The sequence below is a fragment of the Quercus robur genome, chromosome 5 (assembly GCF_932294415.1).
Source record: "Quercus robur chromosome 5, dhQueRobu3.1, whole genome shotgun sequence".
NCBI classification, from domain to species: Eukaryota; Viridiplantae; Streptophyta; class Magnoliopsida; order Fagales; family Fagaceae; genus Quercus; species Quercus robur.
The window spans coordinates 15,909,596-15,981,684 of NC_065538.1; the positions used below are offsets into that span (position 1 = coordinate 15,909,596).

The 72,089-nt window shown below is 37.5% G+C and overlaps 2 protein-coding genes, 1 long non-coding RNA gene and 1 pseudogene across 3 annotated transcripts; 1 reads left to right on the forward strand and 3 right to left on the reverse strand.

Moving 5' to 3' along the window:
• Window positions 1-17,780: 17,780 nt before the first annotated feature.
• On the reverse strand, window positions 17,781-19,222 carry LOC126725262 (probable LRR receptor-like serine/threonine-protein kinase At1g05700). The gene is made up of 5 exons (XM_050429830.1): window positions 18,776-19,222; window positions 18,388-18,682; window positions 18,213-18,284; window positions 18,050-18,130; window positions 17,781-17,954 (listed from the first exon to the last, which is right to left on the reverse strand). The coding sequence occupies exons 2-5, from the start codon at window positions 18,399-18,401 to the stop codon at window positions 17,789-17,791; spliced, it is 333 nt and encodes a 110-aa protein (XP_050285787.1). The 5' UTR covers window positions 18,402-18,682; window positions 18,776-19,222; the 3' UTR covers window positions 17,781-17,788.
• Window positions 19,223-28,612: 9,390 nt separating this feature from the next.
• Window positions 28,613-29,613, reverse strand: LOC126725261 (probable LRR receptor-like protein kinase At1g51890). The gene is made up of 2 exons (XM_050429829.1): window positions 29,225-29,613; window positions 28,613-29,147 (listed from the first exon to the last, which is right to left on the reverse strand). Exons 1-2 carry the CDS (start codon window positions 29,313-29,315, stop codon window positions 28,837-28,839), a joined length of 402 nt encoding a protein of 133 aa, XP_050285786.1. The 5' UTR covers window positions 29,316-29,613; the 3' UTR covers window positions 28,613-28,836.
• Window positions 29,614-31,644: 2,031 nt separating this feature from the next.
• Window positions 31,645-52,455, forward strand: LOC126725263 (uncharacterized). The gene is made up of 5 exons (XR_007655384.1): window positions 31,645-31,922; window positions 42,771-42,894; window positions 43,499-43,557; window positions 50,321-50,375; window positions 52,201-52,455. It is a non-coding gene; the product is annotated as an uncharacterized LOC126725263 (long non-coding RNA).
• Window positions 52,456-70,744: 18,289 nt separating this feature from the next.
• Window positions 70,745-72,089, reverse strand: part of LOC126725264 (LRR receptor-like serine/threonine-protein kinase IOS1) — a 4,838-nt pseudogene continuing 3,493 nt past the window's right edge.

Genomic DNA, 72,089 nt, shown 5'->3' on the forward strand with positions numbered 1-72,089 from the left:
TACATAAAATCCTAAGACTTTAGAACCTAACAAATTCAATTATTTTTTTGCCATAATACCCAATGTCTGGCACAAAAACACAGTATACTACGATTGGAGAAAAAGAATGGAAATAAGGAATTAATTAGGAAGATGGAATCTTAACAACAGTGAATAGTATAGAAGGAATAAGGCATAAACAATGTAAAAATGGAACCTTTGTTGCTACAGGAAAGGAACAGCGCAAATGTAGGAGAAAAAACTATACAGCATGAAGGAAAACAAGAAAGAAACTATACAACAGGAAAAACTAATCTGAACCACAAATTTAAAACGATCTTAACATTAAGACAAAGTTTTGATTGAAATTAACAGAACACACTACAGGCTCCAAACCCATTAATCTAAAAGATAAAACACTCCCAAACAAAACCCTAAATCATATTTAACAGGAAAACTTATAAATTTGTCCTGCCAAAACTAAATGGAATATGAATAGTGTCAGTGTAAATTTACACGATTACTATATAGCAAACCTATAAATTTACATGGTTATATATGAATTAATGTGGGTCATTTTTGTGCAAAATTGTGTAAATTTTACACATTTTTCTATTATACACTCATTGATGTGAGTGCTCTAACAATGGAAAAAAGAAATACTCTTTCTTTATTTCATATATAGGCTTCTTATTACCTTCCTTTTCCTCTATCTATAACAACAACAACACCACCTTTGCAAATAATTGGATGTCTTGGTTATTGGCTTCTTAGCTTTAGGAGCATATAATTATAGAATGATTTCTATCCCAACATAGCTAGCTCCTAGCATTCCATCCAAACCTTTCATATCAACTTGGAATGAAGGGCTTTTGTTATTAAGTTTTGCATAAGAAGATGAACAAAACTTTAATATTGAAAAGCACAAATTGAATGAAATTATAGAGAGATATTTGAGAGAGAGAGAGAGAGAGAGAGAGATATTTGAGAGAGAGAGAGAGAGAGAGAGAGAGATATGGAGGTTAAGAATAGTACCATGTAACTATATCCTTTTGGTTCTTTGATTAGGCAGGACCAAACTCCCAACTCTTTAAAATCACCATTTCTCATCAACAATAATTTTTTCAAAGAAAAAATGTAGTCATATTTGCAATTGACATATGCATTCAGTATTACATAAATAAATCCACACTCATACTCAAATTAAAAACCAACCCCCGTTCTCCTCCAAACAAATCACAAACAAATAGTGCTTCAAAGGAAATTAATTACCAAAGCCTTAATTATATTCTTCATCCAATTCAAAACCAAAGCCTTAATCATATGTTTGCAGCAAATTTGGAAATAAAATTTAAAACTTTAACAATAATATTTTGAAAGTTAAGATGGTGGCTTGAAGTTGTAAAACAGGGTGACACTGGTTTAACAGTGGTAAATTTCCTTAGATCTCTCTCTCTCTCTCTCTCTCTCTCTCTCAGGAGGAAGGAATTAAACATTTTAAAAAAAACCACAAAATAAATTAGAAAACAAATAGAAAGCCAAATGTTATATATGCCAAAGGAAAGCATCCAAAGGAGGAGCATAACCCCATCAATTAACTATGCATTCAAAGTAACAGTATTTGAATAGGAAAAACAATCATGAGAAAACAATTAACTAGGAATTGCATAAACTAATGGCAGAAACAATATTTGAAGAAGGGAAAAAATTACGTTATGCTAACCTTGGGTATATATTGTTGAAGAAAATTCAAATAAGATATATGTAAAGAAACATCTAGAAGAAGTCCTATAAATGAATAGAAAAAAGAACAGAATAACTCATATAAGAAATGCAAAAAAGAATAAGTACCTGTTTAGTGACAGATTGTTGTACAGAGAGAAGCAACATCCAATAATGTAGATATGGTTGGTAGCATAGTATGCAGATTGTGAAATTAATCACATAATAGCCCTGAACCATTTCAATCCTAAAATCAAAAAAAAAAAAAATAAAATAAAATTCTAACCCAAATATCTAAATCAATCAATCCAACCAAATATCCAAACATAAAGCATATTTAACACTCAATTAAAAAGAAAATTACCAATGATGGTTCAAATAAAGTGGAAACTATACCTAGTATTGTTTCTACTTAGACTAGGATTGCTTCCAAGGATTTGCCTTTTCACCTACAAACCTAGAAAAGAAAAGCTAAAGAAAAACCTTTTAATTTTTTATTAGACAGATTTGGAATTGAAATCAATCAATGACAAATGAAATTTACAATTGAATCCAAGAGAGAGTTGAATAAATAAACACTGAGTGGAATGATTGGAAACTCTTCGCTAGGAATACTCATTCAAGAAGCATAAAAGAAATTGAAGATGTCAAAAATGCTTTGCTCTCTATGTGATTCAAAAATTACCCAAAACAATTTTAATGTGAAAATCCAAAACCAAACCAAAGCAACACAAGTACCATAACCATAAACCAAATCAAATCTAATAAACTTAATCAAAATCAAATCTAACCCAAATGCCTAATCGAACCTATAGTACAAAACACTCAAACATAAATCATAGTTACCGCATAATTTTAAAAAAGAATAAAGAAAACCTTTACCGATAACGGTTCTAGCTTCGTGATGATGGTGGCTGCCCTGAGATTTATCTCTCTTTCAATCTTTGTTTTTCTTCTATTTTTAAATAGTGTAACATTCTTAATAGGTTCATTATCTCAACTGAAGGCTCTTTTCTTCCTTTTCTTCTTTAAAAAAATGGTAGCCTGACAGCGGTGAGAAAGACACAAAGACCTAAACTGAAACCAATCCAAACAAATATAAAAGACTTGATCATATTTAATGCACAAACTGAAAAGACCTAAATTGAAACCACTCTAAACAAAATATCAAATTATGATCATATTTAATGAAAAAACTGAAAAATGAGGAGAAAAACTTACAAGTAGCATTTCCGGCATGATGATGGTAGGAGGATTGTTGTTAGTGGTAAGTCTACCTAATACTGACTTTGCTCTTTGATTTTTTTTTTTTTTTTTTTTTTTTAGTAATCATTAATCAGGCAATAACAAATGAAAAGGAAATTCATTTTAAAATAAATGCAATAGAAGATGGTTAATTGACAATCGCAACTCTTTATCGATCCAACATGAGATCAAAACATGCATAAAAGGAAATAACAATAATACACGAAGAAACAATAATTATAGTAGTAATTACATGAAAAATTGACAATCAAAATCAATTCAATTAACTACCCAAACCTAAGCCTAAATCAACTCAAACATTTAAAGCAATATTAAAAGAAAAAATACCTATAACAATTTCAGGTGGTCTAACCGGAAGATATCAGTTTTCTCTCTCTTGTTTCTCTCTCTCTCTGCCCTCTCTAGACCTAAATTATATTTGACGCCAAATTTAAATCAACAAAAAATAGAGACTATACATGTTGACGCAGACACTGGATTGACACAGTTGGATGACAGATTTCTCAAAAAACAAATCGCCCCCCTATGCCTTTCTCTTTAACAGACTGTCTTAGTTTGGGTTTTCAAATTGTTTTTTATTTTTATTTTATTTTTTAAATCCCTTATAACTGTGAAACTGTGTTAAGTAAATGGTTAATACCAAACCGGTGTAATGTTTGGGTTTGAGTTTTTAGACGAGCAAAAAACTATTACTTTTCTGAGTTTTCTCTTTACCTTCACTACTTCTTCTATAAGTGGGTTTGTAGATCTCTTTGATTGAGCCATTATTTTCGTTTTTCATCATCATCCAACCTTAACCAAAACCAATAATCCAAATATCTAAATTAAAGACAATCAACCGAATAGCCCAAATATCTAAATGAACGACAAAATGCTATACTCACACACACATATATCATACCAAGACCTCAAAATGGTTTATATATAGAGATATAGCATATTATGAATATATCATATGATAAATTTTGTGCAATTATAATTTGTCATAATCAATCGTGAATTTGAACTATTACAAGGATAAAGCGGAATCAAATCGTAACTTATGCATGTTAGTTGAAAAGCAAAAAGAATTACTTGAACATGATGAATCATATGACAAACTTTGTTGGTAGCAGAAGAAAACGGCTAATATGCATTTTCTAGTTTAAGTTTTAGACTAGTTCAATACTTCAATTCTGTGTAAATATTTTAGTTTTAATCTAGTCTTAGGCTACCAATTTTGAAGCTAATTATCAACAAAGCCCCTAATTTTATCTTTGTTTTTAACCCCAGATTCCTCTATGAGTTGGACCAACACCTTGACCAAATTTTAAAGACTGCATCTTTGACTAAAATTAAGCTCCCATTTGATTGGGGGAGCATAAGAAAATACTAATACAAACTTTGAGTGCCTCCAAGTGTAGAAAAGGATCACTAAGATACTGGCTCTCAGACATGGTGATTTCTAGCTCTCCCCATCTGGCTGCCATTGGCCAACTCTTTACACTATTGTCATCCAAAATGAATCTTCATTTACTTCAATGGGCATTAAAGTAATAACTTCATTAGTCCCAATAAAACCTCATCAATTTACTACCATGAAAAGTGTGAATTACCTTCTAAATGTGCTTTCAAACTTAAATCCCATTTACACCAATTTTTTCTGTTTAAAATACTTGCGATGCTTGGGTTTAAGTAACACCCGCCATTCTTTTTTCAATTGTCAATAGCATATTTTGGTTTGTCACATGGGTGGTGTTTCAATGTGTTAGTGATTCCTTTGACAAATAAAACCAAGAGACACAAACCCTAAAGTTGACTTAAACTAATGTAAGAGTACAACTATCGAATTATCAAAAAAGAAAAACGCAAAAGTGAGTAAGACATTTTGTCAAACACATGGTGTGCGTGTTCTAAATGAGAATGAAAGGACAATCTAACAACATGAATCCACCCAAAAATTTTAGCTCCCATTTGATCCGGGGAGCATAAGAAAATACTAATACAAACTTTGAGTGCCTCCAAGTGTAGAAAAGGATCACTAAGATACTGGCTCTCAGTAAGACATGGTGATTTCTAGCTCTCCCCATCTGGCTGCCATTAGCCAACTCTTTTACGCTATTGTCATCCAAAATGAATCTTCATTTACTTCAATGGGCATTAAAGTAATAACTTCATTAGTCCCAATAAAACCTCATCAATTTACTACCATGAAAAGTGTGAATTACCTTCTAAATGTGCTTTCAAACTTAAATCCCATTTACACCAATTTTTTCTGTTTAAAATACTTGCCATGCTTGGGTTTAAGTAACACCCGCCATGCTTTTTTCAATTGTCAATAGTATATTTTGGTTTGTCACATGGGTGGTGTTTCAATGTGTTAGTGATTCCTTTGATAAATAAAACCAAGAGACACAAACCCTGAAGTTGGCTTAAACTAATGTAAGAGTATAACTATCGAATTATCAAAAAAGAAAAACGCAAAAGTGAGTAAGGCATTTTGTCAAACACATGATGTGCGTGTTCTAAATGAGAATGAAAGGACAATCTAACAACATGAATCCACCCAAAAAAATACAGAAAAATGTGAAAGTGAGTGAGTCAAACTCATGGTGTATATGTTCTAGATGGGACTGAAAGGATAGTTTAATAACATGAATCCACCCAAAAAAATAAAAAATAAAAAAATAAAAAAACAAACACACACACACAGAACTATCAAAGGAAGTTTAGACTTTCAATTCTATGCAAATATTCTCATGAGAATAATCTAATCTCAGATCAATGTTATAAAAATTCAAGCCACATGCACGTTGTTCTAATCATGTAGAAATTGATGGTCTCCTCCATGTGCTTGATCAAACAAAAGTATTTGAATGATGATGAAATTGAAGGAAACCGCAGGTGGGCTTGGGTTGTTGCAATAACTTCTACTATTCTTTCAATCACTCAGCCAACTCGGTTATGAATATGTCGTCTTTTTCTTTTCTTTTTTTCTTTTTTTAAATTGGGAAAACTGAAAAGGTTCGAGCATCAATTCACACCAACGTAGCAAAAATAACATAACATTGTGTCTCAAATATATTACAGGCAACTGAACACCAATCGATTAGGGGGGAAAATCCTAAAAATAAAATAAAAACATCACTAACCATTCCTCAAAATGCCAAGAGACAAAGCCTAGGTAGAATTTGATCTTCTATGGTGTTTCCTTGAAAAAAAAAATAGAAGAAGAAAGAGGAAAACATGGTAGGAATTGAAATCTATAATTGCAATTAACCCTAATTACAAACCCTCGAATCCCAAAATTAATAATAACCCCAAATCGAAAATTTAGTAGTTTACCTAGTGTCCTTGTTTGTTTTCTCAATTTCCTACAAACATTTGAGCCTCAAAGTTATTTTTGGAAACAAAAACCACAAATTATTCATATGCAAGTAGATTAGGACAACAAAAATAACAACAAAATAGGAAGAAAGTAGTGAAGATTGAGAATTCAAGGTGATCTTACCAAGGCTCTGATACGTAATAAGAGAAACGAATTAGTGAGAGGCCAAAGGAGAAGGTCTGTGTTTAGATGAGAACGAAGAGAGGGAGGAGGAATTGTCAAATGGTTAGGAAGGAAGTGAAGTGATGAGAAGAGAGATTTAATTTTTTTTTTATCAAATTTTAGTTATAGAGGAAGTATCTATCGGGTTTTGTTTTCGGTGGTAGGGAAACTGATGGTGATGGCTAGCCTTAGATATTTCTCTCTTCTTTGGTAAGAAGTTCTTGAAAAATTCTTTTTTAATGCATAGGTTCCGAATATGGAGTGAAGGGGATTGTTTTTACTATTCAGTGTTTGGTTCCAACGAACTTTGTTCCCTTTCCCTTTTGATTGCAATTTACTGATTTAAGCGGTTTGTTTTCTTTTACACTGAAAGGCTATCAAAAGGTGTTTTAATGTTGTGAAAAAGATCAAAAGGTGTTTTAATGCTGTGAAAAAGATCAAAAGGTGTTTTAATGCTGTGAAACAATACAATTTATCACTTTTTGTTTGTTCATTTAGACCCCTTAAACTAGATTGTTTAACCTATTATATTAACCAAGTGATTACTTAGATTAATTATTCAAATATAGGTTAAACACAAATAAATCATATCATGCAAAGTAGCGGAAAATAAATAACATCACGATATGATGACCCAGGAAAACTAATGAAACAAACCGTTTCAAGGTAAAAACTTGGAGAGGATTTGACCTAACTATCCTCAAGGTAAAGCAGATCCACTATAAGAGAATTGAAGTTTTTACAATCAGATTTAAACCTAAATCTATTGCTACCTCTAGTAGTAACTTACTGACATGACCATGTGCAAGTTTCAAATTCACGGATTCCTTCTCTTCTTGGATTTATTGCAACGCACACTTTGAGATCCCACTCAAAGGTTTCAATTCACCTTCACTTGTTGATCTTTGTAGCAACAACTTCTACAACACTGAGTTTTGAGTTTCTTTAAAGAATATTGTTGGTAGAAGACTTGAGAGAGCTTTGGGTACAAAACCCTAGATCTAAAATTAGAGGCACAAGATGCACTCTTCTCTCTCTAAATAACTCTAAAAACCCCCTCTAGGGTTAGCTTATAATGTCCTTTAAATAGTGGAAAAAATGGATTGCCATTTGGGCTTCAAACGAACAAGTTATGGGCTTTTTACAATTGCTGATCTACGACATCCAATCAATCAAAAAATTCTCCTGATCGATCAAACCAGTCTAATTTTGACTTTCTGAACTTGTAGCTTGTATGTTCTTTGAATTTTGACTTGAAGCACTTTGAGAATTGTCTAAGATGACTTCATAGACTCTAAGATCTATATTTAGACAAGTTTATGTTCACAGTTTGCCAATTGTTCTAAACTTTTAGAACCTAACGCTTTTTAATAGTAAACGTGATAGAAAATTAGATAGAATTTTTCCTATATGGCAGCACCTCCTTAATTGCAGGAAAATACTTTTTTTTCCTGCAATTAAGGCCGTGCTGTCATGTAGGAAAAAAGCCTATCCAAAATTCTGCCATGTTTAAGTAAAAAAGCGATAAATTATACTATTTCACAACTTTAAAAAACTGTTTAGTGGTTTTTCAATATAAGAAAAAAGAAAAAAGAAAAAAGAAAAAAAAAACCAACCAACCCTTGAAATTCAGAGTTAGAAAGGGAGAGAGACAGAGTTCGTAAGAGGGAGAACCGTTTTGGTACAACCAAAAAAAAAAAAAAAGTTAGGATAGAGAGAGAGGGAGTTTACTAGGCCATATGCCTGCCAAAGTCCGATCTCCCACCACCATCAGACTCCTGTGAACCCCACGGTAATTTTTTATTTATTTTCATTGTTAAAATTTATGGATTTGGTTATATACTTATCTTTGGTTGGATTGATATCGATTTAGGTGTTTGGGTTAAAGTTGATTTTGATTAACAAATCTGGGTAAGAATGCTTTAAGTTTGGGGTGTTTGAGTTAAAGTTTGGGGGGTTACCAGGTCGGCTCTGATACCATATGTAACGACCCAAGAAAAAGCGCTAGCCACATCTGCGCTGCACCTCAAAAGGACTAGTCAAAATTGAGACTCCTTGCAGTTGTTAATAAAGCTTAGTTCAATCTAGTAAATACCCGATGTGGGACTCATCACACACCCATACACATCACACAATCAATCATATTGGGGCATCACAATCTTCCCCACTTAAATCCCTAACGTCCTCATTAGGATCCAATTTGTGAGGTAGTGTCTTTGAGCCCACACGGGGTTACCGAGCCGGCTCTGATACCATAAGTAACGACCCAAGGAAAAGTGCTAGCCATATCTGTGCTACACCTCAAAAGAACTAGTCACAATTGAGGCTCTTTGCAATTGTTAATAAAGCTCAGTTCAACCCAGTAAATACCCGATGTGGGACTCATCACACACCCACACACATCACACAATCAATCAAATTGGGACATCACAATACCCGACAAGGGTAGTCAGGTTTCTATGATGAACTCTCATAAGAAGTTTCACCTGTAATTCAAGAAGTATCATTTTCATTAATATGATATATAAATCTGTGTATGTATCTATGTGAAAGCTCAAGAATCCAAGTCATTGTCGCTTGCCTCTGCTTGAAATTGTTGATACCGTTTATCTGATGCCACAGAGCACTTTCACTGCAAATTGAGTGTCATCAATATAGCCATGGTAAACTTGTCCGAATCCGCCCTTACCAAGAATCCTCTCAAAATTGTTGGTAATTCTTATAAGATCAGCATATGTAAATTGGTCTTGTATTGACTCTATTGACTGAAACGACGTGGTCTGGATGTTGGATTCTGTTCCCGCTATGGCCACTGCGATCATCATTGTAAGGTTGAATTTATTCAACCATCTAATTGGCTTTATTCCGTGCCAAATTTGCTTGTAATTCAGCATTTAGTAACCCTGTATTTAGGTGGGATTGTTGTAAGGGTAGTGAGTGAGATAGAGTGAAGTTTGCTCAAGAGTGTGCAAGAAAACAGAGTGTCGCAGCTGGGACTCGCGGGTGGACTCGCGGCTTCAACCCGCCAGAAGATGCACACGTGCCAAGCATGCTGGAAGATGAACAGTCATGCTAGCTGGAGCACTACAGGACAAAACAGGACAACTGGCCATACGGTTAACTCGCGACTGGATCTCGCTACTTGGTCAAGCCGCGAGGTCAAGCCGCGAGCCACCCCTGTTTTGGAAAAACCTGACGTTTCGCATTCCTCTTCACTCCAGTATAAATACCCTTTTAACCCACGATTGAAAGAGAGCTTCCAGAGAGAATTTTGAGAGAGAAACCCTAAAGAAAAACCAGATTGTTTCACCCACAATCTCTACCTTAGAGTCTCATCAAAATCCCTCACTCTCTTCCTCTCCATTGTCAAATCCTTGAGAGGCTTTATACCAAACCTGGTTCTCACCATTATCATCTCTGTGAGACAGTCGTTTGGAGTTCTGGGAAGCAGTTAGGAAGGAGCCAATATTCATTGGTTGATGCTACGGTGTAGTAGCGAAATCCGGAAAGCTAGAAAAGAAAAAGGTTCGGCGCAACCTCGTTGGAGCAAGAAGCTTGGAGGGCTTAGGTGCATTGGGTAGATTAGGCTTGGAGGGTCTATTGCTGTCCTTGTATCCCAACTGTATTTTCTAGTGGATTGATTACCGCTTGGAGGGCGGCGGAGAGGTTTTTCGCCGAGGTCTTCGGTTTCCTCTTCGATAACATATCTGGTGTTATCTCTGTGTTTGCATCTTCCTTCCTCTCTATCTCTTCCTTTACATTATCTGCTGTGGTTTATTTTGTTGTGGCTTAGATAGTTGTTTAATCAATTCCATATTACAGCATATGTTAAGTTTCCGCACACTAGTTGTTTAACATATTGCTTGTGTTGGTTAAGTTGGTTTTTGGGGGTCTAAACGTTCAAAAGTGTTTTTGTACACGTTTTTGAACTTTCAATTGGTATCAGAGCGGGTACACAGCTGTTTGGTTTCATTACCATTGTGTGATCCTTGACTCCCTTTTTGAGATGGATAGGTCTCAATCCCTTAATGCACCTCCATATTTTGATGGAAGTAATTATGCATTTTGGAAGGTTCGTATGAGAGCTTTTTTATGCTCTATTGATGAATCCGTGTGGGATGCTGTTGAGATTGGTTGGACCAAACCTGAGGCAGCCAAATCCACATGGGATAAGGCAGCACTTGCTGCATCTAATGCTAACAGTAAAGCACTAAATGCTATTTTCTGTGGTGTGTCTCCAGATGAATTTCACAGGATTTCTCACATTACCATTGCCAAAGATGCATGGGAGATTCTGGAAACAACTTATGAAGGCACGAAGAAAGTAAAGATACCAAGTTACAAATGCTGACCACTCGGTTTGAGGAGCTCAAGATGAGTGAGGATGAGTCTTTCGACTATTTCTATGGGAAGTTAAATGAAGTGGTTGACAGTAAGTTTAACTTGGGGGAGAAGAGGGAGGACTCAAAGATTGTAAGGAAGATCCTTCGATCATTGCCGGAAAGCTTCCGTGCTAAAGTGACAGCCATTGAAGAGAGCAAGGATCTTGACGACATCAGAGTACAGGAGCTGTTCGGTTCTCTGCAGACCTATGAGATGTCGCTGCCAAATCAACGGAAGAGCAAATCCCTTGCTCTAAAGACCACTAATGAGAAGGTGGAAGATCAAGGCTCATCGGGAGAAGATATGGTGGACAAGGATGTAGCCTATCTTGTTAAAAATTTCAAGAAGTTTTTGAAATTCAAAAACAATGGAAAATTTGATGATAAGAGAAAATTCCAAAATTCTGGAAGGGAGAAGAGGGATTTCAAAAGGAAAGATGGAAAAGAATCCCAATCCACACAAGGTGTCACTTGTTTTGAATGCAACGGGCATGGACACTTCAAGAAGGAATGTCCTAATTATTTGAAATCGAAAGGCAAGGTGTATGCCACAACCTTGAGTGATTCAGACTCGTCCGACTCAGAATCTGAAGAGAGCTGTGATGGAGAAGGGAACTATTCAGCTTTCATGACTATTGCTCATGTCGAGTCTTCAGATGAGTTGAGTTTGCTTGTTCAAGACCATGGAGAACATAGTAATGATGAATCACTAGGAATTGTTGAAGAATCGGAAGCTGAAGAAGAAGAAAGCACAGCAACTCTTCAAGAAAATTACAACTCACTCTTGGAGAAGTCGGGTGAATACACAAGGGTAGCCAAGGCTGCTGTGAGAAAGATGAAGAAGGCTGAGGAGGACTACAAAAGTCTCCTAATCCGGTATAGGGAGGCCAAATGCGAGATTGAAACTTTGAATGGTGAGCTGTCCGAAGCTTACACTAAAGTAAGATTTCTTGAGAATGAGGTGATGCAAGCAAATGCTAAAATAGAGAGGGTCACCACCAAGAAGCTAGATGATGTTATATCATCCAAAAGAACTTCTCAGACAAATCCGGACTGGGATATACCGGAGGAGGTAGTTCAACTGGAAATATCACCAAAGAAGTGAAGTTTGTCAAAGTCAAAGATCCAGTTGTAGCTGACCCTACTGATGTGAAGCTCGAGGTGGAGGAGAAGAAGAATGTGGTGGACCAACGGATGCTGAATCATCGTAATCAGTATGTGGGCAGGTCTGAGTCTCGTGCCAAGTCACGTCCTCGACCACAAAGAGGTCCTAGAGGAATGTATGTGTGCCATTATTGCGGACTTCAAGGGCACACTCGACCAAATTGCCAAAAGCTGAGAGCAAAGAACAGTGCAACTCCTCAAAGGTCAGGAGGACCAAGAATTGATAGGAAAACTTGGGCAGGTGATCAACCTAGAGAGCAAAATGGAGATCCCGGAATGATGAACGTGATGAAGATGATTGGTGCATTCACCAACTGTTTGGAAAGCTTCTCACGAAGGTTTGAAAGCCCTAACTCCCGTACCCAATCCTTTAAGGAAATCACCCCAAACGCAAGTGACGTGTGGGTGAAAAGGGGTACTCATGCATAAGCATTACAACATGTCCATGCATTAATACTTCCTATGCTTTGTGACTATGTTTGTTTGGTATGCTTGTTGTGTTTGTTCTTGGTTGCTTGGTTATTCTTCTTGTGAATATTTCTTAATTGTGTTTTATCAATCTTTTTGTTTCTTGAGTCAAAAATCCAAAAATTACATAAAGAATTTGAAAATCAAAAGGCTTGATTTACTTTGTTGAGTTTTATCTTAAAACTCGTTTTGGCTTGTACATTTGTGCTAATGGCTTTGTGCATTTTCGAGCATTGCTTGTTTTCATGCACTCATATCACTATGGGAAAAATCTTGAAATCTATGTGATTGTTGTAAATAGATCTTCAAACGTGTCATGAATGATTAGTGAATGGTTATGTTGATCTTGAAACATGCATAGACTTGTGTCTATATCTCTTCCCACTTTTTATTTTTTTTGCTAAAAAGAGCTCACCAAATGTAAATCTCCAAATGAAAAGAGATATTGAGCTGCAAAAGCCTGTCGCACATTCTAGTATTTGACTAGGAAAAAGGGTAAGCGACCTTATTTTAAAAGTGAAATTTCATTCAAAAAGGCCAAAGGCCTGTTCTTCAAAGAGAAATGTTACATATCCCTCTCACAATGAGAGATGATTGTCTCAAAAAGATCAAAAAGATCAAATGTTATGATTGAAAGTGGAGTCAAATGAAAAGCTCCAAGTTATGTTATCAAGTTGTGTGGGAGGTCATATATTCATATTTCTATAATTGAGATTGGTCACATGATCTAGTGCTAATTGTGTATGCCTTGGTTGAATTGATCATTGAAGCTTCACATTAGACAAAGGACTATCTCATTGTTGATATCCACACACAACACACAAGTTTATGTTCAATAAATGCCTTATTCATTTGTGTGATTGTACTTGATAAAATGTGTTTTCACATGCTCAATCTTTGTTAATTCAAGCACAAAAAGATTTTTGAGTGTTTTAAGTGTTTTTGGAAAGTGTTTTGTTGGAAAAATCTGAAAATTTCAAAAATACAGTTTTGCCCTGTTGTGGCGGCTCAGTCGCGGGTATATCAAGTCGCGAGCCTCAGTCGCATCTTCGCTGGTCATGTTTGGCGACTTGTTCGCGAGTGGAAGGTCCAGTCGCGAGGATCACTCTGAGATTTTCGCGGCTCAGCTCGCGACTCACTCGCGGGTAGACCTTCCAGTCGCGAAAAACACTTAGAAAAATTTTTCAAAATTTTGTTCTTGAGTGCTTTGGCGACTTGAGCTGGCGACTGTGTGGCGACTTAATCCAGTCGCGAAAATCGCGTGTTTTGCAGAAACAGGAGCAGTTTTTAAACCTCTTTCCGTTTTCCCTCGAACTTTTGTAACTGTTCATCTTCCCTTAAAACTGTTGTTTCCTCCCAAAACTCTTCGTGAATCCATTTTTCAAACCCCTTTGGTGCTTCGTTTCTTCTCCAAATCATCAAGATAAGGTATGGGTTTTGTCTTCTCAATCTCATTTTCTTTTTCCTGCATACTTCTGTTGCTGTTTGGACTGGTATTGTATTCGTTATACTTATCTCTATGTGTAATGGGTATGGAATGTCTTGTTTGATATTGTTCTCACCTGTTTTCATGCTGAGCAGTCACAATGTGTTTTTCATTGTTCTGATTTTTGCTTATTATTGAATCTGAGAATCTCTTCTGAAATGGGTTTGATGTCTATGTGACTTACTCATTACACTTGCCTGAATATTGATGTTGGTGTTTGGTTTTGGTTACTGAGTTGATATGATAACATAATGTGTGTTTCTCAACCATGTGCTCCAGTGTGGATGTTTGGTTTCTTCATGATTGAAATATTTTCCCCATGATTCATGTCTCTGCTGGAGTGATTTATGTTATCTGCTCAAAATGTTCAAATGCTGATTCTTATTGCATATCATGGTCATGTTAACCTGTCTCAATGACAGTTGTGATGTCTTTCTTTGTCTTGGTGCACTTTTACCAAGTTTGTTGCACGTATTAGTTTGTGCTTCTGTGTATTGTTGGAAGTTTTGGTTGGGTCTACACTATATTCAGTCGGGGTTTTTATATTGAAATATTGTTTACCCTGAATCTTGTTGACAATCTTTTGTGGGGTATTGTTGCTTGGTTCTTTTCTGTTGGCCTGTTCTCTTGCAGATGTCTCGTAGATCTTCCAGGGGTAAAGACATTGTTGCTGACGAACCAGCAACACCAGTTGCTAAAAGGACTCGTCTATCATCTCAAGCATCTCAAGATCCCAATGAGGAGAGATTCAGAGTTCCCCTTAACTCACACGCCTACTCAAATGTGTTTGACAAGTCAACAACTATAGTGGAGCGGATAGTAGAGTTCAACACCTTGGGGACTACTTTCATCCCTCGAATCTTTGAGAAACGAGACTGGGCAAACTTGTTCGGAAACTTTGATGATCCAATGGATGAGCTGGTCAAAGAATGCTTCTCCAATGCATCTGATCTTGGACCTGTCCTCGTTTTCTGGGTCAGAGGAACAGAGTTTAGTGTTACCCCAGACTTCATCGCAAATCTTCTCGGCATCACCAGACCTCAGAATGTGAATTTAACTCCCTATGATGAACGAAATCCCGAGGTTGGAGAAATTCTACAAATCCTAGGACACGATCATGAGGTATCCAGTGCAGGAACTTCCATCAGCACCGCAAAGTTTGCACCTGAACTGACCACACTGAAGTTGATCATGTTCACCAATCTCTACCCACTGTCCAACACTACATTCATCAATCTTGGGAGAGCTATATTTCTGTGTGATCTCATTACCGGAGCCCCCATTGATATATGTGCTCACATCTACTACAACTTGAGGAAGACCGCATGTCGATCTACAGCTCGAGGAATCATCCCATTTTGCAGTCTCGTCATGAAGCTTATTCTTAGTGCAGGCATTACTCCTCCTGCAGATGGTAAAATGTTGACTCGTCAACGTCCCATTTCTTTGTTCACTCTTCAAGCGAGCAGAAGTCACTCCTCCAAATCACCAAGAAGTGCTCACATCTCTCCGGTTCCTTCTTTTGCCCCTGACTCAGAGACACCTGCACATACCACATCTGCATCTCGTGATGTTCCTGACGCTTCACCGACTGGTATTCCGCAAGCACAAACTGCTTCTCATACTGACAGAGTTGGCAGTGTTCTTGAGCATATTCAGAAACGCGTTGATGAGCTTGTGGCACTTCTCTACTCCACAAACAACCATGTCCAAATGCGCCTCGAGACTATGGAGAATCAGCTAGATGAGATTCAACGAAAGTTGGACGAGAGTCTTTAGCTATTCGTGACAAAAAGGGGGAGAGCATTCAGTAAGGGGGAGAAAAGTTCAAAGGGAAGTGTGCATAGTGATAGGGGGAGTACACACATACTTTTGTCATTCTTTCGCTTTTTGTCTTATCTTCTAAACTTATGGTTCTTATGGTTTTGATACACTGTGTTTTGGTGTATAACTGTTTCTAACTCTTTTCATATACTCTTGGTTTAAACTTTAATATATGTTTGATGATGTTATTCAGGTATTTGTTGGTCTGTACCCATATGCTTTTGTAAGCTTTTAGGGTTTAAGTTTTATGCATAGTTTGTAGGCTTTATGGTATGTACCATGCTTAAGTGCAGCCTTTATGCTATGTTGAAATCAGTGCTTAATCTAAATGTTCTGCATTTTGGTCTATGTACTGTCACTCTTGTGCCCTTGTAGGATTGTTCCTAGATGCATATGTCTTGTGTGCTATGCATTGGTTGAGTGTTGAGCATACAAGTGTCTTGCCTTGTGCTTGTTAACTTGTATGTCCTTGTGTTCATTCCAAGTGTGAATGAGCACTGTGATCACTACCTTGTGGTGTTCACTTGATTGATCAAGCCATGGTTTGTTTATTAACTCCATTTTTGCTTGATCTCATATTGCCTGTTTCATATGCATTTATAATTTTCTGCTTACAATGATCATGGTGTATTGTTGTGTTTCAGGAGTTTGTGTTCATATGATTCAAGTGCTTCACAGCTTCTAGAGTTAGGTGTGAGTGAGTTTTGATCAACTGTTCCCAACTCACATGTTAAGTCTAGAGTCTGTTTTAGGGTTTTGTCACGGAATAGCCAAAGGGGGAGATTGTAAGGTTGAATTTATTCAACCATCTAATTGGCTTTATTCCGTGCCAAATTTGCTTGTAATTCAGCATTTAGTAACCCTGTATTTAGGTGGGATTGTTGTAAGGGTAGTGAGTGAGATAGAGTGAAGTTTGTTCAAGAGTGTGCAAGAAAACAGAGTGTCGCGGCTGGGACTCGCGGGTGGACTCGCGGCTTCAACCCGCCAGAAGATGCACACGTGCCAAGCATGCTGGAAGATGAACAGTCATGCTAGCTGGAGCACTACAGGACAAAACAGGACAACTGGCCATACGGTTAACTCGCGACTGGATCTCGCGACTTGGTCAAGCCGCGAGGTCAAGCCGCGAGCCACCCCTGTTTTGGAAAAACCTGACGTTTCGCATTCCTCTTCACTCCAGTATAAATACCCTTTTAACCCACGATTGAAAGAGAGCTTCCAGAGAGAATTTTGAGAGAGAAACCCTAAAGAAAAACCAGATTGTTTCACCCACAATCTCTACCTTAGAGTCTCATCAAAATCCCTCACTCTCTTCCTCTCCATTGTCAAATCCTTGAGAGGCTTTATACCAAACCTGGTTCTCAACATTATCATCTCTGTGAGATAGTCGTTTGGAGTTCTGGGAAGCAGTTAGGAAGGAGCCAATATTCATTGGTTGATGCTACGGTGTAGTAGCGGAATCCGGAAAGCTAGAAAAGAAAAAGGTTCGGCGCAACCTCGTTGGAGCAAGAAGCTTGGAGGGCTTAGGTGCATTGGGTAGATTAGGCTTGGAGGGTCTATTGCTGTCCTTGTATCCCAACTGTATTTTCTAGTGGATTGATTACCGCTTGGAGGGCGGCGGAGAGGTTTTTCGCCGAGGTCTTCGGTTTCCTCTTCGATAACATATCTGGTGTTATCTCTGTGTTTGCATCTTCCTTCCTCTCTATCTCTGCCTTTACATTATCTGCTGTGGTTTATTTTGTTGTGGCTTAGATAGTTGTTTAATCAATTCCATATTACAGCATATGTTAAGTTTCCGCACACTAGTTGTTTAACATATTGCTTGTGTTGGTTAAGTTGGTTTTTGGGGGTCTAAACGTTCAAAAGTGTTTTTGTACACGTTTTTGAACTTTCAATCATTATTATAAGAAACATAAGTGAGGAGAATGTATTCTTTGTTTACTTGAATATAGGTCTTGTATTTCAATTCTAACTATTATTCTTGTCTTTCTTTCTTCTCTTAAGTCCCCACAAGACAGCCACAACAATCAATGAGAGGATGAGCAATACACCAACCGATGCCCCTATCGGAACAGCAATATTGTTCTTCTTTTTGCATGATCCAAGTCCACAAACATTTAAATTTTCATCCACACTAGAGCAAATAAAGGATGGTGGTGAGATCATGTATTATGAAAGGAAAATAATTGTTATAATGAAGGGTTACATTATCTTCGAAAAAAATCGTACCTTAGTAATAGCGAACCATTCTTCGATCTTTCAATGAGGTCAGCTGGAATAGTACCAGTGAGTTGATTTTTTTCTAAGTTTCTGCAAAGGTAGGGAGAATATGATTTTTGTCATTTCTAACAAATTAAGAAATTTTTAGCAACAATCTTAAAATTCAACTTACAGGACCCTCAAGTATTGCAATTGCGAAAGGAAATCAGGTACTGATCCAGTAAGATTATTGTTTGATATATCCCTGAGATGACAAAATCACTTACCTCGTCATAAAAATTGTAAGCAAATTTGGTAATCATTATCATGTTTTTACATTTTTTATTAAGGAAATTGCAAATACTTACAAATATTGTAACATTATGAGATTTGATATATAAACAGATACCACTCCAGTCAATCCACTAGAGGACAAGTTCTTGGTTCAATTTACATTTCGAAGTAAGAGATACTTCAAAAATAAGTTTCCAAGTCATAAGGCTTATATGAATGAATAAACTTACAAGGATGTTATTCTAGGTGGGTTAATAATATCGTAGCTGCAATTTAAACCTGCCCATGAGTATGCTTGTGGGAGACACGGATCTCCTTCCCAATTTCTTTGTATTCCGTATGCTAACTTGATTTTTGTGATGGCATCAACTATAACATTTTCATATGCATCCAAATAAGTTTAAAAAAAGTACAAAATAGAATAAGGCACTAGATGACATGCATGTGTGGAAGAAAACATACCATCTTGTTGGTTTGTTCCTGGTTTTGAGAGATCTCTAATTGAATATATCTCGAGTGCATTGAGGATAGGTGGCAGTGTTGAACTTTTTGTTTTGGAGATTAAAAGATCATAATTTTGGGCAATCGCCAAGATGGATGTGCTGTACACTGTGGATGTGTACAAGTATTGAGGAACAATAGGTCCCTAAAAGAACTTCCCATTTGCTGTAACGTTGAATGATCTGGACTGATTAGCTTTGAGGTTTACAACTTCAGCAAAGTGCATGTAGACATAGTATTGTGAGGAAGTAGCATTCTGCGAATTCCAATTCAACTCCAGAGCACTAACATTAATTGGAGTGGAAGCAGTACTCATAACAATAGAGGGTGGTTGGTAATAATTGTTACTTTGGGAGTCAATAAGAAGTGAGGTACTTAAAGTTGTAGACGAATTATAGTTGAAGGGAGTCCAAATGTCTAAGGTTGAATTTATTCAACCATCTAATTGGCTTTATTCCGTGCCAAATTTGCTTGTAAATCAGCATTTAGTAACCCTGTATTTAGGTGGGATTGTTGTAAGGGTAGTGAGTGAGATAGTGTGAAGATTGCTCAAGAGTGTGCAAGAAAACAGAGTGTCGCGGCTGGGACTCGCGGGTGGACTCGCGGCTTCAACCCGCCAGAAGATGCACACGTGCCAAGCATGCTGGAAGATGAACAGTCATGCTAGCTGGAGCACTACAAGACAAAACAGGACAACTGGCCATACGGTTAACTCGCGACTGGAACTCGCGACTTAGTCAAGCCGCGAGGTCAAGCCGCGAGCCACCCCTGTTTTGGAAAAACCTGACGTTTCGCATTCCTCTTCACTCCAGTATAAATACCCTTTTAACCCACGATTGAAAGAGAGCTTCCAGAGAGAATTTTGAGAGAGAAACCCTAAAGAAAAACCAGATTGTTTCACCCACAATCTCTACCTTAGAGTCTCATCAAAATCCCTCACTCTCTTCCTCTCCATTGTCAAATCCTTGAGAGGCTTTATACCAAACCTGGTTCTCACCATTATCATCTCTGTGAGACAGTCGTTTGGAGTTCTAGGAAGCAGTTAGGAAGGAGCCAATATTCATTGGTTGATGCTACGGTGTAGTAGCGGAATCCGGAAAGCTAGAAAAGAAAAAGGTTCGGCGCAACCTCGTTGGAGCAAGAAGCTTGGAGGGCTTAGGTGCATTGGGTAGATTAGGCTTGGAGGGTCTATTGCTGTCCTTGTATCCCAACTGTATTTTCTAGTGGATTGATTACCGCTTGGAGGGCGGCGGAGAGGTTTTTCGCCGAGGTCTTCGGTTTCCTCTTCGATAACATATCTGGTGTTATCTCTGTGTTTGCATCTTCCTTCCTCTCTATCTCTGCCTTTACATTATCTGCTGTGGTTTATTTTGTTGTGGCTTAGATAGTTGTTTAATCAATTCCATATTACAGCATATGTTAAGTTTCCGCACACTAGTTGTTTGACATATTGCTTGGGTTGGTTAAGTTGGTTTTTGGGGGTCTAAACGTTCAAAAGTGTTCTTGTACACGTTTTTGAACTTTCAATTGGTATCAGAGCGGGTACACAGCTGTTTGGTTTCATTACCAATGTGTGATCCTTGACTCCCTTTTTGAGATGGATAGGTCTCAATCCCTTAATGCACCTCCATATTTTGATGGAAGTAATTATACGTTTTGGAAGGTTCGTATGAGAGCTTTTTTATGCTCTATTGATGAATCCGTGTGGGATGCTGTTGAGATTGGTTGGACCAAACCTGAGGCAGCGAAATCCACATGGGATAAGGCAGCACTTGCTGCATCTAATGCTAACAGTAAAGCACTAAATGCTATTTTCTGTGGTGTGTCTCCAGATGAATTTCACAGGATTTCTCACATTACCATTGCCAAAGATGCATGGGAGATTCTGGAAACAACTTATGAAGGCACGAAGAAAGTGAAAGATACCAAGTTACAAATGCTGACCACTCGGTTTGAGGAGCTCAAGATGAGTGAGGATGAGTCTTTCGACTCTTTCTATGGGAAGTTAAATGAAGTGGTTGTCAGTAAGTTTAACTTGGGGGAGAAGATGGAGGACTCAAAGATTGTAAGGAAGATCCTTCGATCATTGCCGGAAAGCTTCCGTGCTAAGGTGACAGCCATTGAAGAGAGCAAGGATCTTGACGACATCAGAGTACAGGAGCTGGTTGGTTCTCTGCAGACCTATGAGATGTCGCTGCCAAATCAACGGAATAGCAAATCCCTTGCTCTAAAGACCACTAATGAGAAGGTGGAAGATCAAGGCTCATCGGGAGAAGACATGGTGGACAAAGATGTAGCCTATCTTGTTAAAAATTTCAGAAAGTTTTTGAAATTCAAAAACAATGGAAAATTTGATGATAAGAGAAAATTCCAAAATTCTGGAAGGGAGAAGAGGGATTTCAACAGGAAAGATGGAAAAGAATCCCAATCCACACAAGGTGTCACTTGTTTTGAATGCAACGGGCATGGACACTTTAAGAGGGAATGTCCGAATTATTTGAAATCGAAAGGCAAGGTGTATGCCACGACCCTGAGTGACTCAGATTCGTCCGACTCAGAATCTGAAGAGAGCTGTGATGGAGAAGGGAACTACTCAGCTTTCATGACTATTGCTCATGTTGAGTCTTCGGATGAATTGAATTTGCTTGTTCAAGACCTTGGAGAACATAGTGAGGATGACTCACTAGGAATTGTTGAAGAATCGGAAGCTGAAGAAGAAGAAAGCACAGCAACTCTTCAAGAAAATTACAACTCACTCTTGGAGAAGTCGGGTGAATACACAAGGGTGGCCAAGGCTGCTGTGAGAAAGATGAAGAAGGCTGAGGAGGACTACAAAAGTCTCCTAATCCGGTATAGGGAGGCCAAATGCAAGATTGAAACTCTGAATGGTGAGCTGTCCGAAGCTTACACTAAAGTGAGATTTCTTGAGAATGAGGTTGTTCAAGCAAATGCAAAAATAGAGAGGGTCACCACCAAGAAGCTTGACGATGTTATATCTTCTCAAAAGAGTTTCTCAGACAAATCTGGACTGGGATATACCGGAGGAAGTAGTTCAACTGGAAATGTCACCAAAGAAGTGAAGTTTGTCAAAGCCAAAGATCCAGTTGTAGCTGACCTTACTGGTGTGAAGCTCGAGGTGGAGGAGAAGAAGAATGTGGTGGACCAACGGATGCTGAATCATCGTAATCAATATGTGGGCAGGTCTGAGTCTCGTGCCAAGTCACGTCCACGACCACAAAGAGGTCCTAAAGGAATGTATGTGTGCTATTATTGCGGACTTCAAGGGCACAGTCGACCAAATTGCCAAAAGCTGAGAGCAAAGAACAGTGCAACTCCTCAAAGGTCAGGAGGACCAAGAATTGATAGGAGAACTTGGGCAGGGGATCAACCTAGAGAGCAAAATGGAGATCCCGGAATGATGAACGTGATGAAGATGATTGGTGCATTCACCAACTGCTTGGAAAGCTTCTCACGAAGGTTTGAAAGCCCTAACTCCCGTACCCAATCCTTTAAGGAAATCACCCCAAACGCAAGTGACGTGTGGGTGAAAAGGGGTACTCATGCATAAGCATTATAACATGTCCATGCATTAATACTTCCTATGCTTTGTGACTATGTTTGTTTGGTATGCTTGTTGTTTTTGATTTTGGTTGTTTGCTTGATTATTCTTCTTGTGAATATTTCTTAATTGTGTTTTATCAATCTTTTTGTTTCTTGAGTCAAAAATCCAAAAATTACATAAAAAATTTGAAAATCAAAAAGCTTAATTGACTTTGTTGAGTTTTTGTCTTAAAACTCGTTTTGCCTTGTACCTTTGTGCAAATGGCTTAGTGCATTTTCGAGCATTGCTTGTTTTCATGCACTCATATCACTATGGGAAAAATCTTGAAATCTATGTGATTGTTGTAAATAGATCTTCAAACTTGTCATGAATGATTAGTGAATGGTTATGTTGATCTTGAAACATGCATAGACTTGTGTCTATATCTCTTCCCACTTTTTATTTTTTGCTAAAAAGAGCTCACCAAATGTAAATCTCCAAATGAAAAGAGATATTGAGCTGCAAAAGCCTGTCGCACATTCTAGTATTTGACTAGGAAAAAGGGTAAGCGACCTTATATTAAAAGTGAAATTTCTTTCAAAAAGGCCAAAGGCCTGTTCTTCAAAGAGAAATGTTATATATCCCTCTCACAATGAGAGATGATTGCCTCAAAAGATCAAATGTTTTGGCTGAAAGTGGAGTCAAATGAAAAGCTCCAAGTTATGTTATCAAGTTATGTGGGAGGTCATATATTCATATTTCTATAATTGAGATTGGTCACATGATCTAGTGCTAATTGTGTATGCCTTGGTTGAATTGATCATTGAAGCTTCACATTAGACAAATGACTATTTCATTGTTGATATCCACACACAACACATAAGTTTATGTTCGATAAATGCCATATTCATTTGTGTGATTGTACTTGATAAAATGTGTTTTCACATGCTCAATCTTTGTTAATTCAAGCACAAAAAGATTTTTGAGTGTTTTAGGTGTTTTTGGAAAGTGTTTTGCTGGAAAAATCTGAAAATTTCAAAAGTTCAGTTTTGCCCTGTTTTGGCGGCTCAGTCGCGGGTATGTCAAGTCGCGTGCCTAAGTCGCGTCTTCGCTGGTCAGTTTTGGCGACTTGTTCGCGAGTGGAAGGTCCAGTCGCGAGATTCACTCAGAGATTTTCGCGGCTCAGCTCGCGACTCACTCGCGGGTAGACCTTCCAGTCGCGAAAAACACTTAGAAAAATTTTTCAAAATTTTGTTCTTAAGTGCTTTGGCGGCTTGAGCTGGCGACTATGTGGCGACTTAATCCAGTCGCGAAAATCGCGTGTTTTGCAGAAACAGGAGCAGTTTTTAAACCTCTTTCAGTTTTCCCTCGAACTTTTGTAACTGTTCATCTTCTCTTAAAACTGTTGTTTCCTCCCAAAACTCTTCGTGAATCCATTTTTCAAACCCCTTTGGTGTTTCGTCTCTTCTCCAAATCATCAAGAAAAGGTATGGGTTTTGTCTTCTCAATCTCTTTTTTTTTTTTTTTTTCTCTGCATATTTCTGTTGCTGTTTGGACTGGTATTGTATTCGTTATACTTATCTCTATGTGTAATGGGTATGGAATGTCTTGTTTGATATTGTTCTCACCTGTTTTCATGCTGAGCAGTCACAATGTGTTTTTCATTGTTCTGATTTTTGCTTATTATTGAATCTGAGAATCTTTTCTGAAATGGGTTTGATGTCTATGTGACTTACTCATTACACTTGCCTGAATATTGATGTTGGTGTTTGGTTTTGGTTACTGAGTTGATATGATAACATAATGTGTGTTTCTCAACCACGTGCTCCAGTGTGGATGTTTGGTTTTTTCATGATTGAAATATTTTCCCCATGTTCATGTCTCTGCTGGAGTGATTTATGTTATCTGCTCAAAATGTTCAAATGCTGTTTCTTATTGCATATCATGGTCATGTTAACCTGTCTATATGACAGTTGTGATGTCTTTCGTTGTCTTGGTGCACTTTTACCAAGTTTGATGCACGTATTAGTTTGTGCTTCTGTGTTTTGTTGGAAGGTTTGGTTGGGTCTGCACTATATTCAGTCTGGGTTTATATATTGAAATGTTCGCTATACTGAATCTTGTTGACAATCTTTTGTGGGGTTTTGTTGCTTGGTTCTTTTCTGTTTGTCTGTTCTCTTGCAGATGTCTCGTCGATCTTCCAGGGGTAAAGACATTGTTGCTGACGAACCAGCGACCCCAGTTGCTAAAAGGACTCGTCTATCATCTCAAGCATCTCAAGATCCCAATGAGGATAGATTCAGAGTTCCCCTTAACTCACACGCCTACTCAAATGTGTTTGACAAGTCAACAACTATAGTGGAGCGGGTAGTAGAGTTCAACACCTTAGGGACTACTTTCATCCCTCGAATCTTTGAGAAACGAGACTGGGCAAACTTGTTCGGAAACTTTGATGATCCAATGGATGAGCTAGTCAAAGAATGCTTCTCCAATGCATCTGATCTTGGACCTATCCTCGTTTTCTGGGTCAGAGGAACAGAGTTTAGTGTTACCCCAGACTCCATCGCAAATCTTCTCGGCATCGCCAGACCTCAGAATGTGAATTTAACTCCCTATGATGAACGAAATCCAGAGGTGGGAGAGATTTTACAAATCCTAGGACACGATCATGAGGTGTCCAGTGCAGGAACTTCCATCAGCACCGCAAAGTTTGCACCTGAGCTGACCACACTGAAGTTGATCATGTTCACCAATCTCTATCCACTGTCCAACACTACATTCATCAATCTTGGGAGAGCTATATTTCTGTGTGACCTCATTACCGGAGCCCCTATTGATATATGTGCTCACATCTACTACAACTTGAGGAAGACCGCGTGTCGATCTACAGCTCGAGGAATCATTCCATTTTGCAGTCTCGTCATGAAGCTCATCCTTAGTGCAGGCATTACTCCTCCTGCAGATGGTAAAATGTTGACTCGTCAACGTCCCATTTCTTTGTTCACTCTTCAATCGAGCAGAAGTCACTCCTCCAAATCACCAAGAAGTGCTCACATCTCTCCGGTTCCTTCTTTTGCCCCTGACTCAGAGACACCTGCACATACCACATCTGCATCTCATGATGTTCCTGAAGCTTCACCGGCTGGTATTCCGCAAGCACAAACTGCTTCTCATACTGACAGAGTTGGCAGTGTTCTTGAGCATATTCAGAAATGCGTTGATGAGCTTGTGGCACTTCTCTACTCCACAAACAACCATGTCCAAATGCGACTCGAGACTATGGAGAATCAGCTAGATGAGATTCAACGAAAGTTGGACGAGAGTCTTTAGCTATTCGTGACAAAAAGGGGGAGAGCATTCAGTAAGGGGGAGAAAAGTTCAAAGGGAAGTGTGCATAGTGATAGGGGGAGTACACACATACTTTTGTCATACTTTTGCTTTTTGTCTTATCTTCTAAACTTATGGTTTTTATGGTTTTTGATACACTGTGTTTTGGTGTATAACTGTTTCTAACTCTTTTCATATACTCTTGGTTTAAACTTTAATATATGTTTGATGATGTTATTCTGGTATTTGTTGGTTTGTACCCATATGCTTTTGTAAGCTTTTAGGGTTATTGTTTTATGCATAGTTTGTAGGCTTTATGGTATGTACCATGCTTAAGTGCAGCCTTTATGCTATGTTGAAATCAGTACTTTAATCTAAATGTTCTGCATTTTGGTTTATGTACTGTCACTCTTGTGCCCTTGTAGGATTGTTCCTAGATGCATATGCCATGTGTGCTATGCATTGGTTGAGTGTTGAGCATACAAGTATCTTGCCTTGTGCTTGTTAACTTGTATGTCTTTGTGTTCATTCCAAGTATGAATGAGCACTGTGATCACTACCTTGTGGTGTTCACTTGATTGATCAAGCCATGGTTTGTTTATTAACTCCATCTTTGCTTGATCTCATATTGCCTGTTTCATATGCATTTATAATTTTCTGCTTACAATGATCATGGTGTATTGTTGTGTTTCAGGAGTTTATGTTCATATGATTCAAGTGCTTCACAGCTTCTAGAGTTAGGTGTGAGTGAGTTTTGATCAACTGTTCCCAACTCACATGTTAAGTCTAGAGTCTGTTTTAGGGTTTTGTCACGGAATAGCCAAAGGGGGAGATTGTAAGGTTGAATTTATTCAACCATCTAATTGGCTTTATTCCGTGCCAAATTTGCTTGTAAATCAGCATTTAGTAACCCTGTATTTAGGTGGGATTGTTGTAAGGGTAGTGAGTGAGATAGTGTGAAGATTGCTCAAGAGTGTGCAAGAAAACAGAGTGTCGCGGCTGGGACTCGCGGGTGGACTCGCGGCTTCAACCCGCCAGAAGATGCACACGTGCCAAGCATGCTGGAAGATGAACAGTCATGCTAGCTGGAGCACTACAAGACAAAACAGGACAACTGGCCATACGGTTAACTCGCGACTGGAACTCGCGACTTAGTCAAGCCGCGAGGTCAAGCCGCGAGCCACCCCTGTTTTGGAAAAACCTGACGTTTCGCATTCCTCTTCACTCCAGTATAAATACCCTTTTAACCCACGATTGAAAGAGAGCTTCCAGAGAGAATTTTGAGAGAGAAACCCTAAAGAAAAACCAGATTGTTTCACCCACAATCTCTACCTTAGAATCTCAACAAATTCCCTCACTCTCTTCCTCTCCATTGTCAAATCCTTGAGAGGCATTATACCAAACCTGGTTCTCACCATTATCATCTCTGTGAGACAGTCGTTTGGAGTTCTGGGAAGCAGTTAGGAAGGAGCCAATATTCATTGGTTGATGCTACGGTGTAGTAGCGGAATCCGGAAAGCTAGAAAAGAAAAAGGTTCGGCGCAACCTCGTTGGAGCAAGAAGCTTGGAGGGCTTAGGTGCATTGGGTAGATTAGGCTTGGAGGGTCTATTGCTGTCCTTATATCCCAACTGTATTTTCTAGTGGATTGATTACCGCTTGGAGGGCGGCGGAGAGGTTTTTCGCCGAGGTCTTCGGTTTCCTCTTCGATAACATATATGGTGTTATCTCTGTGTTTGCATCTTCCTTCCTCTCTATCTCTGCCTTTACATTATCTGCTGTGGTTTATTTTGTTGTGGCTTAGATAGTTGTTTAATCAATTCCATATTACAGCATATGTTAAGTTTCCGCACACTAGTTGTTTGACATATTGCTTGGGTTGGTTAAGTTGGTTTTTGGGGGTCTAAACGTTCAAAAGTGTTCTTGTACACGTTTTTGAACTTTCAAAATGCGATCATAAACGTCTGTTGGATACTTGAGAAAACATAGATATTCAGAATAAGCCAGCAACTCATTGATAATAGTGTGCAATGCTCATATTGGGTTTGGATTATTTTTCAATCTAACGTGGCCTTTTTGATTGAGAAAACGTCAACCTAACACAACCAATGGTAACTTTAAAAACTAGCCCAACTTGTGTTGGGTTGGGTTACCACGTGGAGGCAATTTTGTGAGACCTAATAAAAATATGGATCTTCTTTGAATTTTTAAGTCCTTTTTTTTTTATTATTGGAATTTTTAAGTCCATCATTTAATAAATAATTACAATTTATACAGTCGATTTTAACTTTCTATTTTCATCAAAAGCTAAGTGTCAAAATATCAAAAAAATAAAAATAACTAATTTAAGCTAAGTACCAAAAATCCAATATAAATTATTCTAATGAGAACTAAGGTTTGAAACTCCCCTCCTCTTTTATGTACCAATCAAATTATTAAGATAAAGTTAAGTCTTATATAAGTTCAAGTAACATTATACCGCCTAATAATATTTTATTTAATTAATATTTTAAAAAACCCATGGTTAGATTATATGTTCTCTTTATTTTAACACATATGTTGAATTTTATAAAAAAAGATTTTATTTACTAATCCATAATCACATTTTTAGTAAATAATTTTATAACAAAATGAACTTAAAATTTAAACATTTTACAGATGAGGCAGTTATTCATCACATATCCTCTTTAAATTTTGCAAGTACCGAGTGTATTTAAAGAAAATACATTCTAACATTAGATTTGTCAAATTTCACGATGACATTCTTTGTGTGGCAGATCTAGAAAATGAAATTTTAATGGTGAAATGGACCTTATCCATTTCTTGCAATATGGGGAGCATTCAATTCCGATCCGTTACTATATGTATCTATATATATATATATATACATACTGGTTCAAATGATGTAATCTTATATAACATGACTCACCTGTATGTTTTGCCAGTTACTGAACCCACGTCCAAGCGAGCGAAGAGTGCCAATGATCCAGAATTTGATAAATACGTCTTATTGCCCAATGGCCTTAACTCTATTGCCGATATAAATAGCACCCCGAAGCCCGTGTTTACAAGACAGATTTGTAAATAATTTTGATATGGGACATGTATGAGCTCCGTGGAGAAATCAAGGGACATATCTGTTATGTTGATCGTATCCTACATATTCACTCCTATATGGATATCGAATTGTGGTAACTTACTTAGTCCATCATAATTCCCATATAAGAAAGTTCCTCGGATCAGATACTTAGTACCTTGCACAATGCTTATGTTGTAACAGTTTCGGATTCCTTGAGGAAAGCTTCTGAGATTCCATACTTGATGTTGATAGCCATCTTTATATACAGCTGATATCTGTTGACTTATACCAGTGTCTATGAATGCCGCATCCGAAACGTAATTTATGCCTGTTGTTGGCTCTGAAAAGCTAGAATTGGCTGGTGATCCACAGGCTATGCTTATGAAGCCTGAGACAAATAGGTAGAATAATACCTTAGCTATGTGATTAGCTCAATGATATATTCAAGAATTTAGATTATCATACCTGTTTGATCCTGAGCATCAATTAGATATATAAGGGCAAAACCAACAAGAAATGCAAGGATGAAATGTTTGAAGCTCCCCATCATGACCATCTATCTTTCTTCTGGCTTATAGGAACACTAGTGCAGAAATTTTCTCCATCATCTAATAAGTACTTTAACAAAGCAGAATATATAGTTTAACAACTTAATCAATTGTACTCATAACTAGATGATTTTCTCTAGCAAACTGACAGACTATCAAATTGTTTAATTTATTTGCAAAATACGTGCAAAATTTATTTGTTTATTTTTTTAACTCCGAGCTAGTCAATGAGAATAATGGAAACATGCATGGGTTAAACATCTATAATACTCTGAAGTCTAACCTTAGTCTAGAAATTCATATTCATACAGTGTATGAAAGTCTTTTCCTTTCTTTATGAACAAGAAAAATTCCAACAATATAGTTAAATATATTATTGTGCTAACAGCACTTGAAAGTTCAAATAGTGTAAAAATACCCTTGAACGTTTAGACCCCCAATTTACAAATTTACCAATTCAAGCTTTATGTCAAACAACTAGTGTGCGGAAAATGAACAAAAGCTATAAAACAGAATTGGTAAACAATCTAAGCCAAATTAAAATCACAACCCACAGCAGATAATAAAAGGCAAAGATAAAAGGGAAGGAAGGTGCAAACACAAAGACAACACGCAATGTGTTATTGAAGAGGAAACCGAAGCCCTTGGCGTAAAACCTCTCCGCCGCCCTCCAAGCGGTAAACAATCCACTGGAAAATGTAGTTGGGATACATGGACAGTAATAGACCCTCCAAGCCTAATCTACCCAGTGCACCTAAGCCCTCCAAGCTTCTTGTTCCAACGAGGTTGTGCCGAACCTTTTTCTTCTCTAGCTTTCCGGATTCCGCTACTTGACCATTGCATCAACCAATGTAAATTAGTTCCTTCCTAACTCCTTCCCAGAACACCAAACAGCCCTTTCACAGTAATGGAAATGGTGAGAACAAGGTTTTGGTAAAATGCCTCTCAAGGGTTTGACAATGGAGAGGAAGAAAGTTGAGGAATATGAAGAGACTCTTATGTAAAGATTGTAGATGAATCAATCTTGTTTTACTCTAGGGTTTCTCTCACAAAATTCTCTCTGGAAGCTCTCTTTCATTTGTGTGTATAAGGGGTATTTATACTGGGGTGAGAAGAGAATGTGAAACGTCAGGTTTTTCAAAACAGGGGTGGCTCGCGGCTTGGCCTCGCAACTTGACTGAGTCGCGAGATCCAGTCACGAGATAACCGTATGGCCAGTTGTCCTATTTTGTCCTGTAGTGCTCCAGCTAGCATGACTGTTCACCTTCTGGCATGCTTGGCACGTGTGCTGCATCTGGCGGCTTGCAGCCGCAAGTCACTAGCGAGATCAAACCGCGAGTCTCTGTTTTCTTGCACACTCTTGAGCATTCAACACTCTATCTCACTCACTACCCTTACAACAAACCCACGTAAATACAAGGATACAAAATGCTGAAATACAAGCAAATTTGGCACGGAATAAAGCCAATAAAATGGTTAATTAAATTCAACCTTACAATCTCCCCCTTTGGCTATTCCATGACAAAACCCTAAAACAGACTCTAGACTTAACATGTGAGTTGGGAACAGCTGAGCAAAACTTACTCACACCTAACTCTAGAAGCTGTGAAGCACTTGAATCATAAGAACATGAAACTCCTGAAATACAACAATACACCATGATCATTGTATGCAGAAAAGTATGAAATGCATATGAAACAGGCTTAAAGTGATCAAGCAAAGATGAAGTTAAGAACCAAATCTTGACTTGGTCAAACAAGTAATCACTACAAGGTAGTGATCACAGTGCTCATTCACACTTGGAATGACCACTTGAACATACAAGCAAACAAGAACAATGCAAGTTACTTGTATGCCCAACACTCAACCAATGCATAATACACTAAGTATATGCATCTAGGAACAATCCTACAAGGGCACAAGAGTGACAGTACTTAAAAGAAAATGCATGACATTTAGATAGAAGTATTGATTTAAACAAAGCATAAAAGGCTGCATAAAGCATGGTACATGCCAAAAAGCCTACAGATATGCATAAAAACATAACCCTAAAAGCTTACATAAGTAACATGGGTACAAAACACAATATATACTGAATAACATCAACAATATCTAATACCATATATAATAGCAGAAGCCTTTAAAGAGATGCTGCCACGTTAGGAAAAAAAGCCCCTTAAAATGCTGCCACGTTTAAATTAAATGGCGATAAATTACAATGTTTGGTAAGATTACAACACCGTTTAAAAGCAATAAAATATAACGTTTCACTACACTGTTTGAGAGCCCGTATAAAAAGGAAACTAACTGCTTAAAAAAAATTAAAAAAAGAAAGATTGCTACACGGAGAAAGCAGAAAGAGAGAGACAGAGTCTAAGAAAGATACACAATCTATCACAAAGAGAGACAGAGTTCGTACGGTGTTAAGAGAGAAATATCTAAGTTCCACCGTTATGGTCATTTTTTCCGCCGCCATCCGTTCCCTCGCCAAACTCAGAACACCGAAACCACAGGCGCACACAAGAATTGAGATTGAGGAAGAGAAATTTAAGTTTCATTAACTCAGTCGATCTGGCCATTTACCTGCCATCATCAGATCGCCGAAACTACCACCGGTAATTTTTTTCCCCTTTCTTATATCTGGGTATGAAATATGACTTAGTTTTTGGGTATTTTGGTTGGGTTGGTATAGATTTAGATATTTGCTTTCATGTTTTGGGATTTTTTGTTTCGGTTTGTAGATTTCAGAATAGCGTTGTTAATTTTCCTCTTTCAGATTCTCTCTCTATTGTGTAATTTACCATTTTCTGCCATCTTCAATTCGGCCCACTTTATTACTGTATGCATGTTCCGTTCCTAACCAACAGGCACGGGAAAAAAGAAAATCCAAAAGCGCAAACCAATTTTGCCTCTTCAGAAATTGAACAAACCTCTTCTCTTTAATCAACAACCAATCGCATCTCTTACAATCTAACCCATCTTAGCTTAGAATAGAAAAAAAGAGAGAGAGGTTATTACGCATTCTAGAACAGCCGCTAAAGACAAAGAAATCTCAGGGTCAGCGAGTTTTTTTGGTCCAGCATATAGAGAGAGAGAAATCTGAAGGACACTACCACTATCAGGCCAACCTCTTGCACCGTAAGACTAAAAAATTTCAATGATGGGGGTTATTCAACAATGAAATGGGCCACAATAGCTTTGAAAGTTCAAAAATGTGTACAAAACACCTTTGAACGTTTAGACCCCCAAATTACAACTTAACCAATTCAAGCAATATGTCAAACAACTAATGTGCGGAAACTTAACATATGCTATAATATGGAATTGCTAAAAACTATCTAAGCCAAAACAAAATATAATCCACAGCAGATAATAAAAAGGCAAAGATAGAGAGGAAGGAAGTTGCAAACACAAAGACAACACGCGATGTGTTATCGAAGAGGAAACCGAAGCCCTCGGCGTAAAACCTCTCCGCCGCCCTCCAAGCGGTAAACAATCCACTAGAAAATACAGTTGGGATACAAGGACAGCAATAGACCCTCCAAGCCTAATCTACCCAGTGCACCTAAGCCCTCCAAGTTTCTTGCTCCAACGAGGTTGCGCCGAACCTTTTTCTTTTCTAGCTTCCCGGATTCCGCTACTAGACCGTAGCATCAACCAATGAAGATTGGTTCCTTCCTAACTGCTTCCCAGAAATCCAAACAGCTGTCTCACAGTGATGATGATGGTGAGAACCAGGTTTGGTATAATGCCTCTCAAGGATTTGACAATGGAGAGGAAGAGAGTTGAGGAATTTGAAGAGACTCTAATGTATAGATTGTGGGTGAATCAATCTGGTTTTTCTTTAGGGTTTCTCTCTCAAAATTCTGTCTGGAAGCTCTCTCACAATCGTGGGTAAAAGGGGTATTTATACTGGAGTGGGAGAGGAATGTGAAACGTCAGGTTTTACAAAACAAGGGTGGCTCGCGGCTTGACCTCGCGGCTTGACTAAGTCGCGAGATCCAGTCGCGAGATAACCGTATGGCCAGTTGTCCTGTTTTGTCCTGTAGTGCTCCAGCTAGCATGACTGTTCATCTTCCAGCATGCTTGGCACGTGTGCTGCGTCTGGCGGCTTGCAGTCGCGAGTCACCCGCGATTCCCAGCCGCGAGTCTCTGTTTTCTTGCACACTCTTGAGCAATCTTCACTCTCTCTCACTCACTACCCTTACATCAAACCCACCTAAATACAGGGTTACTAAATGCTGAATTACAAGCAAATTTGGCACGGAATAAAGCCAATTAGATGGTTGTATAAATTCAACCTTACAATCTCCCCCTTTGGCTATTCCGTGACAAAACCCTAAAACAGACTCTAGACTTAACATGTGAGTTGGGAACAGTTGAACAAAACTCACTCACACTTAACTCTAGAAGCTGTGAAGCACTTGAATCATATGAACATAATACTCCTGAAACACAACAATACACCATGATCATTGTAAGCAGAAAATTATAAATGCATATGAAACAGGCAATATGTGATCAAGCAAAGATGGAGTTAAGAAACAAACCATGGCTTGATCAACCAAGTGAACACCACAAGGTAGTGATCACAGTGCTCATTCACACTTGGAATGAACACAAGGACATACAAGTTAACAGGCACAAGGCAAGACACTTGTATGTTCAACACTCAACCAATGCATAGTACACAAGGTATATGCATCTAGGAACAATCCTACAAGGGCACAAGAGTGACAGTACATAAACCAAAATGCAGGACATTTAGATTAAAGTACTGATTTCAACAAAGCATAAAGGCTGCAATAAGCAAGGTACATACCATAAAGCCTACAAACTATGCATAAAACATTAACCCTAAAAGCTTACAAAAGCACATGGGTACAAACAGAAAAACATCCTGAATAACAGTTTACAAAACACAATATATCAACTTAAAGTGAAAACTTAAACTGAAGAAGAATGTAAAGACACTCCCCCTTAGGTAATATCCTCCCCCTCTGATCATGCCTATCACTCCCCCTTTTTGTCATGGAATAGGCTATTCATCCTCTTCCAGCTTTCTCTGAATTTGATCCAATTGAGTTTGAAGAGAAGTAAACTTCATGTCCCATCGAGTGCTTTGATGGTGTAGAGAAGCTGTGAGTCCAGACATCTTTGTATTCAACTCGTGGACAGAGGATACAATGCGATCAAGTTTCTCATCTAGGGAGAGAGTGCTGAAATGAGAGCCACTGTGAGATGCAGAAGTTTCTGGTTTGGCTCTCTTCCGACTATGTCCAATGCTTGCATTGAATGTATGCATCTTGATTGGACTTGGTTTTGAGATAGGAGATTCATCTGCCGTTGGATAAATTCCCTTGAGCTTTAAGATCCGTGAAATGAGACTGCAGAAAGGAACGCATATCCGAGACTCAGTTCGAAGAACCGTTTTGCGCAGAACATGAAAGATATGAGCACAGATGTCTATTTCCACATCAGAGATTAGATCATGAAGAAACAAAGCACGTCCGAGGTTCATATACCCAGTGCTTGATAAAGGGTACAAATTGTGAAACATCACAATTGTAAGCACTCTCAGTTTTGGAGAAAGATAGGAAACACTGATGGATTTTCCATTGGGTGAGAACTCCAAGTCTTGACCAAGACTTTCTTTGAGAAGCTCATCATCAGGACAGAGATCATCATAAACCGGTGAATGTCGGAAAATTGGTCTGTTGATGTGAAGAATTTCTGCCAGATATGTAGGAGAGACAGAAAAGCTCTTTTTCCGAACCCAGCACTTAAGTTCATCTCCTTCCACAATTGCGTTAGCATAAAATTCTTTTACCAACTCTTCATATGCGTCATCCGGATCAGAGAGAAGGTAATTCCAATCCATGTGAGCAAACCATTTCGGAATGTCAGTGTCATGAAGTGAGGACTGATCCAAAGCTCTTTCTAGTAATGGTTTGGCAAGTAGAAAGAAATTCTCATAAGACTGATAGGCCGCATATGATCTGAACTTGTTGGGATCGAATCTCTTTGATGAAGAGCGAGTCCCTTGTGTTTGAGGTGGGTAATCATCAACATCAATTACTGGTTCCTTCCCTTTGGAACTACCTCCTTTCACAGCAGCTTTCTTGAATGGTGACATGACTGGTCTGCATTATGAACAAGGGAAATGGCAGAACACAATCCAACAGACTTTATTAGCAGTGGGTTAGTCGAAATTTAGGAACAATGAAGAAACCCTAATAGCTGGATGAAAATGGCCAGAAAATAGCAATGAGGGACACAAATAGCCCAAATTGAACTACACAGTAGAGGGAGTCCAAATAAAACCACATAATCAGCTGAAAAAGAACCCACATTCAACAACACATCAACAGGATACCACACAGGATCATATTGAAACACGACATCAACAGCAGATCAGACAAAAATAGCTAACTCTAGCTAAGCACATGATGAAGAACAAAACCAACAAACTAAAATAGCTCAAAACAGAAACAAAAGCTTCCATAAGCTAAGCATGGACAAAGAGTAATAGCTGAGCTAAAAACCCATCACAAAATCACAATCAAATGTGAATAATCCAGAGGGAAAATCATAACAACAAGTAGAATAGAGTTCAAGACAGAAAAACCATACCTGTTAGTCGATGATTTTGAGCTGAAAAGAGGCAAACAATGGAGATCGAAAATGGAGGCACGGTGTGAATGGGTAAGAGCAGATGAGAAAGACAATGAACAGTCACAAAGAGATCGAGGGAAAAACAAAAAGTTTAAAAACTGCCCCTGTATTTCCAAAACACGCGATTTTCGCGACTGAAATGAGTCGCCAAAAAGTCGCCAGATCAAGCCGCCAAAACACTCAAGGACAAAAATTTGAAAAATTTTCTAAGTGTTTTTTGTGACTGGAAGGTCTACCCGCGAGTGAGTTGCGAGCTGAGCCGCGAAAATCTCTGAGTAAACCGCGCGACTGGACCTTCCACTCGCGAACAAGTCGCCAAAAATGACCCGCGAAGACGCGACTGAGGCACGCGACTTGACATACCCGCGACTGAGCCGCCAAAACAGGGCAAAACTGGATTTTTGAAATTTTCAGATTTTTCAAACAAAATACTTTCCAAAAACACCTAAAACACTCAAAAATCTTTTTGTGCTTGAATTAACAAAGATCGAGCATGTGAAAACACATTTCATCAAGTACAATCACACAAATGAATATGGCATTTATTGAACATAAACTTGTGTGTTGTGTGTGGATATCAACAATGAGATAGTCCTTCGTCTAATGTGAAGCTTCAATGATCAATTCAACCAAGGCATACACAATTAGTACTAGATCATGTGACCCATCTCAATTATAGAAATATGTATATATGACCTCCCACACAACTTGATAACATAACTTAGAGCTTAACATTTGACTCCACTTTCAATAATAACATTTGATCTTTTTGATCATTTGAGGCAATCATTTCTCAATGTGAGAGTGATATATGACAATTCACTTTAAAGAACAAGCCTTTGGCTTTTTGAATAAACATTCATTTTAATATAAGGTCGCTTACCCTTTTTCCTAGTCAAATACTAGAATGTGCGACAGGCTTTTGCAGCTCAATATCTCTTTTCATTTGGAGATTTACATTTGGTGAGCTCTTTTTAGCAAAACAAAAATAAAGAGTGGGAAGATATATAGACACAAGTCTATGCATGTCTCAAGATCAACAAAACCATTCACTAATCATTCATGACAAGTTTGAAAATCTATTTACAACAATCACAAAGATTTCAAGATTTCTCCCACATAGATATGAGTGTAAAGAAACAAGCAATGCTCGAAAATGCATAAAGCCATTAGCACAAAGGTACAAGGCAAAACAAGTTTTGAGACAAAAACTCAACAATGTCAATCAAGCTTTTTGATTTTCTAATTTTTATGTGATTTTTGGAATTTTTGACAAAAAAGAAGAAAGTGATTGAACAAACAAAGAAAGAAACAACAGTATTCACAAATGGACAAACAAACAATAAACATGTTGCACAAAGAGCTAACAAAGAAGTGTGTGCCCCAACACAGACAAACTTAACATATTATAAATATGTGAAGCACACAACACACAAGAGAGTCAAGGAATTGTACCAACACCAATGGTCTTACGGAGTGATTCAAACCGTGGACCATCGAGAGGCTTGGTGAAGATGTCCGCCTTTTGATTGTTGGTGTGTATGAACTCAAGACACACAACTCTTTCCTCTACCAAATCTCGAATGAAATGGTAACGTATCTCTATGTGTTTAGATTTTGAATGCTGGACAGGATTCTTGGAAAGATTGATGGCACTGGTGTTGTCACAGAAGACACACATCGTTTCTTGAGGAATTCCATAGTCATGAAGTAATTTCTTCATCCAAAGAAGCTTAGTGCAGCAACTTCCAGCAGCGATGTATTCTGCTTCTGCAGTAGATAGAGACACTAAATTCTGCTTCTTGCTCATCCACGAGACAAGATTGTTACCAAGATAGAAACAGCCGCCTGAAGTGCTTTTCCGATCGTCTACACTGCCAGCCCAGTCAGCATCTGAATACCCAGCAAGACAAGCATTTGAGTCTTTTGAATACCACAAACCATAGTTTGCAGTACCATTCACATATCGAATGATTCGCTTAGCAACAGTCAGATGAGATTCCTTCGGATTAGCTTGGTACCTGGCATAAACGCCCACACTGAAAGCAATGTCCGGTCTACTAGCTGTAAGGTAGAGCAAACTCCCTATGATGCTCCTATACAATGTAGGACTTACTTCGACTCCAGACTAATCAACATTCAGTTTAGTGGATGAGCTCATGGGAGTGGAGGCATGTTTTTTGGAGTCTAGACCAAACTTCTTGACAATGTTTCTGGCATACTTCTCTTGAGATACAAATATGCCCTCCTTTTGTTGTTTGACTTGAAGACCCAAGAAAAATGTGAGTTCCCCCACCATACTCATCTCAAACTCCTTCTTCATCTCCTCAGAAAATTCAGTAGCACGATCTTCGATGGTTGCCCCAAACACTATATCATCAACATAGACTTGTGCCACAAGGAGATAATCTTCATCATTTTTGACAAACAGAGTTCGATCGGCATACCCTCTTTTGAAACCTCTATCTAGAAGATAATGTGTAAGACGATCGTACCATGCTCTAGGCGCTTGTTTTAAGCCATAAAGGGCTTTCTTCAATCTTAATACATGATCTGGAAAATGAGGATCCTCAAATCCTTTTGGTTGCTCAACAAATACTTCTTCATTTAGATATCCATTCAGGAATGCGCACTTTACATCCATTTGATAAAGTTTGAAATTCAAAGTGCACGCAATGGACATGAGGATACGAATGGATTCGAGTCTTGCCACCGGAGCGAAAGATTCATCAAAATCCACTCCTTCTACTTGAGTGTATCCTTGAGCTACTAACCGAGATTTGTTTTGAATTATCTCTCCATCTTCATCAGTTTTGTTTTTAAAAATCCATTTTGTGCCTATAACATGAACGTTCTCAGGCCTTGGAGCAAGTTCCCACACATCATTCCTCACAAACTGATTTAGCTCTTCATGCATTGACTCAACCCAATTCTCATCTTGAAGAGCCTCTTCAACCCTTTTTGGTTCAAACTGTGCAAGATAGCAGTGATATGTTACATGATTAGCCAGCAGAATGTTTCCTTTCCTGAGGCGAAGACCGTCATCAAGAGATCCTATGATGTTACTTTCCGGATGATTCTTGATAACTCTTGAAGATGGCCTTTTTGAAGTGGAAACTTCATCACTACGAGAGATAGGAGGATGAACTTCCGGAGGAGTAAGAGGGCTTGATGTTCTAGACATCGACCTCGTTTCCATTCTTGGGTTGATGGGAGTCGATTCTACTTCTGGTATAGGTTCTTCACCTTCTATATCCAAAGCTTCTACCTCAACATCGGGCTCTTTGGTGCTCGGCCCTTCTACATCATCAATCATTTCCACCTTAGATAAGGCATCATCAATCTTGACATTTATGGACTCCATCACAGTCTTTGTTCTCTTGTTAAACACTCTATACGCTCGACTTGTAGTAGAGTACCCAAGAAAAATACCCTCATCACTTCGCGCATCAAACTTCCCAAGATTCTCCCGATCATTTAGGATATAGCATTTACTTCCAAACACCCGGAAATACTTCACTTTAGGCTTCTTCCCATTCCATATCTCATAGGCAGTCTTCTTTGTACCAACTTGAAAGAAAATCCTATTGCCAATGTGACACGAGGTGTTGACAGCTTCTCCCCAAAATTTTTGAGGTATTTGCTTGTTAAGCAACATGACTCTTGCCATCTTCTAAATCACACGATTTTTTCTCTCTACCACTCCATTTTGTTATGGAGTTTTGGGAGCTGAAAATTCTCTTTTAATTCCACTCTTCTCACAGAAGGACTCGAATCTTGCATTCTCAAATTCCCTCCCATGATCACTTCTAATTTTGGCAATCGAAATCCCTTTTTCGTTTTGTAGTTTCTTGCACAGAACCTCCAACCTCTCACAAGCTTCTGATTTTTCTCTAAGGAATTCAACCCAAGTGTATCTTGAGTAGTCGTCCACAATGACCATAATGTATCTCTTCCCCCCTAGGCTTTCAGTTCTGGTAGGCCCCATTAGATCAACATGAAGTAACTCCAAGCACCGAGAAGTGGCAATCACATTCACCTTGTGATGACTTGCCTTAGTTTGCTTCCCCAATTGACACGCACCACAAACGGTCTTCTTCACTTTTCCAAACTTAGGAAGTCCCTCGACTGCGTCAAGTTTGGAGACTTTTGCTACTTGTTTGAAGTTGGCATGCCCAAATCTGTGATGCCACAGCTCCAACATATCCACACGAGCACTTCTACACGATATTGGTGCCGTGGGAACTATTCCATAACAGTTATCTGTAGTCCGATTTCCCTCCAAAACCTGAATCCCCTCTTCATTGATGATCAAGCATCCCTTCTTAGAGAATTGTACCAGGAAATCATCATCACAAATTTGAGTGATGCTCAGCAAATTCGCCTTCAGCCCTTTTATGTACAGCACATCTTTCAACAGCGGCAGACCAGGTATCTCAATGGTTCCTTTGCCTAGGACTTGAGCATGACTTCCATCACCAAAGGTCACATAGTCACCAACCTTTTCTTTGAGTGTCTTAAACAGTGACTTATCCCCTGTCATATGGCGAGAACACCCACTGTCAAGATACCACAAACACACATTAAACACCTTCAATGAGGTATGCACAAATAGGTTCACATGTGACAAACATTCCTGACCTTAAAACACAAACTCATCATTAGTTTTCATACTTCTTTCAGATTGATTTTTCATTTTCAGATTCTCAATCATCTCACACAACATTCTATTCTTTCTTTTATATTTCTTAATCAATGATTTAGATTCAGATATGCTACTGTGTAAGACATGATTCTGATTTTCAAGATATTCCAGCATGTGAACAAATACTTTAGCATGTTTCTTAGTTTTTAACAACTCTACGAGATCATTAGAAAAACACCTTTCAGACATATGCATAGAGTCATTTTCACAAACACTTAAGCTACAATTCAGCATGGTATTTTCCATAACAACAACCACAACACAGGGGTCTAGGATCACACTTAGGTAATAAAACCACAACAAGTGTACCCACTCTGATACCAATTGAAAGTTCAAAAACGTGTACAAAACACCTTTGAACGTTTAGACCCCCAAATTACAACTTAACCAATTCAAGCAATATGTCAAACAATTAATGTTCGGAAACTTAACATATGCTATAATATGGAATTGGTAAAAACTATCTAAGCCAAAACAAAATATAATCCACAGCAGATAATAAAAAGGCAAAGATAGAGAGGAAGGAAGATGCAAACACAAAGACAACACGCGATGTGTTATCGAAGAGGAAACCGAAGCCCTCGGCGTAAAACCTCTCCGCCGACCTCCAAGCGGTAAACAATCCACTAGAAAATACAGTTGGGATACAAGGACAGCAATAGACCCTCCAAGCCTAATCTACCCAGTGCACCTAAGCCCTCCAAGCTTCTTGCTCCAACGAGGTTGCGTCGAACCTTTTTCTTTTCTAACTTCCCGGATTCCGCTACTAGACCGTAGCATCAACCAATGAAGATTGGTTCCTTCCTAACTGCTTCCCAGAAATCCAAACAGCTGTCTCACAGTGATGATGATGGTGAGAACCAGGTTTGGTATAATGCCTCTCAAGGATTTGACAATGGAGAGGAAGAGAGTTGAGGAATTTGAAGAGACTCTAATGTATAGATTGTGGGTGAATCAATCTAGTTTTTCTTTAAGGTTTCTCTCTCAAAATTCTCTCTGGAAGCTCTCACACAATCGTGGGTAAAAGGGGTATTTATACTGGAGTGGGAGAGGAATGTGAAACGTCAGGTTTTACAAAACAGGGGTGGCTCGCGGCTTGACCTCGCGGCTTGACTAAGTCGCGAGATCCAGTCGCAAGATAACCGTATGGCCAGTTGTCCTGTTTTGTCCTGTAGTGCTCCAGCTAGCATGACTGTTCATCTTCCAGCATGCTTGGCACGTGTGCTGCGTCTGGCGGCTTGCAGCCGCGAGTCACCCGCGATTCCCAGCCGCGAGTCTCTGTTTTCTTGCACACTCTTGAGCAATCTTCACTCTCTCTCACTCACTACCCTTACATCAAACCCACCTAAATACAGGGTTACTAAATGCTGAATTACAAGCAAATTTAGCACGGAATAAAGCCAATTAGATGGTTGAATAAATTCAACCTTACAAGCTTTTATTGGTAAGCTAATATAATCTTGGAATCCTACAATATATGTTTCGTTGCTTTCTGCTGTGTCTATGGTGTTACTAAATGGGACCTGATATGAATTTTTGGGTTTCTTTGAATGCAGATGAAAATTTGCATTGTTCTATATATGTTATTTTGATATTCTATATATTTTTTTTTTTGCATTCCACATGTTCAATGAAATCCCTTTTAGACTTAATTAGTGATGATTGGATTCAATTTTTCCTGCCCTCATACCATGATAAATCTAAATGATTTATTCATTTATGAACAATGAATTTGAACTAAAAATTTCGAGGATGAAGTTTGGAAGATATCAACATGGTGGAAAAAATGAATTATGAAACAAATGTGAGGCAATTGGTAGTATTACATAGCATGTACATATTTTTTTTCATGGCTATGTAATTGATTGGGAGGCTCTTAAACACTACTCCACAGCCCCACTACCAAATACACATCTATATCCTGGAATCCATGGGCCCTAACTTTGATAATGACCCATGTAAAATTTGGATGACAAAGAAAAGAATTTGAGTGAATGGAATTATTGATATTTAAACTTTAGCACAAAATCAGAGTAAAAGAATGCTATTAGTCTTATTTTATTGGTTCCTTCTTGATGAGAAGCAAATGTAGAAGCCACAGAAACAGTTTCATTCTTGGTCTACACCATTGAGAGATCAGCAAAATCTTAAGCAACTTGGAGTCAACAAGCCTACAGCTCTTGCTTTTATGCTCTTTGCTTTCATGTGTAAGTTTCAAGTTCTACTTTTTTTGCTTTCTAGGTTTTTTTAGTAGATTTGGTTTAGTTTTAGCTTAATTGCCTGTTTGGTTTTATTTGTATAATTGTTTAGGTATGTGTTAATGAAGATTTTATTTATTTATTTTATTTTATTTTATTTTATTCTTTATAAGTTATTGAGTTTATCAAATCTGAAAAAGCACAGAGCTTAGGAAAACAAAAAGAGAAAGCTATTTATTCAAAAAAATTCTCTTAGTATTGGGTGTTCGCATTTGGACCCACAATAAGTATATTAGCCAATGGCCAAATCACTAACACACTAGCACTAGACTAGGTGTAGAACAGCAATCTGTGAATAGTGCTACAACATAGCAACAAAGAACCACAATGATCGACTAGCAGTATGGTTTTAGAATCAATTCCCGTCTTATGAACTAATAAATGTCTTATGGACTTGCATATTATTGCTGTCATGAATTTTTTTGTTACCAAATGTGGTCTAAATTTGCTGAATTTTATGATTAGTTACAATTGTTTTCTTATTAGCTTGCTATACTTTTTGCACAAATTCTTTTATTTATGGATATGCTTATTTACCTATGTTGATTTCAAGGGAGGGTGGCACTGACAAATTGTTACTTTCTAATTGGAAGAGTTAAGAGTTCCAATATGGTCAGTATATTTTGTTTTAGTATGTCTAATCTTTTTAGAATATTTGAAAATGAACCAAATGCTAAAATCTTAAATTGGGTTTCATGACTTAGTTTTGGGTATTTTGGTTGGGTTTTAGTTTTTTGGGTTAGATTTGTATTTTGGTTTGGGTTTCTATATTAAAGCCAGAATTTTTTCCTTTCCTTCGATTTGAATATAACTAAGATTTATGACTTAGTTTTGGGTATTTTGGTTAGGTTTTAGGTTTTTGGGATAGATTTGTGTTTTGGGTTTTTGGGTTTCTGTATCAAAGCTTTGTCTTTTTAGTTTATATTCTCTATTTGTCTTTTAATGTCATGAATGATGATGATGCCAAAATCGTCAGTTGGATCACTCGTTCAATCGAGAGCATTAGACAATCTTGTAGGACCTGCAAGATAAAAGAGAGATAGATTGAAGAGACCACCGGGTTGTGCCCGGTGGGGGAGCCTCCGATGCTTAAGTTAGTATTAGCTCATATATTTTGTATATAGATAGTGTTTTGTAGTATTTTGTAGTAGTTTTTGACATACCTTAGCTAGTGAGACCGATTGTCCCTTTTATAGGTGACTTAGGTAGTTGTTGTACATAAATTAGGGTGATTATTACCTTGATTGTAACGTTTTTTGTCTTGATGAGAGTTTAAGACCTTTGATGGTCGTTATTGAATGTGTTGAGCAGTTATCTTTGACGGTCTACTAATGATGCAAGGTCGTCCATTAATATGGACGACCTTAATGATTTTTCTGGACTCATCAGTTGCCCCCCATTCCCAAGTCTGATTTTGCTTTATGCTGGTCAGGCGTAGGGAATATTCTTGACTTGTTTAGATTCTGGCTTCTTTATCTTCAACTATTTTCTTCTTCAAGAATGGTATTATTTTTGCGATGACTTTTTAGTATATGTCGTTTGAGGGATCATAGCTTGATCTTGAAAGTGAGCTAATTTCTTTGGACGATCATTTTTTATCATTGCTGAATAGCAAGCTAATTTCTTTGGACGACCATTTTTGATCACTTCGATGCTTCTTCTTTCATTCATTTTCTGGTTGTCACGTTTGTGTGAGAATCCTTGTCTGCTTACACTCATCTAAGGGAATTTTAGTCACTTAGCCACTTTTAGGTGACTTACATCCAGTTACGGAACTTCGCCATTTAGACTTCGTTAGTGATTTGCATCGGTCTAGCGGAATCTTGTCCTTTTTTTTTTTTTTGGTGACTTACATCTATTTAAGGAATCTTGTCACTTAGGCTTTGTCAATGATTTACATCCGTCTTGGCGGAATCTTATCACTTAGCCATCTTTTGATGACTTACATCCGTTTAAGGAATCTTGTCACTTAGGCTTCGTCAGTGATTTACATCCGTCTTGGCAGAATCTTATCACTTAGCCATCTTTTGATGACTTACATCCATTTAAGGAATCTTGTCACTTAGGCTTCGTCAGTGATTTACATCCGTCTTGGCAGAATCTTATCACTTAGCCATCTTTTGGTGACTTACATCCATTTAAGGAATCTTGTCACTTAGGCTTCGTCAGTGATTTACATCCGTCTTGGCGGAATCTTATCACTTAGCCACTTTTTGGTGACTTACATCCATTTAAGGAATCTTGTCACTTAGAATTCGTCAGTGATTTACATCCGTCTTGGCGGAATCTTATCACTTAACCATTTTTTGGTGACTTACATCCATTTAAGGAATCTTGTCACTTATTGCTGGAAAGATTCCTTGATGCTATGTCGTTTTGGACCTTCTTGAGGTCATGTTGATATATGCATTAAGTAGCACATGCACTTGCCAAGACTTGGTTAAACAAGAATTTTAGAACAATTCATATATAAATAATAAGTTACCAATAGCCTAGGTGGACCTTTTTCTTATTTCCTTGTCGTTCTAGAGTTTTACCTCTTTCGTGATCTGTCTAGTAATGCATATATTTTTGCATGAAACCTTACTAGGTGTAAATTTTTATAGACAAATATAAAAGATAGAGAGATAAATGTGTTACCTTAAATGACGATACTATTTTGTCACATACCTCGATCTTTTTATTGTTGGGATCTTCTTGACAAGCTCTTCCCTTTTTAAGATGACGAGCTCTTCCCTTTTCAATTTTTTTTTTTTTTTTTTTTTTTTTTTAGCTCAACATGATATTTCATGTCTAAGGCCTAGATTTCTTTTGCTTCAATTTTTTGAAGGCATAAAAACTAGGCCACGTTTTTGCCCCCGCTCAAACGTGAAAAATACAATTCTCGTTTGTTGACGACTAGGGAATGGTCTTTCACTATTGGAACCTCTCTTCTTCTTTTTTTTGGCATGCTTTGATGACTATGGTCATTGCCATTTGTAATAGTAATTTCCTCTTCCTTCTTCTTTAATTGTACACTTAAGTCACTTCAATAATGCTAGCTGCATGACAATGTACAAATATGCAATTGCATGCTATACAAGATGAAGTGTATTCTATATGAATCATAGAGAAGTATAAGAATTGAAGCTATTTGACTATATGCTTCTTTAAACTAGTCTTTGTTAGGTGCTTGCACCATATATGATTTTTAAAGCAATTTAAGAAGATTTTGGTGAGTTGATGGAGATAGCGGAAGTTTATTGAGACTTAAATTCATGAGCATATTATGAACATGATCATCTAGCATTTTAAGTGTAGGAAACTTAATTGAACTTCTCAGATTCATGACGAAGAAACATATGCAACTAAAAATATAGTCATATTGATTGTGATAATTGTAACAATTTTATAGCAATATTTTCAACATGTTCTACATAAACATTTGTAATAATCATGCAAGTTAGATATTTATTTAGTTTCAATAAAATGATCTCTTGGATAAAAAAGAAAGAAAGAAATGAGTTACCTCAATAGAAGACCTTAAATCTCAATACTATTTTGTACATACCTTGGTCTTTTCATTGTTGTAGTATTCTTGACGAACTCTTCGTCATTGAACTCTTACTTATAGAGCTCTTCTTTGTTGGATTTGTACAACCCATAATTTACAGGAGTTAAACTCGGCATTTGTGATATAGATGGAATTTTCACAACTTTTAGCTATATCTCTATTTTCTTTTTAAGGGTTTCTCTTCATCAAATTATGACATCCCCTTAGAAAATTTGGAACATTTGTTTTTTGCATATCTTAAGCTAGTAATCTAGCAAATCTCTTATAGATTTACATATTATACAAAATTTTGGGTGAATTGATATAGCTTATGTCCAAACAATATCATTTCATGTAAGAGTATAGAAACTTAGTGAGAATTAAATCCACACTTAATGCCATGCAATTGAATAAAATTGTCTTATTTTATGTATGAAGCACATGCTCTATAGGCAATTCAACCATTTCCACTTTTTCTTGGTTTTGGCGATAGTAGAATAATAAAAGAAATGGATGGGCTTAAGATCTAGAGATCAAAAGTTTAAAATAGATCACACTAGTTAGAGCAGATATTACTAGTCAAGCCTTTTAACTTTAGCAAGAAAGTATCTAGCCTTTTGTGTACATGTTTGTACTAATCTTGTAATTTAGCAATTTGCCTTTCCAACAATTGTTTTCATAACTATTACCCTATTCTCATGCAACTAAATAACACTTGGCAAAGTGTTTAAACTTTTTAAAGAGTGTTGGAATTCGGTGTGTCTAATGACATTTGCCATTATGATAAACAGTCATCATATTTATCATAGTAAACAGTTATGATCTTATTTTAAATTTATAGCTTGGTTTTTATTTGGCAATAATGATATTTGTCATTATGCCTAAAACTTGACTTCAAACGTTGTTGCAAATACTTAGAGAGCTAAAAGTAAAAGAAAATTTTAAATCTGACCTTAAGGCCCAAGAACTGGGCACCATTGTTGATGTATTTGGTCCAGCTATTTGAAGATGTAGATATATCCAAAAGGTTTGCCCCCGTTCAAACATGAAAGGTACATTCGCTGGTAAGAAAACCTCTATGACATTCTCAACAGTTGTGCCTACACCATGACCTTTTTCTACAGGATGATTTTGCTTATGTCGAGCCTTTGGTTGATCCATTTTGTCAAGCTTTACTAGGCTAATTTTGCTCCAAAAAATACTAACAAATTAATAATCTCGATTGTTCTCAAATGATGAGCTTAATATAGAGTACATGTCATTCTATTTAATAGAATCACATGGAAATAATTTGATACTATTTAGTATTTAGAGACAATAAGCTCTGCTTGTATATCATATATGTGAGTAAGTACTTACTCTGGTGATGTCACTAGTGCAAGCATAAAATAATAAAAAAAACATTGTACCTGTATAGCCGCTTTTATTGAATCATACATGTGGATTGTGACACCGTGAGAGTCCCACATTTTTCCCTTTGAATGCTCGAAGCATGATTAGGTATAGATGGAACCATTTAAATTCTCCATTCTCAAAGTCAAAGCAACATATATTTATACATGGAAAAATTTGAATAGTAAATTTTGTTCATTCTATTGTGGAACATTTTAAGATACAAAATTTCATAATATTTTGAAAATGATTTATGCTTAACCAATGCGGTAATTTTGTAAGGATTGAATTTTATAATTCTCTGGGTCTTTCAACTTCAGTCCCACCTTGCATTCACTTTGAAAATTATTTTGTGTGCAAGGCCAAATACATCATTCATGCATTTTATTCCTAAAGGTTTCTTTTTAAATCTTTTCGGAATTGTTCCTTAAAAAGCATAGTTTCATTAACCAACTGACGGACTAATAACTCATGCACAACCGACTGTAGAGCATTCTAACCATGTTATGCATTTTCTACTATACTTTCACCACCAATAAATGCATATATAAGTTTGGGGGATGGCCTTATTTTGTGGCTTTATCACCCGTGAATATCAACTAAGATATTATCAGGGTACCATTTATTTTTCTTCTTTAGTGTACCATTAATCTAATACCATAAAGGGACACAAACATTCTATTTTTGTTTTAGTTATAGCAGGAGCCATTATTAGGATGTCAATTACGCCACAATATACGTAAAAACAATTAATTGAAATTGTTTCCTAGCCTTACCATTCACGGTTCAAGGCATTTTCATATATAGCATAGTTTGTAACATATTCAAAATTTAAAATACAATTCGGCCTTACCACATCTATACACAATCAGATATGCTTCTCCATGCAATTCGACCTTGACTCTTCTATACAAATAAGATATGTTTCTCCCTTATCACTTAGATACAAAATTAAATACAATTCCGTCTTATTCTAATCCTATCTCAACACAATCCAAGATTTGTATTTTGAATACTACAGCTGTGATACTTAACACTAGCTGCGAATGACTTTAGCTGCTATCCTTAACAATATATAATTATATTTGGCTTTAATGGCAAGGACCTCAAAGAGACCGGTTTGACTGTGCAGTTTATAACAGTCAAGGTATTCATTACCTTTCCTTTTTTTTTTTAATGCCTATATTTAAGATCACAATTTTGGTAAGGTAATTATGTTCTATTGAAGTTTGGTTCCACCTTTCATGCAAACTAAAAACAATGGGGAGCCGGTGAAACTAAGAAAAGGAAAGTTCTCCTATAGTAATTTCATCATAGTTGACTTGGGTGGCTGAAAATTAAATGACCACCTACAATCACTTCTTTTTATTTTTTAACAAAAGGATATCTAGTAGAATAAAATCCTTTGTTATATTTCTAAAGTTTTAGACGAGGTTATCATTTCGTTTTGAGACTTCTAGTATTCTAGATCTTTTAACAAGATGATGTAAGACCATATAACAAGATGAGAAACAACACATCTTACCTTAAGGCCTAGGAGCTCGGCCATTCCTGCGAGGTCTACCAAAGTCGCTCAATTTCTGTGGTTGTCGTGTGTACTGTGTCATGCCTAGAAGGTCACAGGTTGTGAAGTTCTTACGTCACTGTCAACCAACCCAATCATGTCTTGTGGCTAGGAATCACACTTTCATTGGTAACGGCATCATTGGAGGTGTCTTTCCACCAGACCCTCAAGCTAGAGGCCAACAGATTTGAGACCTTGGATCTAGGCTCTCTCATCATCGTCTATTCATTTGGCTGACAATTCGTGTTTTAAAGACGATGGTGCCTTGGTAATATCTCTTTATCTTTCCCATCTTGACCCAATTTTAGATGACTGGATATGGGCAGAGTAAAGAGATGATCATTGAGTCTCATCCCATGAGGTACTCTAGATTGAATCGAGTGAACCCTTTGTTACAGGAAGAGATAGATGACTAATCGCCCTCCCCACAGACGGCGCCAAACTGATGATGCCAAAATCGTCAGTTGGATCACTCGTTCAATCGAGAGCATTAGACAATCTTGTAGGACCTGCAAGATAAAAGAGAGATAGATTGAAGAGACCACCGGGTTGTGCCCGGTGGGGGAGCCTCCGATGCTTAAGTTAGTATTAGCTCATATATTTTGTATATAGATAGTGTTTTGTAGTATTTTGTAGTAGTTTTTGACATACCTTAGCTAGTGAGACCGATTGTCCCTTTTATAGGTGACTTAGGTAGTTGTTGTACATAAATTAGGGTGATTATTACCTTGATTGTAACGTTTTTTGTCTTGATGAGAGTTTAAGACCTTTGATGGTCGTTATTGAATGTGTTGAGCAGTTATCTTTGACGGTCTACTAATGATGCAAGGTCGTCCATTAATATGGACGACCTTAATGATTTTTCTGGACTCATCAAATGATTTCAGGAATATAGGTCTAACGCAGAAGATTAACCTCAAGTCGAACAGTGGACCTGTCAAGGTAAAAAAGAACCTTTGTTTGGGTTTTTTTAATGCTATAGTTAATTATTTATTTATTTGTTTTAAGAATTCCGTAAGAAACTTTTATTGAAAAAAACACATAAGCTCCGGCACCTTCAAGAAAGAATAGCAACAAAAGCCTCCAAAACAAATGTATTTACAAAAACTTAACAATACTACTAACTCATCTAACAAATTATGTGCCTAGAATTTGGTGATAATTTGTTAATCCAGTTACAGATTTTAATAAATACAAATTGATCCCTCCAATCTCGGATTGCAGCCTGATACATAATCTCTTCATGCTATAAAATAAGCTGTCGCGTATCACCTGCGATTTTTTTTTTTTTATACTGTTTGTTCAATAATGTGTATGTGTTTTTCTTTCTACTATGCATTTTAAATTTTATACTTATGTGGGAAAGGGTCAAAAAGAAAGAAAGAAAAATTTAGGAATAGGGAGGACATGGTATGTGTAGAGTGTCTCAAGTGAATTTGGAGAACTATGTTGAATCATTCATACACTAAGAAGTTTCTTCCTGCCTAAAATTTTATTTAAAAAAAAAAAAAAAAAAAAAAAACTATGAAATTGATGTAGAAATAATAGTCTATCTGAAGTGAAGGAAATTTCTATAGTTAGTGAAAATAAGGAATTTTAGCACCAATCATGTTCTCTAATGTATAAGTCTAACTAATTGATGTGTTTAAATTTGTTCAAAATGAGATTTTAGATGCAATTCCTCCAGCATGTATGTGCTTCAACTTTGGACAGATTTTGTAAAAATTTCTGAAGAACTATTTGAATTACAACTTGTCAAAAAAATAAAACTGCTTGAATTACAAGAATTATGTGCTTTTAATTATTAATAAAAATTTGATTGACACTATAGTGCTTATGACCATTACACACTTGAAACTTCCATGGTGGAAATTTGGTGGCTGGGATTGTAAGATGCATTCTTAGAATTCGGACTACAAAAGATGCAAAGTGTAACTTGGAAGGGGAAAAAATATGTATTTATTTATTTTTTCCAATTTTGTTTAGGTTCTTTGTTCTTTTATGGCTTTTAGGGATTTAATTTAGATGCTGCTTGTGTATTAAAAGTTGCAATTATTAACTATGTTCGATGCATTTTTATCTATTTAAGAATAGAACATCAATCTTAGGCATCTACATTCCAATTTGGATTTTCCTAGCAAAGGTGTAAGTGATTCTATTGCTTAGTGCTAAGTGTTAGCTATAAAAGATCTTATAATACTTTTAAGTACATCCGAATTCCTTTCAACTATCAACTATGCTTTCTCTTATCAATTAGTTACTCTATCAAAGTCATTTAGATTCAAACCATCAAATTTAGAGAATTTAAGGTGGTTTTTTTTTTTTTCTTTTTTCCATAAAGGTTTGATTTTGGTTTTTCCACATTTAAAATTTTCTTCTTAAAGTGTTTCTACTAATAGAAATTAAAATATTGTTTCTTTGTATCTATATGTTGGAATTTTAATTAATATTATTGAATATGCTCTCCTTAGTTTTCGTGATTGTCATAGATCAATAGAAATAGTTTGAATGGATTATGAATATAGGTGCACTTCTACTATTGAAAGAATTTTTTGGAACGTGGGGCTCAAAAGGTTGTATTAGTTTCTATCTTTTCAAAGGTTACGTTTAAATAGGTCTTCATTATGCTATTTCCTCGAGTAGGACAACAATCACCTTTTACCACACCAAAGAATCCAGTTTGTTCCTATTGTGTATACCTTTGGAGTTGGCATGTTCAAGATGGACTACATTTGTGGGGGTTCATATGTGCTATAAGTTTTTGCAGGTGACTGGTGATGTTTCAATTCATCCGAGTGAAATAGAGCTGGCACTTTAGTGCATCATGGCCAAAATATGGCTAATCTAACTAAATTGTTTTTTGGTTAAAGAGATCTTAGACTTAATTTTCTGCTATTGGGGAATTTTGAACTTTTGGCATTGTTATTGAACCTGACTCTATATTACACAATTGTCATTTTTGTTTTTTTGAAGTGATTGACATTAACAAGCCTTTATTAAAAATATTAACTGTTGTACATCATGCTGAGTGCCTTAAATATTGTTAGAAGCTTTTGGAACTTCAGAAAAAGATGGGAACATGTTTATAGGCTTTAATATTTTCACCCAATATACGGTCAAGATTGTAAAAAGTATACTTACAAGTAGAACAAATGATGGATGTACTGCATTACCCAAATGAATTTCAATGAATTTTATTGTATTGTTATGTTAAATTGATGGTATTTTAAATATGTTAAATGTTCCCACACATTGTGCGGGTTAAATGCTAGTATATATAAAGAGTAAACCAAGTTTATAAGTTATGAGTTAGAAACAAACATACACTAAAGCCACAGTGTATCAAACCCATAGCAACAATAAAATATCCAAAAATATAAACAAAGATAACAATATAACAAGATGGACACTGTCTGTTTTTGACTGCTCCCCCTCAACATATTACTCCCCCTTAAGAGCTGCTTCTCTGCTTCTCAACATATGTCTCTCCCGTTTTGACCGGAATGGCCAAAGGGTCACTGTCCATGCTGGGTGGTGAAGCTGTCAAGTTTTGCAGACAAAATATCAATCTGGTCCTGCATGGCTACTATCCTCTCAGAGTGCTCGGTCTGGACTCCTCTGATCCCATCAAGTCGTTCCAGAATGATTTGAAATGCATCTGGAGGTGTATCTGAAGAAGTTGATGCTTTAGTCCTTTTGCCACTCCTCCTGGGTGTTGAGGTTGATGCCTGCCCTGCTGCCTCTGCCTTAGTCTCCATTGGGACACCCTCTCCTTCAACACCTTCATCTTCTTCACCTGGAAGCCGAACACTTATCCTTTTGAAGGTTAGCTTGTTAATTGCAGAAGGTGTGAACATGGGACTGGTGTCTCGAGGGATTGGAACACCCTTCTTTCTAAAGATCCTCATGAGCAAACTAGAGAAGATCAGTTTGGGCCTAGAAGTGGATCTAGTCTCATCCACAATAGTGTCAAATATGTGGGAACTGATGTCAATGAATGTCTTTTCCTTGAGGTCCATCAGAGAAATTGCTCTTGCACTGTTGATTGTAGTCAACTTCCTTATGGGATATAGGTTAAACATTATGATTATAGTGAGACACCTCATGTCCACTGGAAAAGCTGTGGTATTCAGACACTTCCCTTCTCTTTATCCACCTATCCTCTATTGTACAGTTTCAATAGACAGAATCCTATCTTTGTAATTGACAAACTCTTGATCTTCTAATCCCTCAAGACCTAGCACATCATCAATGTCATGTGCATCCAAATTGAACTCTTTACCTCTAACCCAGCAGCTTAGTTCATCCTCCCTTATCACAGCATTGGAATAAAACTCCCTAATCAAGGGTTCACACACAACTAGGAGATCACACAGAAGCTTTTCCCATCCTCTCCCTTCAAAATAGCTAGGGATAAAAGTGTCTTTCAAATCCTCCAAATCCACAAACCTTTCTTGAATAATTCCTGCCTTTAAGAAGAAGTCCTTATATCTCTTAAAATGGGAAGCAGACCTGAACAGGTTAGGGTCCATTTTCATTCTCTTATCTGCTTTCTTTGAAGGAGTTTTCTTCTTTGGGGATGAAGGAGCCATCTGTGAACAATTAGAAAAGGCCACAACAACATAGTACAATACAAGTGTAGAACAAATTAGTACTTTGTTAGTAACAAAGACAAAAATGCAACCACACAGATGAACTTAAAACACTTAAACCTCATGCTACTTAAATCAACCACACAGATGAACAAGCCTAAAAGTGGATACACAAGAACAACTGGTATAATGCAGGGGAGTATTAAAGCAACAGAGATTGAAAACACCCAAAAGACAAATATATGTCAATGAGACATACATTTTGATGAGTATGAAATGACCCAGAGAACAAAAGACAGATGCACACACTAGATGAACAGGCACATATTTAGCACAGTAAACCCCACAACCAAAACAGGAACATTTAGAATCAATACATCAACATAAGATCAGACAAGATGAGTAACCAACAGATAACAAACCCTAGCTAAGCACATGATGAAAACCAAAACCAATAACTTAATCTAGTTCAAACTAAATCAATAGCTTCCACTAGCTAAGCATGGACAAAGAGCAACAGCAGAACCAAAAACCCATCTCAAAACAGACACAAATGCGAATATTCAAGAGGGAAAAACACAAAATCAAGTAAAACAGAGTTCGAGAAAGAAAACCCATACCTGTTACTTGAAGATTTTGAGTTGAAAGGAAGCAACAATGGAGTTTGAAATGGGTTACACGGAACGTTTGGGAAGGAGACAGTTGAGAGAGAAGATGAATAGTCACAAAAAGTTTGAGGGAAAATTGCAAAAGATTTAAAAACTGCCCCTGTTTTTGCCAAACACGCGTTTTTCGCGACTAAAGTGAGTCGCCAACAAGACGCTAGGTCAAGCCGCCAAAACACTCAAAGACAAAATTTTGAAAAACATTTTTAAGTGTTTTTCGCGACTGGAAGGTCTACCCGCGCGGGAGTCGCGAGCTGAGCCGCGAAAATCTCTGTGTAACCCTCGCGACTGGACCTTCCACTCGCGAACAAGTCACCAAAAATGACCCGTGAACTCGCGACTGAGGCCTGCGACTTGACTTACCCACGATTGAGTCGCCAAAACAGGGCAAAAATGACTGAAAGTTCAAATATGTGTACAAACACCCTTGAACGTTTAGACCCCCAATTTACAACTTAACCAATTCAAGCATTATGTCAAACAACTAGTGTGCGGAAAATGAACATAAGCTATAATATAGAATTGGAAAAACTATCTAAGCCAAATTAAAATCACAACCCATAGCAGATAATAAAAAGGTAAAGATAAAAGGGAAGGAAGATGCAAACATAAAGACAACACGCGATATGTTATCAAAGAGGAAACCGAAGCCCTCGGTGTAATACCTCTCCGCTGCCCTCCTAGCGGTAAACAATCCACTAGAAAATGTAGTTGGGATACATGGACAGCAATAGACCCTCCAAGCCTAATCTACCCAGTGCACCTAAGCCCTCCAAGCTTCTTGCTCCAACGAGGTTGCACCGAACCTTTTTCCTTTCTAGCTTCCCGGATTCCGCTAATAGACCGTAGCATTAACCAATGTAGATTGGTTCCTTCCTAACTGCTTCCTAGAAAACCAAACAGCCCTCTCACAGTGATGAATATGGTGAGAATAAGGTTTTGGTAAAATGTCTCTCAAGGATTTGACAATGGAGAGGAAGAGAGTTGAGGAATTTGAAGAGACTCTAATGTATAGATTGTAGGTGAATCAATCTTGTTTTTCTTTAGGGTTTCTCTCTCAAAATTATCTCTGGAAGCTCTCTTTCATTTATGGGAATAAGGGGTATTTATACTGGAGTGAGAGAGGAATGTGAAACGTCAGGATTTACAAAACAGGGGTGGCTCGCGGCTTGACCTCGCGACTTGACTAAGTCGTGAGATCCAGTCGCGAGATAACCGTATGGCCAGTTGTCCTGTTTTGTTCTGTAGTGCTCCAGCTAGCATGACTGTTCACCTTCTGGCACGCTTGGCACGTGTGCTGCGTCTGGCGGCTTGAAGCCGCGAGCCACCTGTGAGAACAAGCCGCGAGTCTCTGTTTTCTTGCACACTTTTGAGCAATCAACACTCTATCTCACTAACTACCCTTACAACAAACCTACCTAAATATAGGGTTACTAAATGCTGAAATACAAGCAAATTTGGCACGGAATAAAGCCAATAAAATGGTTGATTAAATTCAACCTTACAATCTCCCCCTTCGGCTATTCCGTGACAAAACCCTAAAACAGACTCTAGGCTTAACATGTGAGTTGGGAACAGTTGAACAAAACTCACTCACACCTAATTCTAGAAGCTGTGAAGCACTTGAATCATAAGAACATGAAACTCTTGAAACACAACAATACACCATGATCATTGTATGCAGAAAAACATGAAATGCATATGAAACAAGCTAAAGGTGATCAAGCAAAGATGAAGTGAAGATTCAAATCATGGCTTAATCAACCAAGTAATCACCATAAGGTAGTGATCACAGTGCTCATTCACACTTGGAATGAACACTTGAGCATACAAGTGAACAAGAACAAAGCAAGATACCTGTATGCCCAACACTCAACCAATGCATAATACACTAAGTATATGCATTTAGGAACAATCCTACAAGGGCACAAGAGTAACAGTACATAAATCAAAATGCAAGACATTTAGATAGAAGTACTGATTTAAACAAAGCATAAAAGGTTGTATTAAGCAAGGTACAAACCATAAAGCCTACAGAATATGCATAAAAACATAACCCTAAAAGCTTACATAAGCAACATGGGTACAAAACACAATATATCAACTTAAACTGAATAACGTCAACATTATATATAAAAGAGTAAACCAAGATTATAAGTTATGAGTTAGAAACAAGAATACACCAAACCCACAGTGTATCAAACCCATATAAACACTAAAAATCCAAAAACATAAACCTATAAGTTTAAAGGATAATACTTAAAACAAAAGTATGTGTGTACTCCCCTTAGCACTATGCACACTTCCCTTTGAACTTTCTCCCCCTTACTGAATGCTTTCCCCCATTTTGGCACGAATAGCTAAAGGCTGTCGTCCAACTTTCGTTGAATAGTTTCTAGCTAATTCTCCATAGTCTCGAGACGCATTTGAACATGGTTGTTTGTGGAGTAGAGAAGTGTCACAATCTCATCAATATGTTTCTGAATATGTTCAAGTAAACTACCCACTCTATTAGTATGAGGATCAGTCTGTGCTTGCGGAATGCTAGCTTGTGGAACTTCAGGAATAGCATGCGAAGTAGGTGTGGAATGTGCAGGTGTCTCTGACTCAGGGGCAGATGGAGTAACCGGAGAGATGTGTGCACTCTTTGGTGTTTTAGAGTGACTTCTACTAGCTTGAGGAGTGTACATGGAAATAGGACGCTGACGGGTCAACATTTTTCCATCTGTGGGAGGAACAATGCCTTCACGAAGAATGAGCTTCATGATGAGACTGCAAAATGGAATAATTCCTCGAGCTGCAGTTCGAACCGCAGTCTTTCTCATGGTGTAAAAGATGTGAGCACAGATATCAATGGGGGCTCCTGTAATAAGATCACAAAGGAATTGAGCTCTCCCAAGATTTATGAATGTAGTGTTGGACAGTAAAGATTAGTGAACATGATCAACTTCAGTGTGGTCAGCTCTGGTGCAAACTTTGTGGTGCCGATGGATGTGCCTGTATTGGATACTTCATGATCAGATCCTAGGATTTGTAGAATGTCTTGAATCTCTGGAGTTCGATCATCGTACGGAGTTAGATCCACATTCTGAGGTCTAGTGATGCTAAGAACATCTGCGATGGAGTTTGGGGAAACGCCAAATTCCTTTCCTCTGACCCAGAAAATAAGTTCAACTCCAAGATCACTTGCATTGGAGAAGCATTCTTTAACAAATTCATCCATTGGATCGACAAAGTTCCCAAACAAGTTTGCCCAATCTCGTGGCTCAAAGATTTGAGGGACAAAAGTGGTCCCTAAGGTGTTAAACTCCACCACCCGTTCCACTATAGGAGTTGACTTGTCAAAGATGTTTGAGTAGATGTGTGAGGTAAGCGGGGTTCTAAACCTCTCCTCATTGGAGTCTTGAGATGACTATGATGAGAGTCAAGTCCTTTTAGCAACTGGGGTTGCTGGATCGTCAGCAACAATGTCTTTACCCTTAGAGGATCGACGAGACATCTGCAAGAAAATAGGCCCACAGCAAAGAACCAAAAAACAGCACCACATAAGATAAATATCAGCATGATTCGATGCAAATAAGAGTGAAAATTAGAGAATTGAATACACAAATACTAACTTAAGACAGTTCAGACCCAAACAAACCACCATCAATACTAAAGTGCACAATACGACAGGTGCAGTAAAATGGAGAAAGTGTAATAGAGCATAGAGAGACACAGATTCAAAAATAATTGTCAATTAGACAGTCTACCCTGACCATGATATACATACAAAGACAGCATTTGAACATTAAGAATGGATAGCATAAAACAGACCACACAGAATTTCAAAATGAAGGATCAGAGCACCCAAAATAGAGCACATGGCATTGAGACACAACATTCAGAAAATGAAGTTGTATTAGATGCCATCACACACACGATATGTTATCATAAAACACAGTAAACCAATGCCGCAAGCCAACATCAACACCCAAACAAGTGAAAGGAGCAAGTATTAGAACAAGCAAATACCAAACCTATTTAACAAAAGAGTTTGAGAATCAACAACAGGCAAATATCATAACAAAGAAAAAAAACACATTGTAACCAATCATCATGAAAACGGATGAAAACAACAACAAACACAACTAGGCATACCCATCAAACAAAGAGAGGAATGTTTCAAACACAGTATCTAACCAAATGGCAAGAAAAACATTCATTAAGCAGGGAAAATGAGATGAGGATAACAAGACCCATACCTTTTCTTGATGATTTTGAGAAGAAATGAAGCACCAATGAAGTTTGAAAATGGGTACACGAAGTGTTTGGGAAGGAGACAGTTGAGAAAGAAGATGAATAGTCACAAAAGTTCAAGGGAAAAACTGAAAAAGATTTAAAAACTGCCCCTATTTTTGCCAAACACACGTTTTTCATGATTGAAGTGAGTCGCCAACAAGCCGCCAGGTCAAGCCGCCAAAACACTTAAAGACAGAATTTTGAAAAAATTTTCTAAGTGTTTTTCGCGACTGGAAGGTCTACCCGCGAGGGAGTCGCGAGCTGAGCCGCGAAAATCTCTGAGTAACCCTCGCGACTGGACCTTCCACTCGCGAACAAGTCGCCAAAAATGACCCGCGAAGACACGACTGAGGCTCGCGACTTGAATTACCCGCAACTGAGTTGCCAAAACATGGCAATAAAGGATTTTTGAAATTTTCAGATTTTTCAACCAAAATACTTTCCAAAAACACTTAAAATACTCAAAAATCTTTTTGTGCTTGAATTAACAAAACACATTTCATCAAGTACAATCACACAAATGAATATGACATTTATTGAATATAAACTTGTGTGTTGTGTGTGGATATCAACAATGAGATAGTCCTTAGTCTAATGTGAAGTTTCAATGATCAATTCAACCAAGGCATACACAATTAGCACTAGATCATGTGATCCATCTCAATTATAGAAATATGTATATATGACCTCCCACAAAACTTGATGACATATCTTGGAGCTTTACATTTGACTCCACTTTCAATCATAACATTTGATCTTTTTGATCCTTTTTGAGACAATCACCTCTCATTGTGAGAGTGATATTTGATATTTCACTTTAATGAACTAGCCTTTGGCTTTTTGAATAAATATTCATTTTAATTTTAGGTCGCTTACCCTTTTTCCTAGTCGAATACTAGAATGTGCGACAGGCTTTTGTAGCTCAATATCTCTTTTCATTTGGAGATTTACATTTTGTGAGCTCTTTTTAGCAAAAACAAAAATAAAGAGTGGGAAGATATATAGACACAAGTCTATGCATGTCTCAAGATCATCATAACCATTCACTAATCATTCATGACATGTTTGAAGATCTATTTACAACAATCACATAGATTTCAAGATTTCTCCCAGAATGATATGAGTGCAGCGAAACAAGCTATGCTCGAAAATGCACAAAGCCATTAGCACAAAGGTACAAGGCAAAACAGGTTTTGAGATAAAAACTCAACAATGTCAATCAAACTTTTTGATTTTCTCATTTTTATGTAATTTTTGGATTTTTGACACTAGAAGAAAAATATTGATCAAAAACAAAAACAAAATCAAAAGTATGCATACTAAGACAAGCAAACAACCATCAGCATAAACAACAAGCAAACAATCAAACATCGTCGCAAAGCATAAGAAGTATTAATGCATGGACATGTTGTAATGCTTATGCATGAATACCCTTTTTCACTCACACGTCACTTGTGTTTGGGGTGATTTCCTTATAGGATTGGGTACGGGAGTTAGGGTTTTCAAACCTTCGTGAGAAGTTTTCCAAGCAGTTGGTGAATGCACCAATCATCTTCATCACGTTCATCATTCCGGGATCACCATTTTGATCTCTCAATTGTTCACCTGCCCAATTTCTTCTATCATTTCTAGGTCCTTGTGACCTTTGAGGAGTTGCACTATTTTTTGCTCTCAGCTTTTGGCAATTTGGTTGAGTATGTCCTTGAAGTCTGCAATGATGACACACATAAGTTGATCTAGGACCTCTTTGTGGTTGTGGACGAGACTTGGCATGAGATTCAAACCTGCCCACAGATTGATTACGGGAATTCAACAACCGTTCGTTCCCCACATTTCCCTTCTCCTCTATCTTGGGCTTCTCAACAGTGAGACCAACATCAGCTGATTCTTTGGCCTTTATAAACTTCACTTCTTTAGTGACATTTCCAAATGAGCTACTTCCTCCGGTATATCCCAACCTGGATTTGTCTGAAAAGCACTTTTGCGATGAAATAACATCATCTAGCTTCTTGGTGGTGACCCTCTCAATTTTAGCATTTGCTTGCACAACCTCTTGCTCAAGAAATCTCCCTTTTGTGTAAGCTTCTGACAGCTCACCATTCAGTGTTTCTATCTCACATTTGGCCTCCTTATATCGGATTAGAAGACTTTTATAATCCTCCTCTGCCTTCTTCATTTTTCTCACAGCTGCCTTGGCCACCCTTGTGTACTCACCCGACTTCTCTAGGAGAGAGTTATAATTCTCTTGAAGATTGGCTTTGCTTTCATCTTCTTCAACATCTGATTCTTCAACAATTCCCAGTGATTCTTCATCACCATGTTCTCCAAGGTCTCGTACAAGCAGATTCAACTCTTCTGAAAACTCAACATGAGTAATAGTCATAAAAGCTGAGTAGTTCCCCTCTCCATCACAGCTTTCTTCCGATTTTGAGTCGAATGAATCCGAGTCACTCAATGTCGTGGCATACACCTTGCCTTTCGATTTCAAATAATTTGGACATTCTTTCTTAAAGTGTTCATGCCCGTTACATTCGAAACAAGTGACACCTTGTGTAGGTTGGGATTCTTTTCCATCTTTCTTTTTGAATTCCCTTTTCTCCCTTCCTGAACTTTGGAATTTTCCTTTATCACCAAATTTGCCATTATTTTTGAATTTCAAGAGTTTTTTGAAATTTTTTACAAGGTAAGCAACATCTTTGTCAACCACATCTTCTCCCGATGAGTCATGATCTTCCACTTTCTGATTAATGGCCTTAAGGGCAAGAGATTTACTCTTCCGTTCATTGGGCAGCGACATCTCATAGGTCTGAAGAGAACCAACCAGCTCCTGGACTTTGATGTCATCAAGGTCCTTGCTCTCTTCAATTGCTGTCACTTTAGCACGAAACCTTTCCGGTAATGATCGAAGGATCTTCCTTACAATTTTAGAGTCCTCCGTTTTCTCTCCCAAATTGAACTTGCTGACAATCACCTTATTCAGCTTGCTATAGAAAGAGTCAAAGGACTCATCCTCACTCATTTTTAATTCCTCAAACCGAGTGGTTAGCATCTGCAGCTTGGTGTCTTTTACCTTCTTCGTGCCTTCATAAGTGGTCTCCAATATCTCCCATGCTTCCTTAGCAATGGTAATGTGAGAGATCCTGTGAAATTCATCTGGAGACACACCACGGAAAATAGCATTGAGTGCTTTACTGTTAGCATTAGATGCAGCAAGAGCTGCCTTATCCCATGTAGATTTAGCTTCCTCAGGCCTGGTCCAACCTATCTCAACAGCATCCCAAATAGATTCATCAATAGAACACAAAAAGGCTTTCATGCAAACCTTCCAAAAAGCATAATTATTACCATCAAAATATGGAGGTGCATTTAGGGATTGAGACCGATCCATTTCAATTGCTGTCACTTTAGCACGAAAACTTTCCGGCAATGATCGAAGGATCTTCCTTACAATTTTAGATTCCTCCGTTTTCTCTCCCAAATTGAACTTGCTGACAATCACCTCATTCAGCTTGCTATAGAAAGAGTCAAATGACTCATCCTCACTCATTTTAAATTCCTCAAACCGAGTGGTTAGCATCTGCAGCTTGGTGTCTTTTACCTTCTTCATGCCTTCATAAGTGGTCTCCAATATCTCCCATGCTTCTTTAGCAATGGTAATGTGAGAGATCCTGTGAAATTTATCTGGAGACACACCACGGAAAATAGCATTGAGTGCTTTACTGTTAGCATTAGATGCAGCAAGAGCTACCTTATCCCATGTAGATTTAGCTTCCTCAGGCCTGGTCCAACCTATCTCAACAGCATTCCAAATAGATTCATCAATAGAACACAAAAAGGCTCTCATGCGAACCTTCCAAAAAGCATAATTACTACAATCAAAATATGGAAGTGTATTTAGAGATTGAGACCGATCCATCTCAATAGGAGTCAAGGATCACACAATGGTAATAAAACCACAACAAGTGTACCCGCTCTAATACCAATTGAAAGTTTAAATATGTGTATAAACACCCTTGAACGTTTAGACCCCCAATTTACAACTTAACCAATTCAAGCATTATGTCAAATAACTAGTGTGTGGAAAATGAACATAAGCTATAATATAGAATTGGAAAAACTATCTAAGCCAAATTAAAATCACAACTCACAGCAGATAATAAAAAGGCAAAGATAAAAGGGAAGGAAGATGCAAACACAAAGACAACACGCAATGTGTTATCGAAGAGGAAACCGAAGCCCTCGGCGTAAAACCTCTTCGCCGCCTTCCAAGCGGTAAACAATCCACTAGAAAATGTAGTTGGGATACATGGACAACAATAGACCCTCCAAGCCTAATCTACCTAGTGCACCTAAGCCCTCCAAGCTTCTTACTCCAACGAGGTTGCGCCGAACCTTTTTTTTTTTCTAGCTTCCCGGATTCCGCTACTAAACCGTAGCATCAACCAATGTAGATTGGTTCCTTCCTAATTGCTTCCCAGAAAACCAAACAGCCCTCTCACAGTGATGAATATGGTGAGAACAAGGTTTTGGTAAAATGCCTCTCAAGGATTTGACAATGGAGAGGAAGAGAGTTGAGGAATTTGAAGAGACTCTAATGTATAGATTATAGGTGAATCAATCTTGTTTTTCTTTAGGGTTTCTCTCTCAAAATTCTCTCTGGAAGCTCTCTTTCATTTATGGGTATAAGGGGTATTTATATTGGAGTGAGAGAGGAATGTGAAACGTCAGGATTTACAAAACAGGGGTGGCTCGCGGCTTGACCTCGCGACTTGACTGAGTCGCGAGATCCAATCGTGAAATAACCGTATGGCTAGTTGTCCTGTTTTGTCCTGTAGTGCTCCCGCTAGCATGACTGTTCACCTTCTGGCACTCTTGGCATGTGTGCTGCGTCTGGCGGCTTGAAGCCGCAACCCACCCGCTAGAACAAGCCGCGAGTCTCTGTTTTCTTGCACACTCTTGAGCAATCAACACTCTATCTCACTAACTACCATTACAACAAACCTACCTAAATACAGGGTTACTAAATGCTGAAATACAAGCAAATTTGGCACGGAATAAAGCCAATAAAATGGTTGATTAAATTCAACATTACAATGAATTTTGAAATTTTCAGTTTTTAAGAACAAAATACTTTCCAAAAACACTTAAAATACTCAAAAATCTTTTTGTGCTTGAATCAACAAAGATTGAGCATGTGAAAACACATTTCATCAAGTACAATCACACAAATGAATATGGCATTTTTTGAACATAAACTTGTGTGTTGTGTGTGGATATCAACAATGAGATAGTCCTAAGTCTAATGTGAAGCTTCAATGATCAATTCAACCAAGGCATACACAATTAGCACTAGATCATGTGACCCATCTTAATTATAGAGGTATGCATATATGACCTCTCACAAGAGTTGATAACATAATTTGGAGCTTTACATTTGACTCTACTTTCAATCATACCATTTGATCTTTTTGAGACAATATTCACCTCTTATTGTGAGAGTGATGTTTGATATTTCACTTTGATGAGATAGCCTTTGGCTTTTTGAATAAACATTCACTTTAATCTTTGGTCGCTTTCCCTTTTTCCTAGTCGAATACTAGTATGTGTGACAGGCTTTTGCAGCTCAATATCTTTTTTCATTTGGAGATTTACATTTGGTGAGCTCTTTTTAGCAAAAACAAAAATAAAGAGTGGGAAGATATATAGACACAAGTCTATGCATGTCTCAAGATCAACATAACCATTCACTAATCATTCATGATAAGTTTGAAGATCTATTTACAACTATCACATAGACTTCAAGATTTCTCCTATAGTGATAAGTGTGCAATGAAACAAGCTACGCTCGAAAATGCACAAAGCCATTAGCACAAAGGTACAGGACAAAACAAGTTTTGAGACAAAACTTAACAATGTTAATCAAACTTTTTGATTTTTTTTTTTATGTGATTTTTGGATTTTTGACACATAAGAAGAAAAAGATTGATCAAAAACAAAAATGACCAAAAGTATGCACAAATAGACAAACAAACAACCATCAACATAAATAATAAGCAAACAATCAAACACCGTCACAAAGCATAGAAGAATTAATGCATGGACATGTTGTAATGCTTATGCATAAGTACCCTTTTTCACCCACATGTCACTTGCATTTGGAGTGATTTTCTTATAGGATTGGGTATAGGAGTTAGGGCTTTCAAACCTTCATGTGAAGCTTTCCAAGCAGTTGGTGAATGCACCAATCATCTTCATCACGTTCATCATTCCGGGATCACCGTTTTGATCTCTTGATGGATCACCAGCCCAATTTCTTCTGTCATTTCTAGGTCCTCGTGACCTTTGAGGAGTTGCACTATTCATTGCTCTCAGCTTTTGACAATTTGGTCGAGTATACCCTTGAAGTCCGCAATGATGACACATACAATTTGATCTAGGACCTCTTTGTGGTCGTGGACGAGACTTGGCTCGGGATTCAAACCTGCCCACAGATTGATTATGTGAATTCAACAACCGTTCGTTCCTCACATTTCTCTTCTCCTCTATCTTGGGCTTCTCAGCAGTAGGACCAACATCAGCTGATTCTTTGGCTTTCATAAACTTCACTTCTTTAGTGACATTTCCAGATGAGCTACTTCCTCCGGTATATCCCAATCCGGATTTATCTGAAAAGCTCTTTTGAGATGAAATAACATCATCTAGCTTCTTGGTGGTGACCCTCTCTATTTTAGCATTTGCTTGAACAACCTCTTGCTCAAGAAATCTCACTTTTGTGTAAGCTTCTAATAGCTCACCGTACAGTGTTTCTATCTCACATTTGGCTTCCCTATATCGAATTAGGAGACTTTTATATCCTCTGCCTTCTTCATTTTTCTCACAGCTGCCTTGGCCACCCTTGTGTACTCACCCGACTTCTCCAGAAGTGAGTTATAATTCTCTTGAAGATTGATTGTGCTTTCATCTTCTTCAGCATCTGATTCTTCAACAACTCCCACTGATTCTTCATCACTATGTTCTCCATGGTCTCGTACAAGCAGATTCAACTCGTCTGAAGACTCAACATGGGTAATAGTTATAAAAGCTGAATAGTTCCCCTCTCCATCACAGCTTTCTTCAGAATCTGAGTTGAATAAATCCGAGTCACTCAATGTCATGGCATACACTTTGCCTTTCGATTTCAAATAATTCGAACATTCTTTCTTAAAGTGTCCATGCCCGTTGCATTCGAAACAAGTGACACCTTGTGTAGATTGGGATTCTTTTGCATCTTTCTTTTTGAATTCCCTTTTCTCCCTTCCTGAACTTTGGAATTTTCCTTTACCACCAAATTTGCCATTATTCTTGAATTTCAAGAATTTTCTGAAATTTTTTACAAGGTATGCAACATCTTTGTCGACCACATCTTCTCCCGATGAGTCATGGTCTTCCACCTTCTCATTAATGGTCTTAAGAGAAAGAGATTTACTCTTCCGTTGATTGGGCAGCGACATTTCATAAGTCTGAAGAGAACCAACCAGCTCCTGGACTTTGATGTCATCAAGGTCTTTGCTCTCTTCAATCGCTGTCACTTTGACACGAAAACTTTCCAACAATGATCGAAGGATCTTCCTTACAATTTTAGAACCCTCCATTTTCTCTCCCAAATTGAACTTGCTTACAATCACCTCATTCAGCTTGCTATAGAAAGAGTCAAAAGACTCATCCTCACTCATTTTTAACTCCTCAAACCGAGTGGTTAGCATTTGCAACTTGGTGTCTTTTACTTTCTTCGTGCCTTCGTAAGTGGTCTCAATATCTCCCATGCTTTTTTGGCAATTGTAATGTGAGAGATCCTGTGAAATTTATCTGGAGACACACCACAGAAAATAGCATTGAGTGCTTTACTGTTAGCATTAGATGCAGCGAGTGCTGCCTTATCCCATGTGGATTTGGCTTCCTCAGGCCTGGTCCAACCTATATCAACAGCATCCCAAACTGATTCATCAATGGAACATAGAAATGCTCTCATGCGAACCTTCCAAAAAGCATAATTACTACCATCAAAATATGGAGGTGCATTTAGGGATTGAACCCGATCCATCTCAATAGGGAGTCAAGGATCACACAATGGTAATGAAACCACTAGAAGTGTACCTACTCTGATACCAATTGAAAGTTCAAATAGTGTAAAAACACCCTTGAACGTTTAGACCCCCAATTTACAAATTAACCAATTCAAACTTTATGTCAAACAACTAGTGTGCGGAAAATGAACAAAAACTATAAAACAAAATTGGTAAACAATCTAAGTCAAATTAAAATCACAACCCACAGCAGATAATAAAAGGCAAAGATAAAAGGGAAGGAAGATGCAAACACAAAGACAACACGCGATGTGTTATTGAAGAGGAAACCGAAGCCCTCGGCGTAAAACCTCTCCCCCGCCCCCCAAGCAGTAAACAATCCACTAGAAAATGTAGTTGGGATACATGGACAGCAATAGACCCTCCAAGCCTAATCTACCCAGTGCACCTAAGCCCTCCAAGCTTCTTGCTCCAACGAGGTTATGCCGAACCTTTTTTTTTTCTAGCTTCCCGGATTCCGCTACTTGACCATAGCATCAACCAATGTAAATTGGTTCCTTCCTAACTGCTTCCCAGAACACCAAACAGCCCTCTCACAGTAATGGAAATGGTGAGAACAAGGTTTTGGTAAAATGCCTCTCAAGGGTTTGACAATGGAGAGGAAGAGAGTTGAGGAATATGAAGAGACTCTTATGTAAAGATTGTAGATGAATCAATCTTGTTTTACTCTAGGGTTTCTCTCTCAAAATTCTCTCTGGAAGCTCTCTTTCATTTGTGGGTATAAGGGGTATTTATACTGAGGTGAGAAGAGAATGTGAAACGTCAGGTTTTTCAAAATAGGGGTGGCTCATGGCTTGGCCTTGCGACTTGACTGAGTCGCGAAATCCAGTCGCGAGATAACCGTATGGCCAGTTGTCCTATTTTGTCTTGTAGTACTCCAGCTAGCATGACTGTTCACCTTCTGGCATGCTTGGCATGTGTGCTGCATCTGGCAGCTTGCAGCAGCGAGTCACCCGCGAGATCAAGCTGCGGGTCTCTGTTTTCTTCCACACTCTTGAGCATTCAACACTCTATCTCACTCACTACCCTTACAACAAACCCACCTAAATACAGGTATACAAAATGCTGAAATACAAGCAAATTTGGTACGGAATAAAGCCAATAAGATGGTTGATTAAATTCAACCTTATAGCATTGTTACCACTTGGATTATAAATAGCGAATTTCTTAAAACAATTATCAAATGCAGCCTGGTCACTAAACAAAACAATTATCAAATGCAGCTTGGCCACTAACTAATACTAAATGTTTTTCAATATTTATAAGTACTAGAGTATCTCTTCTTACAAAGCGCATTAAAGACTTAAAGGACTCCGTATTATGACAATGATTGGGCATAATTTATTCCCATTGACTTCGTCATAGTTTCAATATTGGTTAGCAGATTTGACTTTTCCTTGAGCAGTAGCTGATAAAACAAAAGGGAATACTTTCATTCCATCAAAATGATCTCTATCCAATAAATTCCAGCAAGAAATAGGTGTCAGTAGTTGGTAAAGCCTATCTCCGAACCACCCAGCACCAGGTATTTCTCCTATCACTTTCAGAGAATGAGCCACATGCATGCATAATTTATGAATTGCAAAATGCTAGAGTTATCACCATTTTTATTACAACTAGCTGATGTTCCATGCAATGTGTGGCCAAAAAGTGGGGTAGGAAAAATTAATGTCTTTTGGTGTTAAAGTCTTAATAGCTATATCTCTGATATTAAGTACCTTGAATTTAAATGAACTCAAGTAGTGTTTATATACTAGAAATAGGGATGATAATTTAAACTCTTTCCTGCAAGTACCAGCCTCACCCAACCCTAATGGGTGGGTTTTATCCACCCCGCATAGCAAATGGAGTGGGGACTGAGTTTTGAATTTACACCAAAATAGGTATGGCATAGGTGTAGGGTTGGCCTCCGCTCCCCGTACCCAACTCATGTATATCTATAATTTTTTATAAATTTTATTATGTGTTTATGAATTTTACAATACACAATACAGAAAGATAAAAATTGATTCACAATATGGTTCATGTTTTGACAACTATGATTATGTCCCAAATTCATCAAAGGCTTAGTTTGTGATGAAACCACAAATGAAAAGGACTTGCATTTTTTTTTTTCCCAAGGACTTTTCATTTCCAAGGGTTTCTCACTAACATTAAAGAATCTACATACAAATTTCTTTTGAAGAGGATCAAATTAATCAAAAGTACCCTTTGATCCATCAAGATTAAATTAAACCACAAATTTCCCACAATGAGTCAGAGCTCTATGAGCAATTACAATGATCATTGGCTACAAAATAATAAAGGGTTTGACTTCGCTACATGTCAACATCTCTTCCTCTAAATGATAAGAGTCATCACCACAATTAGTTACAAAACAAATATGTAAAATTTCCTTAGTATGTGTAACGGCAGCAACAAGTCCTAGGTCTACTACTACAAGCCACAAAATTTGACTAAAAAGGTTGCTACATACTTTGTGAAACCATAATTAAATAATGTACGAAATTTAGTTACAAATTTGGTTATATGCTAACGTGATAACTTCAATTAATATTTTTTTATTGGAGGTAAATTTTGACAAATCTAACATTGGATTACATTTATTCATATATCCCCTACACTTGCAAAACTACAAGTAGATCAAATATCAATACTTATGCGGTCAACCAATTATTTAAATTGCAAGTTTTTTAATATAAAATTATACATAAAAAATAAGTTTATGGATCATATAGTAAATAATATTCAATTAACACAACATTTAACATATATGTGTTAAGAGCGTAATTAACATGCAATCTAATATTTAGATTTTCAAAATATGTAACAATGTTAAATTTTTTTTTTTAAAGGAAGTTATAGTTTTAAGTTACAACCGAGATTGTACCCAAACTTTGTCCTAAAACAATATTGAGACACAGTCTACTAGGTAGCATAGCTAATGTACATATGAAATGCAATATTCATGATAATGAATGCTTTTTACATACATGTTAAAACTTAGGCATTTTGAGTTACGTCTATCATTAAAAATAGTTGTACAATAGTGCACCTCAATTGTGCATAAAAGTACTCAAAATAGTACATTGTGACATGACGTTACTCACATAGTAAGCCACAACAAATATTGGTTATAAACCCACAACAAGGAACCCGACCCCATGTCATGTAATAGTACTCCAGACAGGATTATAAGATGTTATATACCATTTGATAAGTAATTTTTTCAAATAAAAAAATTCCTTTAAATTAAAGAGGTAATGTGATCTCTAATCAACTATTTACACACATATATATATATATAGAGAGAGAGAGAGAGAGAAAGAGAGAGTAGTAAACATTGTTGTAGTAGCCTAAATTTGTGTTTTATCAATAAGAATAGTTAATGGGATGCGATGCCCTACATATATATATGTATAAGACTTTTTATAGTATTTTTCCTAATATTTATATGAGAAGTTATTTATGTGGTCCCTAAATATTAAAACATGTATTGAGTATTAGACATGAGTAGTAAATAATTTTTTCACGAATAAACTTGTAGCATATACGTCCATATCGAGCATAAATTAATTCTAAAGCCTCCATTATGTAGTTTTCATTTGTTTCAACCGCATATCTCTAGGCTTGAATTGATTCAATTACAATTGGCTGCCAACAAATAGTTAAAAAAAGAGTTTCATATAACTTATGGTAAATCATAGAGTACATGATATTTGATTTGAGAATATATAAGATTCAAGTTAATTTCGGCCGCCACAAATTAAAATTTCTGCCTCCACCCGTGGCCACGTGCCTGCCTCGCTGGTGTGAACTTGATCTTTGCAGATGCGGACTTGAAAAACGAGCAGCACTACTACTCAAATACACAAATGACCCACAAAACACAAATACAAATTGTTTCATGATAAAAATATGTAGAAACTTCGAACGGAATGTGCCAACACTAAACAAGATCTAACACAAATGATAAAATTAAAGAAAATTAGACACAAAGCAGGAAAGCTTCAAGATTCAGTATGCCAATTTTAATTCTTTGACTAGTTAAGAACTATCTTGCTGATGGACTAGTTCCAGTAGTCACATTGATTGTGAAAATTGAACTTGAATCATTTGATTCAGTCACACTGTCCCCCCTCCTTTGAGCTAATTCTGTTGCCAAGCACTCCTTTAGATCAATCACTACCTGACTCATGGTTGGCCTATTGAGGGGATTTTCAGATACACAAGTCATGGATACTTCAACAGCCTTCCAGGCAGAGTTGAGATCGAAATCTCCGTTTGGTAATCTTGGATCAACAATACTTCGAATATCCCCATGCGCAACCATGGTATTGACCCATTGGCTTATATGAACGTTCTCGGTGCTTCTCATTATAGCAGGTCGGCCTGTGATTAACTCCATAAGAACAACTCCAAAACTATATACATCACTTTTCGTAGTTAATTTGTTTGATCTGAAGTACCTGCAACCCCTCTCGGAAAAAATAAAAAAATTTGATACCAGTTACAACAGTATTTTTTATACGGATTAAACTTCAAAAGCGTATCTTAAGATATGTTACTTTCTTCTAATTGCAATTGTCATTAAATTGATTGAAAAAATTTTAATTTTGAAGATGTTAACTAGACCTATAATGGACCGTGTCTGCATGGTGAAACTAATTTTTAGAGAATTATTTATTTATAAATATATTTTATTGATTCAAAAGTTGTTTCAATATAAAATGTGAGATTTTAAAAAGTAATCCTCAAAAGAGTGTGGTGTTAAACCATCCTAACAAACTGGTACTTACTCGGGGTCTAAGTAGCCTGGAGTGCCAGCAACAACTGTTGTCACATAACTACCACCATCAGTTGGGATAACTCTGGATAGGCCAAAATCAGCAATCTTGGCTTGAAATTTTTCATTCAACAAGATGTTTGACAGCTTCACATCTCTGTGAATTATGGGTGGATTACAATCATCATGTAGATACTCCAATCCTGCAT

Bases quoted from the DNA above. Each gene is read 5' to 3' on its own strand.
- LOC126725262 (XM_050429830.1), bottom strand. The intron at 18,131-18,212 runs GTAAGTTGAATT...CTACCTTTGCAG, and splicing joins TTGCAATACTTGAGGGTCCT to AAACTTAGAAAAAAATCAAC. The intron at 17,955-18,049 runs GTACGATTTTTT...TATTTGCTCTAG, and splicing joins AATGGTTCGCTATTACTAAG to TGTGGATGAAAATTTAAATG.
- LOC126725261 (XM_050429829.1), bottom strand. From the start codon at position 29,315: ATGGTCATGATGGGGAGCTTCAAACATTTCATCCTTGCATTTCTTGTT. The intron at 29,148-29,224 runs GTATGATAATCT...TATTTGTCTCAG, and splicing joins TGATGCTCAGGATCAAACAG to GCTTCATAAGCATAGCCTGT.